The sequence below is a fragment of the Engystomops pustulosus genome, chromosome 5 (genome assembly GCF_040894005.1).
Source record: "Engystomops pustulosus chromosome 5, aEngPut4.maternal, whole genome shotgun sequence".
NCBI lineage: Eukaryota > Metazoa > Chordata > Amphibia > Anura > Leptodactylidae > Engystomops > Engystomops pustulosus.
The window spans coordinates 201,288,728-201,352,771 of NC_092415.1; the positions used below are offsets into that span (position 1 = coordinate 201,288,728).

The 64,044-nt window shown below is 46.6% G+C and overlaps 3 protein-coding genes across 4 annotated transcripts; 2 read left to right on the plus strand and 1 right to left on the minus strand.

Moving 5' to 3' along the window:
• The first annotated feature begins 12,269 nt into the window (after positions 1-12,269).
• Positions 12,270-23,867, plus strand: MIOS (meiosis regulator for oocyte development). Of its 2 annotated transcripts, none has more exons than XM_072154363.1 (11): positions 12,270-12,426; positions 14,467-15,790; positions 17,083-17,178; positions 18,669-18,926; positions 19,009-19,178; positions 19,268-19,333; positions 20,326-20,484; positions 20,796-20,948; positions 21,432-21,636; positions 22,378-22,507; positions 22,584-23,867. In XM_072154363.1, the coding sequence occupies exons 2-11, from the start codon at positions 14,488-14,490 to the stop codon at positions 22,678-22,680; spliced, it is 2,637 nt and encodes an 878-aa protein (XP_072010464.1). In that variant the 5' UTR covers positions 12,270-12,426; positions 14,467-14,487; the 3' UTR covers positions 22,681-23,867. The 2 variants fall into 2 exon arrangements, with proteins under 2 accessions (XP_072010464.1, XP_072010465.1); XM_072154364.1 differs by having other exon boundaries at positions 12,287-12,443.
• A 3,188-nt stretch (positions 23,868-27,055) lies between these two features.
• Positions 27,056-30,925, minus strand: RPA3 (replication protein A3). Its single transcript, XM_072154882.1, has 4 exons — positions 30,738-30,925; positions 29,930-30,004; positions 29,467-29,575; positions 27,056-27,397 (listed from the first exon to the last, which is right to left on the minus strand). Exons 1-4 carry the CDS (start codon positions 30,834-30,836, stop codon positions 27,315-27,317), a joined length of 366 nt encoding a protein of 121 aa, XP_072010983.1. The 5' UTR covers positions 30,837-30,925; the 3' UTR covers positions 27,056-27,314.
• A 283-nt stretch (positions 30,926-31,208) lies between these two features.
• On the plus strand, positions 31,209-43,794 carry UMAD1 (UBAP1-MVB12-associated (UMA) domain containing 1). The gene is made up of 4 exons (XM_072154365.1): positions 31,209-31,372; positions 33,656-33,758; positions 39,930-40,006; positions 43,122-43,794. Exons 2-4 carry the CDS (start codon positions 33,677-33,679, stop codon positions 43,377-43,379), a joined length of 417 nt encoding a protein of 138 aa, XP_072010466.1. The 5' UTR covers positions 31,209-31,372; positions 33,656-33,676; the 3' UTR covers positions 43,380-43,794.
• Positions 43,795-64,044: the final 20,250 nt, after the last annotated feature.

Here is a 64,044-nt window from a genome sequence, read left to right on the forward strand (position 1 = left end):
AACCTAGGCTGAGACTCTCCATGCCGTCTAAATATGATGGAGATCCAAAGTTGTGCACGGGCTTCATTACCCAGTGCTCCCCGCACATTGAGCTTATGACGACACAGTTTGTCACGGAATGGTCTAAGGTGGCATTCATTATCAGCCTCCTCTCCGGGAAGGCCCTGCCATGGGCTACTCCCCTCTGGGACAGAGAAGACCCGGTTCCAGCTCCTTCTTTGCAGATTTCTGGTCTGTCTTTGAGGAACCTGCATGAGCATCTTCAGTTAAGACTGCACTGCTGAGGACTCATCTGTTGGTGACTCCGCGGTTTGGTTCAGTACTCTGGCCTCTGAGCTAGCCTGGAACGATGCAGCCCTGATTGTGACTTTTAAAAAGGGACTTTTGGGACAAGTTTAAGGCTCGTTGTCTGCACGTGACCTGCCGTCTACTCTGAGCGATCTCATCTCTCTGGCCACTTGGATTGATATCTGGTTTATGGAGCTTTCTGAGGAGCAACGTCTCAAGCAAGCGCAAGTCCGAGTCAGAAGTTTGCCTCGTCTGGCTCCTGCATCCCAAAGACTGTGTCAGCCACCTGCCGTGACCACTGCAGAGGAACCGATGCAGGTGGATAGAGCTTGACCGTCTTCCCAGGAAAATTCCAGGCGACGTCAGGAGAACCTCTGCCTCTATTGTGCCAGCCTGGAACACTTCCTTCAGTCCTGTCCACACCGTCCTCAGCATCTGGGAAAAGCATGCACCTAGGGGTCTTGGGAGAAGCGTCCCTAGGTGTGAACAAAGCTTCTCCATGTCTGAACATACCTGTCTTGCTCAGCCCCGGAACAGGTAATCAGTTTCAAGCCTCTGAATTCCTGGATTCCGGTTTGGCGGGAAACTTTATGTATGCTGCTCTGGTTTCTCAGTACCGTCTCCCTGTGGTCCATCTCTAGAAGCCACTGGTCATCTCATTAGTCAGTGGGCGGATTCTCCAAGACCCTATCCGGTACCGCACTAAACCCCTATGCCTACAAGTGGGGGTCTTGCACAAAGATTGACTTTCCTTTTACGAGTTAACCCGATGCACGTCTTCAGTTCTTCTGGGTCTTCCATGGTTGCAGCGCCACGCACCGGTGCTCGACTGGCAGATGGGTGAAGTTCTCCACTGGGGACCAGAATGCCAGTCATGTTGTCTGGAACTACCTTGTCCCACCTCCAACATCTCGCTTCTGGAGTCCTCCAAGCCGATCCATATGTGGACTTTGCAGATGTTTTTCAGAGAAACAAGCACAGACTTTGCCACCGCACATCTCCTCCACGGGGTTGGGTGTGCCCACTGTCTGTGCCCGAAACTGCTGTGATGTGGGACTACATGAAAGAGAATCTGCAGCGGGGGTTCATACATAAGTCCTCTTCTCCTGCCGGTGCAGGGTTCTTCTTTGTGGCCAAAAAAGGATGGGTCACTCCGTCCATAGATTAGTGTGGCCTGAACAGGATCACCGTGAAGAACTGCTATCCTTTGCCGTTGATCACAGAACTCTTTGAACGTGGAGCCAAGACCTTCACCACACTCCATGGGGAATATAACCTCATTCGGATCCGCAAAGGCACTTTGTCATGCCGTTTGGACTCTGCAATGCGCCAGCTGTTTTTTAGGAGTTTGTCAACGACATTTTTAGAGACTTGCTATACACCTGTGTCGTGGTCTATCTCGACGATATCCTGGTGTTCTCTAAGGACCTTGAGTCCCATCAGTCTCATGTGGGGCTAGTCCTCAGTCGTTTAAGAGCCAATCGCCTTCACGCCAAACTAGAGAAGTGCCAGTTCCACCAGAAGAGTCTTCCCTTCCCTTATCATCTCTGACAAGGGTCTACAGATGGATCCTGATAAGTTTTCTGCGGTTCTTCAATGGCCTTGCCATTCCCAGACTCTGGCCCCCGGAGGCAGAAGAAGCCTTCTCTAGTCTGAAGTCAGCCTTTGCCTCAGCCCCAGTTCTTACACGTCTTGATACGGAGAAGCCTTTTCTGCTGGAAGTTGATGCCTCCTCAGTAGGAGCTGGAGCAGTGCTCACCCAGAAAGGGCCCAAGGGTCGAACTCTCACTTGTGGGTTCTTCTCTAAGACCTTCTCCTCCGCAGAGAAGAATTACTCCATAGGGAACAGAGAGCTATTGGCCATAAAACTTGCTTTGGAGGAGTGGCGCTATCTTCTGGAAGGAGCTCCAGTCATCCGGTCTTTATCTACACCGACCACAAGAATCTCCTATATCTCCAGACTGCTCAGCGTCTCAATCCTCGACAGGTTCGTTGGTCCCTCTTCATTTCTCGGTTCAACTTCTTGATCCACTTTCATCCATCCGAGAAGAACCTCAAGACGGATGCCCTCGCCCATGCCTCTGATGTTGTTGGGGAAGAACTGGCTCCTCGTCATATCGTTCCCCCAGAAAGACTAGTTGTTTCTGCTCCTGTGGACCTATGGCAGCTTCCTCCTGGCAAGACTTATGTCCGACCAGCTCTCTGGAAGAGGATACAGATTTGGGGACATTGCTCTAGTGTGGCTGAGCAGCCTGGGGTGCAGAGATCTGTTGCTCTCATATATCGCTATTACTTTTGGCCCGATCTGGTCAAAGACGTTCGAGATTTTGTGAGTTCCTGCGCTTCCTGTGCCCGTAACAAGTCAACACATTTCAAGCATGCAGGTCTGCTCCAGCCGTTGCCAATACCCACTTGCCTGTGGACTCACATAACCATGCACTTTATTACTGATCTCCCATATTCTTCCGATAATACAGTCATCTGGGTGGTAATAAATCGGTTTTCCAAGATGTCCCATTTTGTTCCTCTGCCAGGTCTGCCGTCAGCTCCATACCTTGGCAGTCTGTTCTTTCTGCACATCTTCCGGCTTCATGGACTTCCCCTGCACATTGTCTCGGACCGTGGGGTCCAGTTCGATTCCCGTTTATGGCGGTCCATGTGCGGTCAACTTCAAGTGAAGCTGGACTTTTCATCTGCGTACCATTCGCAGTCCAATGGACAAGTTGAGAGGGTTAATCAGATCCTGGGCTGCTATCTCCGCCATTTTGTCTCCGCCCCAAAAGGACTACTGGTCCACTCTGCTGCCATGGGCTAAATTCTCCTACATTCTGAGTCTGCCGGTGCCACTCCTTTCTTTGTTGTTTATGGACGACATCCACGCCCACCTCTTCCTCTCTCTGTGTCTGCTGATGTTCCTGCAGTGGAAGAGTTGGTAGAAGACCTTAAGTCCATCTGGGAACAGACTCATCAATCTCTACTTTGGACATCCGCCACAACCAAAACTCAGGCTAATAAGAAATGCAGACTTTCCCCAGTTTTTTCTCCATGTGATAAAGTGTGGCTCTACTCCAGATATGTCAGGCTGAACTCCAAGCTATAAACTTGGGCCACGTTTCCTGGGTCCCTTAGAGGTGCTGAAGCGCATCAATCCCATGGCATACAAGCTGCTCCTTCCTCCCACCATGCGCATCCCAAACTCCTTCCATGTCTCCCTCCTAAAGCCAGTCATCTTGAACCGCTTCTCCCGACAGGTGCCTCCTCCCACTCCTGAGGTTGGGGCAACTGATGTCTATGAGGTAAAGGAAGTCCTGGATATGAAGTTGGTCAGAGGAAAGCAGTTCCTTCTCGTTGACTGGAAGGGGTTCGCTCCGGAGGAGAGGTCCTGGGAGCCTGAGGACAATATCCTGGACCAAGATCTCGTGCCGAAATTTCTCCAGCCTAAGAAGAGGGGGAGGCTGAAGAGGGGGTACTGTCACGGGGCCTCCTGTGCTCCTCTGTAGACGCCAGCATGACGCTTGCGCTGCTTACCTCTCCCCACTCCTGATCCCGGTCCTTGGGCCGTGCGCACGCGTCTCTAAGGGCGCGCTCGTGTCGGCTTCAAAAAATTTAAAGGACCAGCGCACCGTGAATTGGCGCTGGCCATTTCCCAGATGTTGGTCCCAGGTGTCGGCTTACGTCATCGTCCGCGGTGGTCCAGTGTGTATACTACCCCTGGAGCCTGACAATAGATAATTAGATAGGAGATAGATAGATAGATATGAAATAGATAGATAGATGATGGCCCAGTTCTTGTGGACTTGTTAGACATTGAACGAGAGTAACCAGTGCCGTACCTTGCTGGATACTCTTCAGACCGTCTTACCAGATCTGTTCCTTTAAGCAGCTCCTTTCCTACACTCCTATCCCTCACACAATGCTCCTTCTACATTGTTGATCAGTGCCACCAAAATATGAAAGGGATTATGAAATTGGCAGCTTCTCTTTACTTTAGACAGACTCAACCTTTCAACGGTTCATCATTTGACTTCTCTATAATCTTACACTAGTTGGTCATCACTTTCATGGATGTCCAACCAGTTAAAACAATGATCCATAATTCTGAACATTTTCCAGCAAATGTTGGATGCAAATTCTGTGGACAGTTTCAGGGGTGTGTACCTCCTTTTTTGTAACCTCCTTTCAACCAAGACCAAGACTGAGTTTGTGTCTGGTAAGTACAGTCAACCTTTGATTTATTTTCAGAAGAATCATGTCATGAGGAACATCAGTTTTCACATATCTTAGAGTTGGTTGTGGACACATCCTGCTATCCAACTGGGTGTTATCCCTGGACCTCTCCCTGTATAGGGAGGGATCACAAAACCACAACCTTTGGTAATGGTGGTAATGGTGGTGAAGGTGAGGATAGCGGCTGGTGGAGTTGACGTTGGGGTGAAGTACCAGGGGTCAGGCAAAATGTAGTCGAAGAATGTTTTTGGGGCAGGCGGCAGTCCAACAGAAGTCCTGGGTTCCGTTTCCCGAAATGGACTACATCGAGGTGTTGCCTCATGAAGGTGTTCCACCACTTTGGATATTCCAGCTTTTATAGTGACCACTTAGTTGACGTTGCCTCCATATAATTATTCCATCGTCTGTACTGCACACTTCGTAAGGGGAAGGGACTACCTTAGACCTCCTTATTCAGGGAGCAACTTGCTACTGCGTGGTACCACCATGTAGCTCCATAGGCACGACTTTGTCCGTGGTGGTGGCCAAGGCGTAGTACAAAGTTGTGAGGCAGAAGCGTGGTCGGGGACATGCAGAAGGTCGAAACAGGAAGCACAGGATCAGTCGGGGACATAGCAATAGGTCAGGACAGGCAGCACAGGAGTGAAGTCAGGAACGGAATCGAGGTCACAACGGGAAATTGCAAAGGGCAAGGAACACAGCTTTCTCTCAGGCATAGAGCACAAAGATCCGGCAGCGGACACAGGAAGAGGCTGGATATTTAACAGGACAGGCAGTTGGCCAGCGGCAATTATCGGCGCGCTGGCCATTTAAATTTCCGGAAGCCAGCGCACACACACGCCCTAGGAGGCGGGAACGCGTACCGGACCACCGGAGCTAGATTGAGGTGAGGTGAGTGAGACATCAGGGGTCCTGGGGAATGGAGAGGGGCATGGATGCGCCTGCTACCCGTGACATGGAGGAGCGGAAAACTTCTCACTTTGGAGCACAGAAGCTCTGAATGTTGTATCTTCTGGGTCCTAAGTAGTTATAACTTCTCCAGTATAGTTGACTTCTGGTGTGTGACATCTCAGGTGGTTTCTTCTTAAGGAAATTTCCTCTTACTAAAAGCAGATACTTTTGCCGCGATTCACTAAGATCGTGCTCCCGATATCCTGCTTGTGTCGCTTCCCCGCTCAGGTCCGACGGAGTTCACCTTCTTCTTCCTGGTGCATGTAAGTGCTTGGGCTTGCGACACAATTTGAAAGTTAAATCCTGCACTCAGTCCGAATCAGTCAGATCGTATGACGGCCCGCCCCTCGATTTGTCGCGCGGAAGCAGCACAGCTATGCCAAAATACAATCACGTGCGACACAATCCCAGCGCAGACACTTGCTAAATACCTGTCTAAGCTGTGTAATCCCCGAAAAAGGCGCACAGTCTGACGAAAGTGCCAACCACGACCCTTAGTAAATGAGACCCATGATGTTGAAGTATGTGGGCTTTTAGAAATTGCATTAGTTCTTGAGAAATTGAGAAGGGCTTTGATTTTGATTTGTACATTTGTGGAATTATTGTTGTCTCTTGCTAGTCCCTACATGTCTATGTGTCCTAGAGATCAGGCTGCACCTAAAATGCATGACCACTGATCTATAGGCTACCCACTACAATATCATGCCCTGCCTATAGGAAGGATACCCCCTATCCCCCATGCCCTGCCTATAGGAAGGACACCCCCTATCCCCCATGTTCTGCCTATAGGAAGGACACCCCCTATCCCCCATGCCCTGCCTATAGGAAGGATACCACCTATCCCCCATGCCCTGCCTATAGGAAGGACACCCCCTATCTCCCATGCCCTGCCTATAGAAAGGACACCCCCTATCTCCCATGTCCTGCCTATAGAAAGGACACCCCCCTATCTCCCATGTCCTGCCTATAGAAAGGACACCCCCTATCCTCCATGCCCTGCCTATAGGAAGGATACCCCCTATCCCCAATGCCCTGCCTATAGGAAGGATACCACCTATCCTCCATGCCCTGCCTATAGGAAGGATACCACCTATCCTCCATGCCCTGCCTATAGGAAGGACACCCCCTATCCCCCATGCCCTGCCTATAGGAAGGACACCCCCTATCCCCCATGCCCTGCCTATAGGAAGGACACCCCCTATCCCCCATGCCCTGCCTATAGGAAGGACACCCCCTATCTCCCATGCCCTGTCTATAGGAAGGACACCCCCTATCCCCCATGCCCTGCCTATAGGAAGGACACCCCCTATCCCCCATGCCCTGCCTATAGGAAGGACGCCCCCTATCCCCCATGCCCTGCCTATAGGAAGGATACCCCCTATCCCCAATGCCCTGCCTATAGGAAGGATACCCCCTATCCCCCATGCCCTGCCTATAGGAAGGACACCCCCTATCCCCCATGCCCTGCCTATAGGAAGGATACCACCTATCCCCCATGCCCTGCCTATAGGAAGGATACCACCTATCCTCCATGCCCTGCCTATAGAAAGGACACCCCCTATCTCCCATGCCCTGCCTATAGGAAGGACACCCCCTATCCCCCATGTCCTGCCTATAGGAAGGATACCACCTATCCTCCATGCCCTGCCTATAGGAAGGACACCCCCTATCCCCCATGTTCTGCCTATAGGAAGGATACCCCTTACCCCCATTCCCTGCCTATAGGAAGGACACCCCCTATCCCCCATGCCCTGCCTATAGGAAGGACACCCCCTATCCCCCATGTTCTGCCTATAGGAAGGACACCCCCTATCCCGCATGTCCTGCCTATAGGAAGGGCACCCCCTATCTCCCATGTCCTGCCTATAGGAAGGACACCCCCTTTCCCCATGCCCTGCCTATAGGAAGGACATCCCCTATCCCCCATGCCCTGCCTATAGGAAGGACACCCCCTATCCCGCATGTCCTGCCTATAGGAAGGGCACCCCCTATCTCCCATGTCCTGCCTATAGGAAGGACACCCACTATCCCCCATGCCCTGCCTATAGGAAGGGCACCCCCTATCCCCCATGCCCTGCCTATAGGAAGGACACCCCCTATCCCCCATGCCCTGCCTATAGGAAGAACATCCCCTATCCCCCATGCCCTGCCTATAGGAAGGACACCCCCTATCCCCCATGTCCTGCCTATAGGAAGGGCACCCCCTATCTCCCATGTCCTGCCTATAGGAAGGACATCCCCTATCCCCCATGCCCTGCCTATAGGAAGGACACCCCCTATCCCCCATGTTCTGCCTATAGGAAGGATACCCCTTACCCCCATTCCCTGCCTATAGGAAGGATACCACCTATCCTCCATGCCCTGCCTATAGGAAGGACACCCCCTATCCCCCATGTTCTGCCTATAGGAAGGATACCCCTTACCCCCATTCCCTGCCTATAGGAAGGACACCCCCTATCCTTCATGCCCTGCCTATAGGAAGGACACCCCCTATCCCCCATGTTCTGCCTATAGGAAGGACACCCCCTTTCCCCATGCCCTGCCTATAGGAAGGACATCCCCTATCCCCCATGCCCTGCCTATAGGAAGGACACCCCCTATCCCGCATGTCCTGCCTATAGGAAGGGCACCCCCTATCTCCCATGTCCTGCCTATAGGAAGGACACCCACTATCCCCCATGCCCTGCCTATAGGAAGGGCACCCCCTATCCCCCATGCCCTGCCTATAGGAAGGACACCCCCTATCCCCCATGCCCTGCCTATAGGAAGAACATCCCCTATCCCCCATGCCCTGCCTATAGGAAGGACACCCCCTATCCCCCATGTCCTGCCTATAGGAAGGGCACCCCCTATCTCCCATGTCCTGCCTATAGGAAGGACATCCCCTATCCCCCATGCCCTGCCTATAGGAAGGACACCCCCTATCCCCCCTGTCCTGCCTATAGGAAGGGCACCCCCTATCTCCCATGTCCTGCCTATAGGAAGGAAACCCCCTATCCTCCATGCCCTGCCTATAGGAAGGATACCACCTATCCTCCATGCCCTGCCTATAGGGAGGACACCCCCTATCCCCCATGCCCTGCCTATAGGAAGGACATCCCCTATCGCCCCATGCCCTGCCTATAGGAAGGACACCCCCTATCCCCCATGTTCTGCCTATAGGAAGGATACCCCCTATCCCCCATGCCCTGCCTATAGGAAGGACATCCCCTATCCCCCATGCCCTGCCTATAGGAAGGACACCCCCTATCCCCCATGCCCTGCCTATAGGAAGGACACCCCCTATCCCCCATTTTCTGCCTATAGGAAGGATACCCCCTATCCCCCATGCCCTGCCTATAGGAAGGATACCCCCTTATCCCCCATGCCCTGCCTATAGGAAGGACATCCCCTATCGCCCCATGCCCTGCCTATAGGAAGGACACCCCCTATCCCCCATGTTCTGCCTATAGGAAGGATACCCCCTATCCCCCATGCCCTGCCTATAGGAAGGACATCCCCTATCCCCCATGCCCTGCCTATAGGAAGGACACCCCCTATCCCCCATGCCCTTCCTATAGGAAGGACATCCCCTATCGCCCCATGCCCTGCCTATAGGAAGGATACCCCCTATCCCCCATGTTCTGCCTATAGGAAGGATACCCCCTATCCCCCATGCCCTGCCTATAGGAAGGACATCCCCTATCCCCCATGCCCTGCCTATAGGAAGGACACCCCCTATCCCCCATGTGCTGCCTATAGGAAGGATACCTCTATCCCCCATGCCCTGCCTATAGGAAGGACATCCCCTATCGCCCCATGCCCTGCCTATAGGAAGGACACCCCCTATCCCCCATGTTCTGCCTATAGGAAGGACATCCCCTATCCCCCATGTTCTGCCTATAGGAAGGATACCCCCTATCCCCCATGCCCTGCCTATAGGAAGGACACCCCCTATCCCCCATGCCCTGCCTATAGGAAGGATACCCCCTATCCCCCATTCCCTGCCTATAGGAAGGACACCCCCTATCCCCCATGCCCTGACTATAGGAAGGATGCCACCTATCCCCCATGCCCTGCCTATAGGAAGGACACCCCCTATCCCCCATGCCCTGACTATAGGAAGGACACCCCCTATCCCCCATGCCCTGCCTATAGGAAGGATACCCCCTATCCCCCATTCCCTGCCTATAGGAAGGACACCCCCTATCCCCCATGCCCTGACTATAGGAAGGATGCCACCTATCCCCCATGCCCTGCCTATAGGAAGGACACCCCCTATCCCCCATGCCCTGACTATAGGAAGGATGCCACCTATCCCCCATGCCCTGCCTATAGGAAGGACACCCCCTATCCCCCATGCCCTGCCTATAGGAAGGATACCCCCTATCCCCAATGCCCTGCCTATAGGAAGGATACCCCCTATCCCCCATGCCCTGCCTATAGGAAGGATACCACCTATCCTCCATGACCTGCCTATAGGAAGGATACCACCTATCCTCCATGCCCTGCCTATAGGAAGCATACCCCCTATCCCCCATGTTCTGCCTATAGGAAGGACACCCCCTATCTCCCATGCCCTGCCTATAGGAAGGACACCCCCTATCTCCCATGCCCTGCCTATAGAAAGGACACCCCCTATCTCCCATGCCCTGCCTATAGGAAGGACATCCCCTATCCCGCATGCCCTGCCTATAGGAAGGACACCCCCTATCCCCCATGTTCTGCCTATAGGAAGGATACCCCCTATCCCCCATGTTCTGCCTATAGGAAGGATACCCCCTATCCCCCATGCCCTGCCTATAGGAAGGACACCCCCTATCCCCCATGCCCTGCCTATAGGAAGGACACCCCCTATCCCCCATGCCCTGCCTATAGGAAGGATACCACCTATCCTCCATGCCCTGCCTATAGGAAGGACACCCCCTATTCCCTGCCTATAGGAAGGACACCCCCTATCCCCCATGCCCTGCCTATAGGAAGGACACCCCCTATTCCCTGCCTATAGGAAGGACACCCCCTATCCCCCATGCCCTGCCTATAGGAAGGACACCCCCTATCCTCCATGCCCTGCCTATAGGAAGGATACCACCTATCCTCCATGCCCTGCCTATAGGAAGGACACCCCCTATTCCCTGCCTATAGGAAGGACACCCCCTATTCCCTGCCTATAGGAAGGACACCCCCTATCCCCCATGCCCTGCCTATAGGAAGGACACCCCCTATTCCCTGCCTATAGGAAGGACACCCCCTATCCCCCATGCCCTGCCTATAGGAAGGACACCCCATATTCCCTGCCTATAGGAAGGACACCCCCTATCCCCCATGCCCTGCCTATAGGAAGGACACCCCCTATTCCCTGCCTATAGGAAGGACACCCCCTATCTCCCATGCCCTGCCTATAGAAAGGACACCCCCTATCTCCCATGCCCTGCCTATAGGAAGGACATCCCCTATCCCCCATGCCCTGCCTATAGGAAGGACACCCCCTATCCCCCATGTTCTGCCTATAGGAAGGATACCCCCTATCCCCCATGTTCTGCCTATAGGAAGGATACCACCTATCCTCCATGCCCTGCCTATAGGAAGGACACCCCCTATTCCCTGCCTATAGGAAGGACACCCCCTATTCCCTGCCTATAGGAAGGACACCCCCTATCCCCCATGCCCTGCCTATAGGAAGGACACCCCCTATTCCCTGCCTATAGGAAGGACACCCCCTATCCCCCATGCCCTGCCTATAGGAAGGACACCCCCTATCCCCCATGCCCTGCCTATAGGAAGGATACCACCTATCCTCCATGCCCTGCCTATAGGAAGGACACCCCCTATTCCCTGCCTATAGGAAGGACACCCCCTATCCCCCATGCCCTGCCTATAGGAAGGACACCCCCTATTCCCTGCCTATAGGAAGGACACCCCCTATCCCCCATGCCCTGCCTATAGGAAGGACACCCCCTATCCTCCATGCCCTGCCTATAGGAAGGATACCACCTATCCTCCATGCCCTGCCTATAGGAAGGACACCCCCTATCCCCCATGCCCTGCCTATAGGAAGGACACCCCTATTCCCCCTACCCCGCCTATAGGAAGGATACCCCTTATCCCCATGCCCTGCCTATAGGAAGGATACCCCCTATCCCCTGCCTATAGGAAGGACACCCCCTATCCCCCATGCCCTGCCTATAGGAAGGACACCCCCTATCCCCCATGCCCTGCCTATAGGAAGGACACCCCCTATCCCCCATGCCCTGCCTATAGGAAGGATACCACCTATCCCCCATGCCCTGCCTATAGGAAGGATACCCCCTATCCCCCATGCCCTGCCTATAGGAAGGACACCCCCTATACCCTGCCTATAGGAAGGATCCCCCTATCCCCCATGCCCTGCCTATAGGAAGGATACCACCTATCCCCCATGCCCTGCCTATAGGAAGGATACCCCCTATCCCCCATGCCCTGCCTATAGGAAGGATACCCCCTATCCCCCATGCCCTGCCTATAGGAAGGACACCCCCTATACCCTGCCTATAGGAAGGATCCCCCTATCCCCCATGCCCTGCCTATAGGAAGGATACCACCTATCCCCCGCCTATAGGAAGGATCCCCCTATCCCCCATGCCCTGCCTATAGGAAGGATACCACCTATCCCCCGCCTATAGGCAGGATTCCCCCTATCCCCATTCCCTGCCTATAGGATGGACACCCCCTATCCCCCATTCCCTGCCTATGGGGCCTCCTCTCTCTGTTATCACATTCCCTCAGTGTGAGTGTACACTCCTTCTCTATCTCGCTCACTGCACTTTCCAAACTCTACACTAGCCCCTCCCACCAGATAGCCCAGTCACGTGCTCGTGACGTCATCAAAGGTCCTTCATCCACTACAAATTATCATCAACCGGAGAAACCGGAGGTCAGGTGCGAGTGTCCGGAGCCCAGTAACCCGGGGGCGGCGGAGCCCTGCGCGTCCTCTACTGCCAGGTAACAGCGCCACAGAGGTACTAATATACACATATATACGGTATATATACACGTCCCAGCATGCAGCTGGAGGCGGCGGCTGCAAAGCATGCTGGGACTTATAGTTCCACAGCAACTTCCTTTATGGCTGCATTACTGAGGTGTTATTACATCTATACATCCAGAGCCTGTGCCACATATATACTATATACTACTGACCCTAACATGACATTACTTACCCTGTACTGATCCCGAGTTACAGCCTGTATTATACTCCAGAGCTGCACTCACTATTCTGCTGCTGGTGCAGTCACTGTGTACATACATGACATTACTTACCCTGTACTGATCCCGAGTTACAGCCTGTATTATACTCCAGAGCTGCACTCACTATTCTGCTGCTGGTGCAGTCACTGTGTACATACATGACATTACTTACCCTGTACTGATCCCGAGTTACAGCCTGTATTATACTCCAGAGCTGCACTCACTATTCTGCTGCTGGTGCAGTCACTGTGTACATACATGACATTACTTACCCTGTACTGATCCCGAGTTACATCCTGTATTATACCCCAGAGCTGCACTCACTATTCTGCTGCCGGTGCAGTCACTGTGTACATACATGACATTACTTATCCTATACTGATCCTGAGTTACATCCTGTATTATACCCCAGAGCTGCACTCACTATTCTGCTGCTGGTGCAGTCACTGTGTACATACATGACATTACTTATCCTGTACTGATCCTGAGTTACATCCTGTATTATACACCAGAGCTGCACTCACTATTCTGCTGCTGGTGCAGTCACTGTGTACATACATGACATTACTTATCCTGTACTGATCCTGAGTTACATCCTGTATTATACTCCAGAGCTGCACTCACTATTCTGCTGCTGGTGCAGTCACTGTGTACATACATGACATTACTTATCCTGTACTGATCCTGAGTTACATCCTGTATTATACCCCAGAGCTGCACTCACTATTCTGCTGCTGGTGCAGTCACTGTGTACATACATGACATTACTTATCCTGTACTGATCCTGAGTTACATCCTGTATTATACCCCAGAGCTGCACTCACTATTCTGCTGCTGGTGCAGTCACTGTGTACATACATGACATTACTTATCCTGTACTGATCCTGAGTTACATCCTGTATTATACCCCAGAGCTGCACTCACTATTCTGCTGCTGGTGCAGTCACTGTGTACATACATGACATTACTTATCCTGTACTGATCCTGAGTTACATCCTGTATTATACCCCAGAGCAGCACTCACTATTCTGCTGCTGGTGCAGTCACTGTGTACATACATGACATTACTTATCCTGTACTGATCCTGAGTTACATCCTGTATTATACTCCAGAGCTGCACTCACTATTCTGCTGCTGGTGCAGTCACTGTGTACATACATGACATTACTTATCCTGTACTGATCCTGAGTTACATCCTGTATTATACCCCAGAGCTGCACTCACTATTCTGCTGCTGGTGCAGTCACTGTGTACATACATGACATTACTTATCCTGTACTGATCCTGAGTTACATCCTGTATTATACCCCAGAGCTGCACTCACTATTCTGCTGCTGGTGCAGTCACTGTGTACATACATGACATTACTTATCCTGTACTGATCCTGAGTTACATCCTGTATTATACCCCAGAGCTGCACTCACTATTCTGCTGCTGGTGCAGTCACTGTGTACATACATGACATTACTTATCCTGTACTGATCCTGAGTTACATCCTGTATTATACCCCAGAGCAGCACTCACTATTCTGCTGCTGGTGCAGTCACTATGTACATACATGACATTACTTATCCTGTACTGATCCTGAGTTACATCCTGTATTATACTCCAGAGCTGCACTCACTATTCTGCTGCTGGTGCAGTCACTGTGTACATACATGACATTACTTATCCTGTACTGATCCTGAGTTACATCCTGTATTATACCCCAGAGCTGCACTCACTATTCTGCTGCTGGTGCAGTCACTGTGTACATACATGACATGACTTATGCTGGTTTTGTATTTCTCTTAGTGACTGCTGCGTTGTATAACAATGAGTGGCTCTAAGCCGGACATCCTGTGGGCCCCGCACCATGTGGACAGGTTTGTGGTGTGTGACTCGGAGCTCATCCTTTATCACATTGAATCCAGGGCCAATTCTAATTCTGAGCTGAAGGCCGGATCGTTGCGCCTCTCGGAGGAGACCACCGCCACCCTCCTGGCCATTAACTCTGATACCCCCTACATGAAATGTGTCGCCTGGTATCCTAAATACGACCCTGAATGCCTCTTGGCTGTGGGCCAGGCTAACGGCAGGGTAGTGCTCACCAGCCTGGGCCAAGACCACAACTCTAAATGTAGGGATCTGATTGGTAAGGAGTTTGTGCCTAAACACGCCCGGCAGTGCAACACCCTGGCATGGAACCCCCTGGATAGTAACTGGCTGGCGGCAGGTTTGGATAAGCACAGAGCCGACTTTTCCGTATCCGTCTGGGATATCTGTAGTAAGTACACCCCCGACGCCAGCGCCCCCATGGAGAAGGTCCGCCTTGCAACGGGCGACAACGAGAGCAGCTCAGTGGTGACCAAACCGCTGTATGAACTGGGCCAGAACGACGCCTGCCTGTCCCTCTGCTGGCTTCCTAGGGATCAGAAGTTGCTCCTGGCCGGGATGCACCGGAACTTGGCCATATTTGACCTCCGAAATACCAACCAGAAAATATTCGTCAACACCAAAGCGGTGCAGGGCGTCACGGTAGACCCCCACTTCCATGACCGGGTGGCGTCTTTCTTCGAGGGACAAGTAGCCATATGGGACCTTCGAAAATTCGAGAAACCGGTGCTGACTCTTACGGAGCAGCCTAAGCCCCTCAGCAAAGTAGCTTGGTGCCCGACACGGACCGGACTCCTCGCCACCCTGACCCGGGACAGTAATATCATCAGACTGTACGACATGCAGCACACCCCCACGCCCATCGGAGACGAAACCGAGCCGACCATCATAGAGCGGAGCGTCCAGCCCTGCGATAACTACATCGCCTCCTTCGCGTGGCATCCCACCAGTCAGAACCGCATGGTGGTGGTCACCCCCAACAGGACCATGTCGGACTTCACAGTGTTCGAGCGGATATCCCTGGCGTGGAGTCCCAACACGTCGCTGATGTGGGCGTGCAGCAGGCAGCTCTATGAATGTACGGAGGAGGGGAAGGACAGCTCCTCGGAGAAGGACATCGCCACTAAGATGAGGCTGCGGGCGCTATCGCGCTACGGCCTGGACACGGAGCAGGTCTGGAGGAACCATCTACTGGCCGGGAATGAGGACCCTCAGCTCAAGTCTCTGTGGTACACGTTGCACTATATCCTTCTATGAGACCTGTAAGTGTCCAGGACCCCCAAATAATACAGCAAGGCTTTGGCTTATTGACATTGTTGGTTCTGTGTGGTGGTGACTTGGGCTGGACTGGACACTGTGCAGGGATTGGGACTCCCAGCATCATAGTATGACGCTAGGAGTCCCTGCCGAGCTGCTGTGCTGTACTATATACATGATTAAAGGAAACCTCACAATCCACCATGATAAACCAGGGACATTACTCGTAGATCCAGGCCTCGTGAAGGTGGGAATTTTCTTATAATTGTTATCCATGGCCTCCTTCATTCTAAAATCAACTTTCATAATTATGCTAATGAGCCAGAAGGGCTCTGGCGCTTTACACTGTGCAGGAGCACTTCCCCCTCCCACTGTGTGAGATTACAGCAGGCAGAGGGAGGGTGGATGTGCTGACCGGGCAGATGGGAGGTGGAGACAGTGTAACAGCCTGTGAAGCTACAGCAACCGTAACACCTCCCAGAGACTTTCTAGCTCATTATCATAATTTTGGAAGTTGATTTTAGAAGGAAGAAGACCATGGATAACAAATATAAGAAGATTACCACAGTCCCGGTGCCTTGAGCTATGAGTAATGTCCCTGGTTTATCAGGATGGGTTGCGATGATAGATTTCGTTTAATGCACTGAATAGTAGTCCTTCTGGGTACTCGTCAACCATGATGTAGTCCAAGCTAGTCCTTTATAGTGTTCAGTTCGGGGAAATATGGCCGATATCCAGTCCGCGGCCCTGATGTCTCCTCTATCATCTTTGGGTCTCTCCGTAGCAGGCAACTTGTATTGTAGGTTATGGACCCAGCACCAGAACATTGCAGATCCGCTGCTGTGGATGTAGGAGGCTTCTTCCATGTCCAATGTTAGGACCATATCCAGTGTTCTCCCCATCCACAGAATTTGGGATAAAATACTGATCACAGGACATGCAGTGGCAGGTGGGACATGCACCCTCTGCTCCATTCATTGCCTCCAGCACGGCTGGTGATGGCACTGCCATAGGGAGTGAATGGAGCGGCAGGGAGCTCTTCCGGCTTCTCACTCCATTGATTAGGCAGAACACGACCCCCTTTGTGAATAGGGAATAACCCTGAGTCTTTGGACAACCCCTTTTAAGTAGATTTTCCCCTAAACAAGATTAGGATAGTAAATGACTGTGCAGTCACTGGGGGGTCTATAAATGATGCTCTGCGGCGCCCCCTATGCTCCAGCAGTGTGCTGTGTATATCCAGACTCACATGTGGTGTCTTCCTATACCTGTCATCACTTATGAAGCAGTACGCTGAAGATATCGACCAGAAGTCCAGCAACAAGGGATCGCTGGTCTACGCCGGGATTAAGGCCATTGTGAAATCCTCGTTGGGTAAGAAGATCTGTGGAGTGTATGACGTGGGCTCATTGCTGGCGGCACCCGTAGTCGTAGTCAGGTGCCGGCAGAATATGTGAAGGCTGAAAATATCCTCTTACTGGTGTGTATTTAGCGTCTCATGGTAGTTAAAGGGAACCTGTCAGCAGGTGTGACCATGTAGACTGCAGCCAATGTTGTGTATTGTCCCTGCAGAGTGTAATCAGACCTTTGTGTTAGTAGCAGCAGGACTGTGATATATGGCTTTATATTCCAGGATTGTAGTACTGAGAATGTGCCCTCACACTGCTGTGCTCTGCGCTCTCTACAGCTGATGTTAGGTGTTATCCCTGGAGAGGTTTGTAATTAGACCTCTGAGTAAGTTATTGTTGTTAGTAGCAGCGGGACTGTGATATATGAATTTATATGAATTTATATTCCACGATTGTAGTTTCTCCAAGTACACTTGGTGCATGTCCTCACACTGCTGTGCTCTCTGCAGCCAGTGTTTGGTATTGTCCCCAGAGAGATGTATGTGCGCTCATACCTTTGTTTTATGTTGTTAGTAGTAGCAGGATTGTGATTTTTTTTTTTTTTTTTTAATTTATTTTCCAGGATTGTAGCTGCTAGGGGAGTATCCTCACACTGCTGTTCTCTGTGCAGACATTGTCTAGGTATTGTCCCCGGAGAGATGTAGAGTGTGCCCTCACACTGCTGTTGTCTGTGTGTCTATAGCTAATGTTAGGTGTTGTACCTGGAGAAGTGTGTAATCAGACCTCTGTGTGAGATTTTGTCGTTAGTAGCAGCAGGACTGTGACATATGGATTAACATTTCAGAATTGTAGCTTCTTCAAGTGCACAGGGTTTTTCCTGACACTGCTGTGCTCTGTGCTGTCTGCAGCCAGTGTTTGGTCATTTTCCCTAGAGAAGTGTAATCAGACCTTTGCATATGTTATTAGTAGCAGCAGGACTGTAAAATATGGATTTATATTTCATAATTGTTGCTTCTCCAAGTGGACTGGGGGTGTGTCCTCACACTGCTGTGCTCTGTGCAGTTATTGTTAGGTATTGTCCCTAGAGAGATGTTTAATAAGAACTTTGTGTATGTCGGTAGCAGCAGGACTGTGAAATCTGGATTTATATTCGAGGATTGTAGGTTAACCAAGTGCCCTGGAGAAGGGTGGGGGATGTCCTCACACTGCTGTGCTCTGTGTTCTCTGCAGCCCTTGTTATGAATTGTCCCTGGAGAGATGTGTAATCTGGCCTTTGTATATGTTGGTAGTAGCAGCAGGACTGTGATGTATGGATTTATATTCCAGGATTGTAGCTTCTTGGAGTGTATTCTCACACTGCTGTTCTCTTAGCGCTCTACATTTACCTAGTCTGTTATAGAAAACCCGTAAATTAAGATTATTTTTGTATATATAATAATCTTTCTGTGCTTACTACAGCCTAGTACCCCAGTGTACAGCACCGCGTATCCTACAGTTTGTTACAATGTTTTAAAGGGACGACAGAGAGCGTCCGGAGCAGCTGGAGCGGTTCTGACCGCCAGGCGGATGTGGTCCATTACGTCAGCGAGGAGCGGAGTTTGGCGCTGCAGCTCTGCGGCTGGAGAAAGAAGGGATCGGACACCGACATCGGACCCTTCCTGAACTCACTGGAACAAGAAGGAGAATGGGAGAGAGCGGCGGCCATATCATTGTTTAACCTGGACATCCGGCGCGCCATCCAGATCCTGAATAAGGGGGCGTCCACCGGGAAAGGTGGGGGGCTCAGCTCCGGTAACTCAGGGTGGCCCCACACATGGTGACCGCTGTTACTAATCCCTGGCCTGGATCCTTGCAGGAGATCTCAACCTGAATGTGGTAGCGATGGCGCTGTCCGGATACACGGACGAGAAGAATTCCCTCTGGAGAGAGATGTGCAGCTCCCTGCGGAACCAGCTGAGTAACCCTTACCTCGCCGTCATGTTTGCCTTCCTCACCAGTGACCCCGGCTCCTATGACACCGTGCTGGTAGGTTCACAGGTTGATATATATATATGTGTATGTGTGGTCCAGGGGAGCCGCAGTGATCTCATGTATCGGTTTCCATGTTGTTCCAGTTTGAATGCGCGATGGCGGTGAGGGATCGCGTGGCCTTCGCCTGCTTGTTCCTGAATGACGCTCAGGTGAGATGTGACTTTGTACCCATTGATGTTCTTAACATCAATGCCATATAATAAACATAGTGTTCACAGTCTCCACCCAATATGGAATCCACACATTCATTGGGGAGGATTCATTCACTGGGATGTGCTGGTATCGCTAGTATCTAAGTCAGTGGTGTGGATGCGCAAGTGTGGCTACTCTTTACAGTCCTATTTATCCAGAGTCATGGAGGTGGCACTGCAGGGTGGATTCGTGGGTCAGGGAGGGGGCGCTGCAGGGCGGAAGCGAGGGTCAGGGAGGGGGCGCTCTGCAGGGCGGATGCGAGGGTCAGGGAGGGGGCGCTCTGCAGGGCGGAAGCGAGGGTCAGGGAGGGGGCGCTCTGCAGGGCGGAAGCGAGGGTCAGGGAGGGGGCGCTCTGCAGGGCGGAAGCGAGGGTCAGGGAGGGGGCGCTCTGCAGGGCGGAAGCGAGGGTCAGGGAGGGGGCGCTCTGCAGGGCGGAAGCGAGGGTCAGGGAGGGGGCGCTCTGCAGGGCGGAAGCGAGGGTCAGGGAGGGGGCGCTCTGCAGGGCGGAAGCGAGGGTCAGGGAGGGGGCACTCTGCAGGGTGGATTTGTGGGTCAGGGAGGGGGCGCTGCAGGGCAGATGCGAGGGTCAGGGAGGGGGCGCTGCAGGGCGGAAGCGAGGGTCAGGGAGGGGGCACTCTGCAGGGCGGAAGCAAGGGTCAGGGAGGGGGCACTCTGCAGGGCGGAAGCAAGGGTCAGGGAGGGGGCACTCTGCAGGGCGGAAGCAAGGGTCAGGGAGGGGGCACTCTGCAGGGCGGAAGCCAGGGAGAAGTGGGGTGCTGCAGAGGGGATGCGAGGGTCAGATAGACGACGCTGGGCGGGGCAAGGGTCAGGGAGGTGGAGCTGGGCAGGAGTGGGGGTCAGGGAGGCGGGGCTATCCACAGAGGTGCGCTCTCTCTGCTCCAGGCTGTGATCTGTATAGATCCCTCACATTCTATACCTTTTATTGCAGTTGATAAAGTACATTGATAAGTTGACCCAAGACATGAAGGAGGTCGGGAACCTGGAGGGGATCGTCCTGACGGGACTGACAAAGGACGGGGTGGACCTGATAGAAAGTTATGTGGACAGGACCGGCGATGTACAGACGGCGAGTTACTGCATGCTGCAGGTAAGTGCCAGGATCTGGTTATGTGATTTTTTTTTTTAGCTCTTTTTTTTCCTTTTTCATACAAGTTTTTTGTTTTTGTTTTTTTTGTTTAAGGACTAAAATATGATCTCTATATGAGAGGTCCTGGGGATAGGTTGTCAGGCCGTGACCTCTGAGGGTGCAGCCTCCGGTCCATGCAGAGAGATTCTGTGCTGTCATGGGCTCAGCGGAGGTCCAAGATGTTCTGGTGTCTATGGGGAGTAGAGTTTGGCAGATCTCCCCTGATCCCACAAAATAATTGAACCCTTTGCTTTTCTCTTGGACATGTGCAGGGGTCACCGTCGGATGTTCTGAAGGACGAGCGAGTCCAGTACTGGATAGAAAACTACAGGAACCTGCTGGACGCCTGGAGGTTCTGGCACAAGAGAGCAGAGTTTGATATTCACCGCAGTAAACTGGATCCCAGCTCCAAACCTCTGGCACAGGTCTGTCGGATCCTACTCATCACTTATATAGGAGAGCGCCATCTACTGACCTTCAGAACCAGAACCTCCTCCAACCTCTGTTTCCGTTTCTTCCTTATTCCCTTTCTGCCTCCTCAGTCTCTCTCCAGTCTCTCTTCTCCTCCTTCCTCCAGTCTCTCTCCATCACCCCCTTCTCTGACCTCTCACCCCGGCACTTCTTTTATGTTTCTTCTCGTTACCTCTTGCTTAGGGCTGATACATTGTAACAAACAATTTAAAAATTTATGACAATTTTTCCAAACAAGCAAGCAGTGATCCTGAGCTATGATACATTGCACCAAACTAGAAACTGACTAGAGCATAGGATAGACTGGACACGGGTCTATTAATGGAAGACGTATAAGGGTTGTCCATTCACTGACAGCAAGCAAGGGGGGAAAGTAAAGTAGAGCTGCAGAAATTGTTTCTGTCTCACCAGAATTGAAAGGATTTTATTTCTTGCAGGTATTTGTGAGCTGTAACTTCTGCGGGAAGTCCATCTCCTACAGCTGCTCCCCGATGCCGCACCAGGGCCGAGGATTCGGTCAGTATGGGGTCAGCGGGTCACCCACCAAATCAAAGTTCACCAGTTGTCCCGGCTGCCGAAAACCTCTGCCACGCTGCGCCCTCTGCCTCATTAACATGGGAAATCCGGTCTCTAGTAGTCCAGGTAACAGAGCACTTACCAACCCACCGACCTTATTATAGGGAGGTCACGGCCCATAACAGTACACAGACCTTATTATAAGGGGGGAGGGGGACACACGGCCCATAACAGTACACAGACTTTATTATAAGGGGGGGGGAGGGAAGGGAGGGAAACGGACACGGCCCATAACAGTACACAGACTGCTTTTAATGAACATTGTGTTTTAATTGTAACCTCTGTACATGTCCTTCTCACAGCCTGGACTGCAGACTGATACATTGTAGCAAACTATCAGAGATCTGTGCAGCTGCTGCCGATGTGTTTAACTCACAGAGCATTGTCTAGACTGGATACAGCTGTCTCTAATACTCAGCAGAGAGCAGGACTAGTTGTGTACAGGATTGCTACAATGTATCAGTGTGGAGTTGGGGCTGTGGAGCTCACAGAGCATTGTCTAGACTGGATACAGCTGTCTCTAATACGCTGCAGAGAGAAGGACTAGTTGTGTACAGGATTGCTACAATGTATCAGTGTGGAGTTGGGGCTGTGGAGCTCACAGAGCATTGTCTAGACTGGATACAATTGTCTCCACTTCTCAGCTATGTACTCGGCTTCTGCCACTGAATGTATTCAGCAGTTCAGTCATTGACTGAGATCAGAGATCTTGACGATGGGGAGAGTTAGAGTTCGGTACACATAAGCCGGACCCCTGTAATAATCCTATGGTGTGTGTTGGATTATTATAATCTGTCCTCTGCTCAGGAGCATCAAAGTCTGACGAGAAGATAGACCTGAGCAAGGAGAAGAAGGTGGCGCAGTTCAACAACTGGTTCACCTGGTGCCACAACTGTCGCCACGGCGGCCACGCGGGGCACATGATGAGCTGGTTCAGGTGAGGAGGCGGCAGGGATACAGTCATAATACTCCAGTCTCCAATGTCCTCCCTATATCATGCCTACATCTTGCAGGGATCATACGGAGTGCCCGGTGTCGGCCTGCTCCTGCAAGTGCATGCAGCTGGATACAACAGGCAACCTGGTCCCTGAAGAGTCTGCACAGCCCTGAGTCTGGCCACGTCTTGTGTACCACGTGTGTGTGAACTGCTACAGCAGAAGGCCTAACATTACTGACAGCGGGAGGTTACAGTGTTATAACACAGAGCGGATAGGAGGACTGTGATCTGCAAAAAGCAGCTTGTTACAGGAAATGAGTCATTTTAAGGAAAAAAAATATATATATTTTTGGGGGTAAGCTATCAGTAGGGACCGTGCGGACTGTAGCCAGTGTTGTGTATGGTCCCTGGAGAGCTGTGTAATCAAACCTTTGGACTGTGATACAAAGATTTATATTCCAGGATTGCAGCTTCTCCATAAGAACTTGGGGGGTGTCCTTAACAATGGCTGCACAGTGCACAGCAGTGTAAGGATTGTCCCATTGTCCCTGGGAAAATGTGTAATCAGACTTTTGTGTAAGTTCTTAGTGGCAGCAGGACTGTGAAGTATGAATTTATATTCCAGGATTGTAGCAGGACTGTGCTCCTCTGAGGATGGATTTGCTCTATAGCCCTTATAGTTGGCAGTGTGAGGACACTGCAATCCTGGAATATATATCCATAGTTTATAGTTCTATGGCTACTAAATACATAGAGAAAAGTCTGATTATGTATCTTCCTTGACAATACCCAACACTGGCTGCACAGAACACCGCAGTGTAAGGACACTCCCCCAGTGCACTTGAAGAAGCTACAACCCTGTAATGTAAACCATTACCTCAACATATACAAAGGTCTGATGACTCCTTTCTCCAGGGACAATACAGAACAGTGGTTGTAGTCTGTATGGTCACACCAGGTGCCAGATCCCTTTATAGGTAGGTCCTCCGTTTCTTCACAAGCCTTATCTATGATGTTACTCCAGCTGAGACGTTTTCTAATTGGTCACTTCCTTTTATCCAACTGCTTGAAGATCATTTGTGTAAAATCTGATTTGCTGTGTTGGTTTTTCTTTTCCTTAATGGGGTCATCAGGGTTTAAAATATTCCCGACTTATTCTAAGGAGAGGCCCCACATGTGTCAGTGATGCTACAGAGTCCGATCCCCAATGATGTGATACCGATGGTCATTACTGAGGATGAAGTCATGAAGCTTTTGAGCCAGAATCTTTTTATATGCATCTGTTCTGTATTTTGTGTTTCTAAAGTGAATGTTCACCTTCTGATGTTTCACAATTTAAATAAATTGACTTTGTAAATAATTGTGGATCCTGAGTGATTAAATAACATTACTTATCCTGTACTGATCCTGAGTTACCTCCTGTATTATACCCCAGAGCTGCACTCACTATTCTGCTGCTGGTGCAGTCACTGTGTACATACATGACATTACTTATCCTGTACTGATCCTGAGTTACATCCTGTATTATACCCCAGAGCTGCACTCACTATTCTGCTGCTGGTGCAGTCACTGTGTACATACATGACATTACTTCTCCTGTACTGATCCTGAGTTACATCCTGTATTATACCCCAGAGCTGCACTCACTATTCTGCTGCTGGTGCAGTCACTGTGTACATACATGACATTACTTATCCTGTACTGATCCTGAGTTACCTCCTGTATTATACCCCAGAGCTGCACTCACTATTCTGCTGCTGGTGCAGTCACTGTGTACATACATGACATTACTTATCCTGTACTGATCCTGAGTTACATCCTGTATTATACCCCAGAGCTGCACTCACTATTCTGCTGCTGGTGCAGTCACTGTGTACATACATGACATTACTTCTCCTGTACTGATCCTGAGTTACATCCTGTATTATACCCCAGAGCTGCACTCACTATTCTGCTGCTGGTGCAGTCACTGTGTACATACATGACATTACTTATCCTGTACTGATCCTGAGTTACCTCCTGTATTATACCCCAGAGCTGCACTCACTATTCTGCTGCTGGTGCAGTCACTGTGTACATACATGACATTACTTATCCTGTACTGATCCTGAGTTACATCCTGTATTATACCCCAGAGCTGCACTCACTATTCTGCTGCTGGTGCAGTCACTGTGTACATACATGACATTACTTATCCTGTACTGATCCTGAGTTACATCCTGTATTATACCCCAGAGCTGCACTCACTATTCTGCTGCTGGTGCAGTCACTGTGTACATACATGACATTACTTATCCTGTACTGATCCTGAGTTACATCCTGTATTATACTCCAGAGCTGCACTCACTATTCTGCTGCTGGTGCAGTCACTGTGTACATACATGACATTACTTATCCTGTACTGATCCTGAGTTACATCCTGTATTATACCCCAGAGCTGCACTCACTATTCTGCTGTTGGTGCAGTCACTGTGTACATACATGACATTACTTATACTGGACTGATCCTGAGTTACATCCTGTATTATACTCCAGAGCTGCACTCACTATTCTGCTGCTGGTGCAGTCACTGTGTACATACATGACATTACTTATACTGGACTGATCCTGAGTTACATCCTGTATTATACCCCAGAGCTGCACTCACTATTCTGCTGTTGGTGCAGTCACTGTGTACATACATGACATTACTTATCCTGTACTGATCCTGAGTTACATCCTGTATTATACCCCAGAGCTGCACTCACTATTCTGCTGCTGGTGCAGTCACTGTGTACATACATGACATTACTTATCCTGTACTGATCCCATCCTGTATTATACCCAGAGCTGCACTCACTATTCTGCTGCTGGTGCAGTCACTGTGTACATACATGACATTACTTATCCTGTACTGATCCTGAGTTACATCCTGTATTATACTCCAGAGCTGCACTCACTATTCTGCTGCTGGTGCAGTCACTGTGTGCATACATGACATTACTTATCCTGTACTGATCCTGAGTTACATCCTGTATTATACCCCAGAGCTGCACTCACTATTCTGCTGCTGGTGCAGTCACTGTGTACATACATGACATTACTTATCCTGTACTGATCCTGAGTTACATCCTGTATTATACCCCAGAGCTGCACTCACTATTCTGCTGCTGGTGCAGTCACTGTGTACATACATGACATTACTTATCCTGTACTGATCCTGAGTTACATCCTGTATTATACTCCAGAGCTGCACTCACTATTCGGCAGAAATCAATATGCAGCGTATTTTAATCCTTCACTTTTTGCAGCAGGGATATTGCAGAATATTCTGTTTTAGTGTTGTCCTTCTACACTTTTGGGCCCCCTTCACACACACACACACACATACATAGATAGATATATCTATATATATATCTATCTATCTATATCATACTTTCAGCTGGCGCAGGTAGCATATGGCCACTATATAAGTCTGTGTGAAAGGGTCCTTACACTGTACACATTGTGGATAATACTGATTACTCCTGTATGACGCTAACCTTAACCTGATCTTTAGGGTGGAATTTGCCCAGTGTGACACATATAGTGGTGAAAATATGATGATGGGTTTGCAGTCTCAAGCAGAAGGACCGACCTCTGAATCTAAGGCCTCAGTAGAGCGACCAGTCTCTGAATCAAAGGGCAGACAAGACAGATGAGTGTCTTATCCTTTTGAATAGTCATGCTGCCAGGCTCTTTAAAGTGGTTGGTCACTGGTGGGACGGTCGTGCTGGGGGGGGGGGTCAGTGTTAAATGGTTTCTGTAACTACCATACAAGTTGATGTGAGCGAGAGGAGAGCGCTGCTATGGCAGGAATACAACGACCACAGACTGCTTGGCCTTTAGACGGAATGATAATTGTTGAAGTCTGATGCAGGTTCCACCTATGCCCCTTTGAAGGAGTCACCAGCAGGTGGCGCTACAACCTTTTTGCATACCCAGCATATAGGATTCCCTAATGCAAAAGCCTTTAACTGCCCTGTCAGGATGCAAGTGCCCCCCAAACCTGCTGTCTACTGCTAGCTGCCACTATATTCTACATGTTCTGACTCACAGTGCATGGGCTGCTGAAGGGTGGCTCCCTCCAACAGATGGCACTAAAGAGGCTGCTTTGTGATTGGTGGATAACAATCTTTCTATTCATGTACTTTTACAAGTCAATTAAAGGGGTTTTCCCACAAACATAAGTTAGGCCCTATCCTGTGGATGGAGCCTTACTTGCTGATCAGTGATGAGACCCCCCACAGATCACAAAAACGAGGGGTCCCAGGTACCTCAGTCGGACCCCTCGTCTCTGTCATAATGTAGCAGACTGTTGTGCATGACCGTTCTGCTACATTAATCTCTATGGATCAGATGGAAATTGCTGAGCGCCACACTCACCGATCTACCTAGGACCCCTCGTTTTCGTGATCTGTGGGTGTTTCATCAAAGACCCCCACCAAATCAGCAAGTTAGGCCCTATCCACCCCTTTAAAAAAAAATTAGCTCTAGACCCAATCACAGATAAAGTAAATACAAAGACACTTTAAAAAATAATAAGTGTATTTTCAATGTGAACACATGACGAGATTTACAGCAGGACTCTGCCTGAATGCACTCACCGCAGGATAGTCAGTGGGGTGCGGGACCATCCTGCAGCCTATGTCTCTGGACCAGTTCTAACTCTGAATCCAAGGTAAAAGTTGATACCAAATGCTTATTCAGCTGGAATAAAATAATACAGGAGGAGGAGGAGGCCACAGGCTGCACAATCCACAACTCCGAGGGGCTGCAAGAGGAAAACTTATTCTAGTCCTTTCTGTCCAAAGGGATAATATTGTGGGAATTCATTGATGATCTTCACGGCTTCATCATAAAGGCTCAGATCTGTAGGAGGGATCCAGACAGGGACAATGAGACAGGAGAAAACCCAATACAAGCAACTGCAGGTCAGACTAAGGGAAAGGTCCATGATTGAATAATGACCCCTATTCCAAAGTATAGTGGAGAAATTGGTTGGGGGCAAAGCAAAGAGACCCCCATGCAATCACAGAACAAGGGGGTGAAAGGAGAGGCAGATGAAACTCTTTACATGACTGACGAGTCCAGCCAAATACAGGTCTCCCCCATGTCGCACTGCCATTGAGAATTAATGGAGCAGCTCTGCACAAGAGATCCACAGCTCCAATTATTTAGGAGGAGTGGGGTCTCTTTTCTGATCCAGCAGCCAAACCCCAATCATAATATTATCCCCTTCTCTGTGGGGTGTCCCTTTGCACCACTACCAAACTGTAGCATATTTATCCCATTCAAATGAATACAGCAATAAGATCAGCCGCTACTGTACTTAAAGGAAACTTGCCATGAGAAGTAGATGTGATGGTAGATGCGTCCTGCCTGCCTCTGATCTAATCTGTCATTTAAAGATCTGGTAATCTAATACAACTAGTTAATTTACATATTACGATAATAACGTTTAACTATAGAGGCTCCTGGGGCATGGAGTAGCCTTCGCTCCCGATGCACGGCCAGGCTAGTACACGCCCCAGGAGCCTCTGCAGGTAATTTACATATAACTAAAATAAAGTTTTCTAACAAGTAATGTTCCAGGATTATTGAATTACAGATTAGGGCAGAGGCAGCAGGAGGAATCCACTTCTGATTGTAGAATCCTCGGGGTAGGTTACCTTTAAGGCATTTTAAATATGGACCAATGTTAAATGGGTTGTTCCAAGTTTAGGGGTTAGCCTGCTGATTAATGAAGGTCCATCCAATTTTTGAAAGGGGGTTCCCATTAACCAAAATATCAGGACAAGCATGGGCCCTGCAGCTCCCTCCATTATCAATGGCACTGTCTGCACCATATGCAAGCAATGCCATAGACAGCACAGAAGGCGACAGGGCACAAGCTTAGTCTGCCACACATTAGGGGAGATCAGACTACAGATGGACAGGTGACCCAGTGGTCATAACTCCAACCAATTAGCATATCCCCATCGCTTCTCTGGGAGGATACCAGTCCTTATACACAAATTGTTACTGAAGGACTGAATTTTGAAGAGAACTTGTAATCAGGATTTCACTTTTTAATATGCATTACAAGTCGTCTTTTATAATGAACTCTCTTAGTTCTATTCACTCTCCTCGTGAAGATGGCAGCTGACTAAGATGTGCCGGCAGCACGGGGTAAGAGGGGAAGGAGAGCTGGCAGAGCTCTAATATCGCTTCACACCCCCATGACTCAATGCTCTTAGCTGGCCGGGAGCCCAAGCAACTTTTATATACCTTTAAAACTGAATGGAGCCAAGGATGTTCATTATAAAAGAATATTTGTAATTCATATTAAGTGGCCTACGGGAACCTGTCATTAGGTTACAGTGTCAAATCCTGATGATAGGTTCCCTTTAAAATTAGTTTTCCTTCAGCAAGAGACTGTTTTGGTTAAAGAACAGTGAAGAAATCAGGCGATACCTTTTTGAGGGTAGCCGAGTATATTTGATGGTGATTTTTGGGGAATACTATGGGCAGCACAAAGGCTCAGTGGTTAGCATTACAGCCTTGCAGCGCTCAGTGGCATTACAGCCTTGCAGCGCCGGGGACCTGGGTTCAAGTCCCAGGGTCAACATCTGCAAAGAGTTTGTATGTTCTCTCTGTGTTTGTGTGGGTTTCCTCCAACACTCCCAAGACATACTGTTAAGTTGATTAGATTGTGAGCCCCATTGGGGACAGGGACTGATTTGGGAAGCTCTGTGCAGCGCTGAGTAATCTGTGTGCGTTATATAAATAAAGGAATTATTAGTGCTAGATGTTAGGCTGTTATGCTATATTTCACCATCAAATATACTCAGTTGTCCTCAAAAAGGTATCACCCGATTACTTCTGCTCTCTATGACTTACACGGTACAAATCTACAATACCAGCAATGTTTTGGTTAATACCACAATCTCTCTACTTACCAAAAGAGGCGACATCTTCTCTGAAGGGCACATAGGACACCCCCATGATGGTGGCTTTCTGGGTTACTTTCCCAACCACTTCAATCACACCAGATAATTCTTCATCAAGCTGAGGAGGAGAATGAATAAGATGGTGAGAAGTCACTGGCAGCGACTCCCCCAAACCGAGGAGAGCAGTAAGAGACCCGAGCTGTGCTCCCTTCAAGCCCAGCTTTACGGTGCAGAACCTGAATAACTGGCAGACGGATATATAGAGTAACTGAGTGTCCATATATAGTAACATATATAGTAACACACAGAATTCAGGGTGAGCATTAATTCAATCAAACAATCAGCCGCAACGTGATAGCAGCAAGCGGAGATCTTATACAATACAAACACTAACAACACGAAACAGCTTTATTTACTGCAGCATCCCTGATGTCCAATCCCCAAAATCCTGGTGCCTGAAGGATCTACTTACAGGTTCTGACAATTCCACTGTGGCGTTCTTTCCCGCTCCGTCCGAGAGAACAAATGATGTCCCTGTAGGGTGAACCTGTCATAAAGAGAATTCCCGGTCATTACTACAGGAGTTGCCAGCTCTCCTGCGCGCCGTGACATCGCTGTGTGTGTTATCCCTGCGCGCCGTGACATCGCTGTGTGTGTTATCCCTGCGCGCCGTGACATCGCTGTGTGTGTTATCCCTGCGCGCCGTGACATCGCTGTGTGTGTTATCCCTGCGCGCCGTGACATCGCTGTGTGTGTTATCCCTGCGCGCCGTGACATCGCTGTGTGTGTTATCCCTGCGCGCCGTGACATCGCTGTGTGTGTTATCCCTGCGCGCCGTGACATCGCTGTGTGTGTTATCCCTGCGCGCCGTGACATCGCTGTGTGTGTTATCCCTGCGCGCCGTGACATCGCTGTGTGTGTTATCCCTGCGCGCCGTGACATCGCTGTGTGTGTTATCCCTGCGCGCCGTGACATCGCTGTGTGTGTTATCCCTGCGCGCCGTGACATCGCTGTGTGTGTTATCCCTGCGCGCCGTGACATCGCTGTGTGTGTTATCCCTGCGCGCCGTGACATCGCTGTGTGTGTTATCCCTGCGCGCCGTGACATCGCTGTGTGTGTTATCCCTGCGCGCCGTGACATCACTGTGTGTGTTATCCCTGTACAAGGTAATAAATTACATTACATAAGAAAATTTTAATTTACTGGGGGGTGGGGGAGCACAAACTTTTGCAAAAAGTTATAGTACATCTATGGGCCTTGCAGGGACACACATCAGTTACCTTCTCCACCCGGCCCACAAAGCACACGGGCTGTCCTATGTGCTGGGCCAGCATGCTGGTGTTGATCCGGACCCGCGGTAAGTCATTCAAGTCTCCCATTATCTCCTCTTCACAATCACCTCACAACGATCTCCGTGTGGCGGGAAATCACCGAGAAAACCACCTGACACCGACTGGCCAATCCAAAGTACGCTACCCTCTAGTCAGCAAGAACCAATCAGCGCGAACCTTGCACTCCGATTAGCCAATCACAAGGCACGCTTCTGGCGTGGCGTAGAGCCCACACCCGCCATCTTGGAACCTGGCAAACGTCTTTAACCGTCTTCTTTTCTAGTTCATGTATTATTACTAAAGGAACCGCGCGATTACAATGAAAAGTAGATGAAAGAAATAGAGTTATAAGAGAAGTTTTAAAATAATGGCGGCTTTTAGATTTTTCTCATCGGAACCATAGTTCAAGCGGAACCTTTGCGCAACCACAGGGGGAATCATTGGAGTGATGGACCGAGGCGCATGCGCATTCTGGAATTTAGGATCAGCGACGTAGTATTGATTAGTCATCTGAGTGACATCCATGGTGGGCGGGGTCAGTGGTGTAGACGAGAGCGGAGGTCTCCAGTCCCCCTGGCATTGAGGTAAGTGGGTCTGGGGGGCGGTGGGTAGAGGGTCGTCCTGGGTAATACTGGATGAGGTCATTGTGTTCTAAACCACCATATAAACTTATTGCTACCAGATCTAGTTCACGATTTCTCCGATTTTGCTTATCCTTGCGCCTTGTTGACGCTTGGACGCCACTTTTTTACAGTTTCGACATAGAGATTTGTCAGAATGTGGCGCAGAGTCATCATTTACCTTCATTAATAGTCATTGTAGGCAACACCGCGAGGTCCTGGTCCTATACGACATTGTCCCCAGTCATGGCCGGGATCTACGTATAGTGAGACCGCAGCGTATTGTGCGCCCTAATGATGGAGAGTGGAAAGCCGCCCTCTAGTCCAGAATCTAAAAATAGTTTCCATAGCAACATCGCACAGCATCATGTACCTTTGACCCTAAAAGGTTTTCATTATTATTATCTCACATTTTAGCTACTTAAAGTTCTGCGATAAATGGAAGATTCTAACCAGCTCCGGTATCATACCCCAGAGCTGCACTCACTATTCTGCTGCAGGTGCAGTCACTGTGTTCATACATGACATTACTTATCCTGTACTGATCTTGAGTTACATCCTGTATTATACCCCAGAGCTGCACTCACTATTCTGCTGCTGGTGCAGTCACTGTGTACATACATGACATTACTTATCCTGTACTGATCCTGAGTTACATCCTGTATTATACCCCAGAGCTGCACTCACTATTCTGCTGCTGGTGCAGTCACTGTGTACATACATGACATTACTTATCCTGTACTGATCCTGAGTTACATCCTGTATCATACTCCAGAGCTGCACTCACTATTCTGCTGCTGGTGCAGTCACTGTGTACATACATGACATTACTTATCCTGTACTGATCTTTAGTTACATCCTGTATTATACCCCAGAGCTGCACTCACTATTCTGCTGCTGGTGCAGTCACTGTGTACATACATGACATTACTTATCCTGTACTGACCCTGAGTTACATCCTGTATTATACCCCAGAGCTGCATTCACTATTCTGCTGCTGGTGCAGTCACTGTGTACATACATGACATTACTTATCCTGTACTGACCCTGAGTTACATCCTGTATTATACCCCAGAGCTGCACTCACTATTCTGCTGCTGGTGCAGTCACTGTGTACATACATGACATTACTTATCCTGTACTGATCTTGAGTTACATCCTGTATTATACCCCAGAGCTGCACTCACTATTCTGCTGCTGGTGCAGTCACTGTGTACATACATGACATTACTTATCCTGTACTGATCCTGAGTTACATCCTGTATAATACTCCAGAGCTGCACTCACTATTCTGCTGCTGGTGCAGTCACTGTGTACATACATGACATTACTTATCCTGTACTGACCCTGAGTTACATCCTGTATTATACCCCAGAGCTGCACTCACTATTCTGCTGCTGGTGCAGTCACTGTGTACATACATGACATTACTTATCCTGTACTGATCCTGAGTTACATCCTGTATTATACACCAGAGCTGCACTCACTATTCTGCTGCTGGTGCAGTCACTGTGTACATACATGACATTACTTATCCTGTACTGATCCTGAGTTACATCCTGTATTATACCCCAGAGCTGCACTCCCTATTCTGCTGCTGGTGCAGTCACTGTGTACATACATGACATTACTTATCCTGTACTGATCCTGAGTTACATCCTGTATTATACTCCAGAGCTGCACTCACTATTCTGCTGCTGGTGCAGTCACTGTGTACATACATGACATTACTTATCCTGTACTGATCCTGAGTTACATCCTGTATTATACACCAGAGCTGCACTCACTATTCTGCTGCTGGTGCAGTCACTGTGTACATACATGACATTACTTATCCTGTACTGATCCTGAGTTACATCCTGTATTATACCCCAGAGCTGCACTCCCTATTCTGCTGCTGGTGCAGTCACTGTGTACATACATGACATTACTTATCCTGTACTGATCCTGAGTTACATCCTGTATTATACTCCAGAGCTGCACTCACTATTCTGCTGCTGGTGCAGTCACTGTGTACATACATGACATTTCTTATCCTGTACTGATCCTGAGTTACATCCTGTATTATACTCCAGAGCTGCACTCACTATTCTGCTGCTGGTGCAGTCACTGTGTACATGCACAACATGAAGTCCCACCAATGGAATTCTTTATGATATATATATTTTTTTAATAAACTCTTCTTCCAAATGTGGGAATTGTCAAAATGAACCTTTTTAAAATGTATTTTTGTCATTTTATTTAAAGGGCCAGCTACACAGCTGCACAATGTTCAGCTTTTTCCGTAAAAGCCAAGATACAAAGAAAAACCCAGCACCAGACAAGGAGAATGATGGTTTTGTTTTTTTGGGTAAGTTGTTAAGCAGTTAAAGGGATTGTCCCTTAAAGTACACTAGTGACAACATAGAGGCATAACTCACTAACTAAAGGTTAGAGACACTTTCTCATGCATTATTCTTTTTCTTTGGGTATGTTGTTAGTTGCAGCAGGGCTTTAATATATGGATTTATATTCCATGATTGTAGCTTCTTCTAGTACACTGGAGGTGAGTTTTCACACTGCTGGGCGCTCTGCAGCCAGTGTTATGTGATGTCCCTGGAGAGATGTGTAATCAGACCTTTGTGTATGTTGTTAGTAGGAGCAGTACTGTTATATATGGATTATATTCCAAGTTCTGAGTGCACTGGGGGCTTGTCCTCACACTGCTGTGCTCTTAGATCTCTGTGTTGAGCTGCTTTACGGCCATTTACCTCTGCTCTGAGTTACTGTTTAAAGGACACCTGTCATCAGGTCTCTGCCACTTGTCCTGTCACTACTACCTGTTGGAGCAGCTCACAAGGATCCATCCCAGCCTTTATCTAGTTATTTCATACATTATTCATTGTAAAATCATCTATTCTTTATCATGTAAATGAGGCTGGTCACATGGTCAGAGGCAGTGATGTCACTCCTGTTACCCCTCCCCTCTCCTCCCCCCGCTCATGTCTGTGTGTAATGTATAGTAAAGCATTGCTAGTGTGAGTGCTGTACCTGCTGACATGCTGCATCCTCCTAATATACAGGTGAGAGACACAGACATCAGCTACACATGAATCTGACATGTTCTGCTATAACATGGCTGCCTGGAGCTGCTGTATCTCTCCTATACACACACACACATGCACACACAGGCTGCAGGGGGCGTGGCCACCAGCACCAGGAAGCACATCATTATACAGCCTCACATCATTATACAGGCTGTCAGTCAAGCACTGGGGGTGTGGCTGTGCCTCCCACTCATGAATAGAGTGGACAGCTTGAAAATGCTAATGCTTCATTGGACATTTCACAGGTCATTTGCATACAGCTTTAGGACCTCATTGCTTAGCTTTACAGGCATGTAGAGGGACAATGAAGGGATAGAGGCAATGCTCTCTAATGGCAGTTTATGAAAATATATTTAGTTTAGGGGGGTTATTTTGCATGACGGGTTCTCTTTAAGTATTCAATCAAAATCCTGCTACAGCGTTTACTCAGACATGAGTGGCTCTATATTTTCGGTGGAGATGGCTACGTGCGCAGCAGTGTGAGGACAGACGAGAAGGAGGCGGAGGATATATGTACCCGGTTTCCATGACACTTTATATAGTATAGTAAACTTTATAGGTGGTGAGGGTTCTGGTTCTGTACTGCATACATTACTCAATGTGGGGGGAGACCTGTGTCCTGAGTACTTACCTGCTTCCAGTGCAATTCCCACCTGTCTGACTACAGTTCTAGAAGGTTTAACCCTTTATATCACGAGACTGGCTTCTAATCTATAACGTCAGTAACTTTTCAACAAACTTTGGATGAACCCTTAGCACAAGTGACTACACGAGACTGTGTAATGTACGTTGTCGGAGGAAATCGCCTCTCGCCTTCCCTGGCTCTAATCCTTCCACCTGGCTTCCTGATGGGATGAGTCAGTTTTGGTTCTAAATATCCCCTAACTTTTTCAGGTGTGAGTTCTAAGCTTCATTCACTGCCATGGGACTTTCAGAGCAGACACGCCATTTACGTTGGGCAGTGTAAGGAATATTTGACCCCTGTTCTTGTGATCGCACAGGGTCACAGAGGTCAGACCTCTTAGGTCAACAAACGGACACCTTTCCCCTATACTTTGGATAGGAGAAGTTTTCATGTGAACGACAGGGGACTGCGTAACGTAACAGGGCATGGATAGAGCGACTACTCCATAGCACCACAGGGGGGCAGCGCTCAGATATCACATTGTGTGCGTGATTATTTCTATGGAGCTTTCATCAGAGAATCCACAACCCTTCTTACACTAAACCTGTCTCCATATCCTGCAGAGTCCGGTGCAGCCTCTAGTCCACCAGGACTGATGAGTCCGACCCCAGCCATCTTCTGGGACATGGTTTATAGGTGGTCCGCACCCCAGTATCTATGGCATATCACATATACTGAGAGCCGAGACCCTCCTGATTCATATACTCTTATAACGCTCCAGCACTATTATAAACCTTAGGCTCCACATTGTGAAATTCAGGGGGGTTTGGCGACAAAAACAAAGTACTGCTGAGTGTGGAGGCAGAGATTTACCTGTGTTTGTCTCAGTGTCTGGGACATTGTTATAGGAACCTGTTTGTCCAGGAGAGGAGCGGCTTCTAATGTTGATCTGCTGGCACAGACCGGGCAACGGCCATTATATCCGCTCAGCAGCTACATAAAAGGCTAAAAAGCTACATAAAACACTTGCTTAAAGGAAATCTACTTTCAAAATCCATCCTGATAAACCCGTGACATTTACTGATAGATCCAGGCACCGGGACTGCGGTAATCTTCATAAACTTGTTATCCATGGCATCCTCCCTTTCAAAATCAACTTTTAAAATTACGCTAATGAACCTGAAGTTATAAGGGGGGAATTTACCAGAGCCCCCTCCATTCTGTAGCTTCACAGACTGTTACACTGTCTCCTGCTCAGCACCTCCCTCTGCCTGCTGTAATCTCACACATCTCACAATCTCGCTCCAGTGTAAAATCAGGTATCGGGTCAATGTATGGACCAACATATGTTACGGCTGATTCACCTAAAGTTCACCGTTTTTACCTTAAAATTGGAATGAAATTCCTGGAATTCCGGCGTGTGATTAAGATTCTGATGATACTGTCACTGGAAATGTAGCGCAGCGTGATTCACTAAGCTGAAACATGTGAAATAGCTGAAATAATTGGACATATTAACTTTTTATCATCTGCTTCACCCCTCATGTGTTCTGCAATAACAACTGTAATACAGGAGGAGATAAGTGTCCGACTGCTAGGACCCCCCCCAGAGATGATAGGACCAGCAAGGGAGAGACATGAGATATTACTGTCCAAGAAGCCCATAGATGGGACATCACCCCCTGTATGTTCTCCTCTCCCCTGTGACATCACACGTGGCCCCCTGTATGTTCTCCTCTTCCCTGTGACATCACACGTGGCCCCCTGTATGTTCTCCTCTCCCCTGTGACATCACACGTGGCCCCCTGTACGTTCTCCTCTCCCCTGTGACATCACACTTGGCCCCCTGCATGTTCTCCACTCCCCTGTGACATCACGCATAACCCCCTGTACGTTCTCCGCTCCCTAGTGACATCACACGTGGCCCCCTGTATGTCCTCCTCTCCCTTGTGACATCACGCATAACCCCCTGTATGTTCTCCTCTCCCCTGTGACATCACACGTGGCCCCCTGTATGTCCTCCACTCCCCTCTGTGACATCACACGTGGCCCCTGTATGTCCTCCTCCTTTCTGTGACATCGTAAGTGGCCCCCTGTATGTCCTCCTCCCCTCTGTGACATCACACGTGGCCCCCTGTATGTCCTCCTCCCCTCTGTGACATCACACGTGGCCCCCTGTATGTCCTCCTCCCCTCTGTGACATCACACGTGGCCCCCTGTATGTCCTCCTCCCCTCTGTGACATCACACGTGGCCCCCTGTATGTCCTCCTCCCCTCTGTGACATCGTAAGTGGCCCCCTGTATGTCCTCCTCCCCTCTGTGACATCGTAAGTGGCCCCCTGTATGTTCTCCTCTGTGACATCACACGTGGCCCCCTGTATGTCCTCCTCCCCTCTGTGACATCACACGTGGCCCCCTGTATGTCCTCCTCCCCTCTGTGACATCACACGTGGCCCCCTGTATGTCCTCCTTCCCTCTGTGACATCGTAAGTGGCCCCCTGTATGTCCTCCTCCCCTCTGTGACATCGTAAGTGGCCCCCTGTATGTTCTCCTCTGTGACATCACACGTGGCCCCCTGTATGTCCTCCTTCCCTCTGTGACATCACACGGGGCCCCCTGTATGTCCTCCTCCCCTCTGTGACATCACACGTGGCCCCCTGTATGTCCTCCTTCCCTCTGTGACATCACACGTGGCCCCCTGTATGTCCTCTACTCCCCTGTGACATCACACGTGGCCCCCTGTACGGCAGGTTCAGTATAGACTAATCCCGGTAAATCTACATTTATTGCAAACAAATGTTCCTAATCTTAGGCAAATTCTAAGGAGACGTCTGATCCGGAGATTAACTGTTCTGATGATTTGCAGATTATTTCTCCACTTTGTGATGTGAAGGTTTTTTGTAATGAAAAGATTTGTAAGTCCTTGAGTGCGGCCGCGGGCAGACACTGTCTACACCCAGTGCCAGCATGACCCGGGCGTGTTATGGGAGTCACCGCGGGGTGAGACATATGGTCTATTAAGATATTATAGAGGGGAAGCCATCTATAACTCCGGGTCCTGGAGGACTCTTTCTTTGGGCTTAGAGTGCAGCAGTGGTAGCTGAACCCCTGAGCTCCCCCTAGTGGTGGCTGCTGATTGACATAGTTCTATAATTCTAGAGGATCCTCCATAGACCTCTTGTACAATATTGCTGAGAATCCAGATACAGATACAGTCACTGATCAAGAAAACAGCTAAAATATGAGATTCTTATCTTGAATATTGCACCAGAAGTCTGTTTTTAGGTGCTATAGAACAGAAGATGGGGGCTTCTGAAGTGACCTTCCCCCTGCAACCACTAAACTTGACTCCTCTCATATGAAAATGGGATGAGAAGAGTCATATTTCCCTGACTTTGGGAGGGTTTTTTTTTTAATGGATGCACCACTTTACCAGAGCAGGAGTGCTCGGTGCTTGCATGGCGCTGCTATAGGGACCATAGAGCGGAAGATACGGGAGAGCAGCGGGCACTGTATGTGTAGGGTTCATGGTTTTGTCTTCAGCCGGATTACATACGTCAGAGATATCACCAGGACTTACTATGGAATGTATACATAGGAATGCATTTAAAGGGCCACTAACCCTGCATTATATGGGGAGACACAGCAAGCAGAGATCTTACTGTACAACTATGGGAAACTGAAGGGCCAAAAACTTAAATTTAAACTAGGACTTTGGCTAAATTAACTGGGGTCCCTGAGCAGATACAAGACCACCGGGCTATACACACAGCAGGACACAGTCTATATGATGGCAGCCTCCCTGCAGTGCCCCCACTGGAGGAATGAAGAATTACATTTCTATTGAATGAAGAGTCCAACCCCACTCTATGGAAGATCAGCTGCAGTAGCTTGGTTTGGCCACTAAGCAGGAAACGGCGCTGCGTAATTCCTGTTTCACTCCCAATTCACACCACAAGCATTAGAATAAGGACCTATTCTCAAAATATAAGCCTGGAATATAAATCCATATACTACAGTCCTGCTGCTACTAACAATATACACAAAGTTATGATTATTTGTATCTGGGACAATATGTAACACTTGCAGAAGAGGACACAGAACACAGCAGTGTGAGGACCCGCCCACAGTGCACTTTGAGAAGCTATAATCCTGGAATGCAAATTACAGTTTCACAGTCCTGCTGTTACTAACACCATGCACAAAGGTATGATTATATCAAGATATATATATATATATCTTGTGGGACAGTACCTAACCCTGCCACTAGAGAACACAGAGCACAGCAGTGTGAGGACATACCCACAGTGCATTTGAAGAAGCTACAACGCTGGAATATAAAACCAAACATTTCACAGTACTGCTGACACTAACAACATTCGCAAAGGTCTGATTACACATTATAACACTGGCTGCAGAGAGCACAGCAGTGTGAGGACATGCCTCCAGCAGACTCGGAGAAGCCACAGTCCTGCTGCTACTAAAAATATTTACAAAGGTACGATTGTGCGTTTCCCCAGGGACATTACTTAACATTGGCTGCACAGAGCACAGCAGAGAAGCCACAGTCCTGGAATGTAAATCCATTTATCACAGTCCTGCTGCTACTAACAACACAAAGGTCTGATTACACATCTCTCCAGGGACAATACATAGCACTGTCTGCAGTTCCAGATTCTTCTGTGTCGACTTTTCTATAGCCCTGTGTCTACTGAATGACAGAAGTTTTGCAGTTGATTATTGTTATTATTAATCAGTGTATCAGATTTTGCCTATAGATCCTGTAAAATTTCTTTGTGTTTTTTTACAGGACAGACTCCTGCAGAGCTCCGAGACGCTGCACCCCCATATCCCGGGAGCGATCTCTCCTACACTCTGCCTTACCAGGTAATGTAGGTCCTCAGGATCCGCAGCAATGCTTCATGGCCTTGGGTCACAGCCAGCGTCCCCGAGTCTTTCACAACTAAAAGCTTTGGAATCCAAGAAAGGTCAATGAATAATGGAAGTGTCTGAGTGTCAGGTGACCCACGTCCCCGGGAGCTCACAGCGCGGACAACACAAGGAATTCTCATGTCCAGGAGCCGCTGTATTATAGTAGTTATATTCTTGTACATAGGGGGCAGTATTATAGTAGTTATATTCTTGTACATAGGGGGCAGTATTATAGTAGTTATATTCTTGTACATAGGGGGCAGTATTATAGTAGTTATATTATTGTACATAGGGGGCAGTATTATAGTAGTTATATTCCTGTACATAGGGGGCAGTATTATAGTAGTTATATTCCTGTACATAGGGGGCAGTATTATAGTAGTTATATTCTTGTACATAGGGGGAGGTATTATAGTAGTTATATTCTTGTACATAGGGGGCAGTATTATAGTAGTTATATTCTTGTACATAGGGGGCAGTATTATAGTAGTTATATTCTTGTACATAGGGGCAGTATTATAGTAGTTATATTCTTGTACATAGGGGGCAGTATTATAGTAGTTATATTCTTGTACATAGGGGCAGTATTATAGTAGTTATATTCTTGTACATAGGGGGCAGTATTATAGTAGTTATATTCTTGTACATAGGGGGCAGTATTATAGTAGTTATATTCTTGTACATAGGGGGCAGTATTATAGTAGTTATATTCTTGTACATAGGGGGCAGTATTATAGTAGTTATATTCCTGTACATAGGGGGCAGTATTATAGTAGTTATATTCTTGTACATAGGGGGCAGTATTATAGTAGTTATATTCTTGTACATAGGGAGCAGTATTATAGTAGATATATTCCTGTACATAGGGGGCAGTATTATAGTAGTTATATTCTTGTACATAGGGGCAGTATTATAGTAGTTATATTCTTGTACATAGGGGCAGTATTATAGTAGTTATATTCTTGTACATAGGGGGGAGTATTATAGTAGTTATATTCTTGTACATAGGGGGGAGTATTATAGTAGTTATATTCTTGTACATAGGGGGGAGTATTATAGTAGTTATATTCTTGTACATAGGGGGCAGTATTATAGTAGTTATATTCTTGTACATAGGGGGCAGTATTATAGTAGTTATATTCTTGTACATAGGGGGCAGTATTATAGTAGTTATATTCTTGTACATAGGGGGCAGTGTTATAGTAGTTATATTCTTGTACATAGGGGGCAGTAATATAGTAGTTATATTCTTGTACATAGGGGGCAGTATTATAGTAGTTATATTATTGTACATAGGGGGCAGTATTATAGTAGTTATATTCTTGTACATAGGGGGCAGTATTATAGTAGTTATATTCTTGTACATAGGGGGCAGTATTATAGTAGTTATATTCTTGTACATAGGGGGCAGTATTATAGTAGTTATATTCCTGTACATAGGGGGTAGTATTATAGTAGTTATATTCTTGTACATAGGGGGTAGTATTATAGTAGTTATATTCTTGTACATAGGGGGCAGTATTATAGTAGTTATATTCCTGTACATAGGGGGCAGTATTATAGTAGTTATATTCCTGTACATAGGAGGCAGTATTATAGTAGTTATATTCCTGTACATAGGGGGCAGTATTATAGTAGTTATATTCCTGTACATAGGGGGCAGTATTATAGTAGTTATATTCCTGTACATAGGGGGCAGTATTATAGTAGTTATATTCTTGTACATAGGGACAGTATAATAGTAGTTATATTCTTGTATATAGGGGGCAGTATTATAGTTGTTATATTCTTGTACATAGGGGGCAGTATTATAGTAGTTATATTCTTGTACATAGTGGGCAGTATTATAGTAGTTATATTCCTGTACATAGGGGGCAGTATTATAGTAGTTATATTCTTGTACATAGGGGGCAGTATTATAGTAGTTATATTCCTGTACATAGGGGGCAGTATTATAGTAGTTATATTCTTGTACATAGGGGGCAGTATTATAGTAGTTATATTCGTGTACATAGGGGGCAGTATTATAGTAGCTATATTCTTGTACATAGGGGGCAGTATTATAGTAGTTATATTCCTGTACATAGGGGGCAGTATTATAGTAGTTATATTCCTGTACATAGGGGGCAGTATTATAGTAGTTATATTCTTGTACATAGGGGGCAGTATTATAGTAGTTATATTCTTGTACATAGGGGGCAGTATTATAGTAGTTATATTCTTGTACATAGGGGGCAGTATTATAGTAGTTATATTTTTGTACATAGGGGGCAGTATTATAGTAGTTATATTCCTGTACATAGGGGGCAGTATTATAGTAGTTATATTCCTGTACATAGGGGGCAGTATTATAGTAGTTATATTCCTGTACATAGAGGCAGTATTATAGCAGTTATATTCTTGTACATAGGGAGCAGTATTATAGTAGTTATATTCCTGTACATAGGGGGCAGTATTATAGTAGTTATATTCTTGTACTGAGCAATATCTATATACACATGTTCTACACACAGTATAATAATGCCCCTATGTACAAGGCAGCTCCTCCTGTGTTCTCTCTGTCTCTAGATGGTATTGTATTGCGGATTCTATGTAGTGGTGTTTGGGACATATATCGCTCGGTCATGTTGTGCAGGAACCATGTACAGATGTGCTACATGTAGTCATACGTGTGTAGATGACGGATGTGATGTGCGTAGTTTAGCTCTATGTGCTGAGTCTGCATTTACACTTTAGCATCAGACTTGAAGCCACTGGAGAGCTAAGAATGGCGAGAGATGGATACGCAGAGGGTGCAAGGGGTGTGACGGAATTGAACTAGATACAAAATACAGAAATGTAAATTCATGATATAATGTTTGGATACGAGTCGGATAGATGGAGGGAGATGGATGTGATAATAGTAGGTGTGATAGATACATGTGAGATACATGGATGGTACCAGGGGGATATGAGATTCTGTAATAGACAGGTTTCCAGTTGTCAGGCCCTTAGTAAATGCTGTTGTGTAATTGTCTCTGTGTCGCCTTTCTCTGCAGTTCTTTTATTGGTTTCTTTCTTTTCCTTTTAGTTGCCACCAGGGAACTTCCCTCAGGTGACCAGCAGTGACCCGGGGTCTCCCAGGACGAGCAGCCAGGTGTCAGAGGGTGGCCCTGCTATGGCCGATCTGCTGAACGACATCCCCTTCATCCTGGCCCCCCACGTGCAGGTGGTACAGAACATCTGCCAGGAGCTTCCGGAGCCGCTCCATGTGTACAGCCCAGATGAGACTTTTGCCAGATTCCATTACGACTTCACCCTGGAGAACTCTGTGCTGTGCGGACTCTGAGGCCTCGCTGTGACTACTCTCATCATCCAGGCACTTTATATGTGTGATCGGTTCTCATCACGTCTCTGCTGCTGTCATCACCCACTAATGGCCTCCATACTAATAATACCGCCATTGTGTGCTCACTATCATTGTATATAAGGACACACGAGTGAACAACTTTCATTTCAATAACATTACTTATCCCGTACTGATCTCATCCCCACCCCCCCAAAAATTCACTCATTGCTCTCTATTTAAAAAATAATTCATAGGTTTATATTCAATTTTTTGGGGACTTTTTTTTATGTATTTATTATTTTGTGTCTACAGCTTTTATTCAGAACTATGTGTCACTATGGTTACAGACTACAAACAAAGTATCGGTCATATTAAGGCTTTAAGGGTTAAATAAAGTTTTTGAAATCAAGAAAAATTTATACCAATGTTTTTATTCATCCCATATGTTTCTGTACCATATATACAATGGGTTTTAAATGTATTGCAAATATATAAAACTGAGTGTGTATATATATATTTCTCCCTTTTTTAGTCTCCTTATCAGTAAATATGGAACTTCTGGTTGTGATTTCTTCTCGGTGTACCTACAGATGTTCTGTAAAGGCCTCAGACGTTTGTTAGAGAACATCAATGAACAAACAGGTTCATGAAATCCAAGGAGAACAATAGACCGCTCAGGGATAATGCTGTGGCACAGGGCACAGCAGGGTTAGGAGTTGTGCTCCTGGTGCACAATCCAACATCTGTTACAGGAAGTAGTATGAGACAACTACTAACCTCCTAAGACAATGGCGCCCACTGCTGGCTCAGATAAGAAGTCCAGGGTCACTGGAGGAGCCACAGAGATCCACAACTCAGGACTCACAACTCCACAAATCAGCAACAAGAAGCAGAGGAGACCACAACTTATACAACACTGCACCTCCCCTGACAACACCTCCAGCCTCTAGATGTATAAAGAAGAATAGAGGAACCTCCAGCCTCTAGATGTACAAAGAAGAATAGGGGAACCTCCAGCCTCTAGATGTACAAAGAAGAATGGAGGAACCTCCAGCCTCTAGATGTACAAAGAAGAATGGGAGAACCTCCAGCCTCTAGATGTACAAAGAAGAATGAGGGAACCTCCAGCCTCTAGATGTGCAAAGAAGAATGGAGGAACCTCCAGCCTCTAGATCAGGGGTAGGGAACCTATGGCTCGGGAGCCAGATATGGCTCTTTTGTTGCCTGCATCTGGCTCTCAGACAGATCTTTTATAAATAGTGATGGCTGCTGTGTGTCATAGACTGATCACTGGATACAGGCAGCGATGTTACCACTGCCTACGTTCTTTGTACGGCCCAGGTGCCATTGCCACCATCGTCTAAACCTGGGTCAAAGAGAAGAGCGTGGGAGCAATGGGGAGCTGGCTGCAGGGAGCGCTGGAAGTGAATATTCTTTTTTTTTTTTGCTGTGGCTACCTATCTACTGGGGGGCATGTGCTGTGGCTACCTATCTACTTGGGGGCATGTGCTGTGGCTACCTATCTACTGGGGGGCATGTGCTGTGGCTACCTATCTACTTGGGGCCATGTGCTGTGGCTACCTATCTACTTGGGGCCATTTGCTGTGGCTACCTATCTACTTGGGGCCATTTGCTGTGGCTACCTATCTACTTGGGGGCATGTGCTGTGGCTACCTATCTACTTGGGGGCAAGTGCTGTGGCTACCTATCTACTTGGGGGCATGTGCTGTGGCTACCTATCTACTTGGGGGCATGTGCTGTGGCTACCTATCTACTGGGAGGCATGTGCTGTGGCTACCTATCTACTGGGAGGCATGTGCTGTGGCTACCTATCTACTGGGAGGCATGTGCTGTGGCTACTTATCTACTGGGAGGCATGTGCTGGGTATCAGGATTTGGAGTAGTGAACCCCCTGAACAGACGATGATGTAAGAAGACACCTGGGACCAGGATCTAAGTGGCACCTGGTTTTCAGCAGAGCCCGCCGCAAAGCAGGATGATCTTGCTGCAGTGTGGTATCACCAGGTCGTTCCAAAGGCACGACTTGTCGGCAGTGGCAGCCAAGGTCGAGGTACAGGATCACTAAGCAGTCTCGTGGTCAGGAACAGGCAGACGGTCAAGGCAGGCAGCAATGAGGTCTGGGGCAGAGCAAGAGGTCAGGGCTGGCAGTGAAGGAGCAGAAACAGGAAAAGGTCCGGGGTTAACGGGAGGTCAACACTTGGGAAGGAAACACTGTTGAAAGGTTCCTCATAGGCATGAAGCACTAAGATCTGGCGGGGAATGCTGGGAGCTGCCAGTCGTTATTGGAACCCAGAAAGTAGTTAGCGCCAATCAGCGGCATGCTGGCCCTTTAAATCTGCGAGTGCCGGCGCACAATCTGGCCAGCCAGGACAGGAGCAGGAACGTGGAGAGGTGAGTGAGCTCAGAAAGTGACACTTAGACGACCCATCAACTGGGGGGCATGTGCATATTGTACGGCTCTTCCGGAATAACATTTTAAAATATGTGGCATTCATGGCTCTCTCTGGCAGAAAGGTTCCTGACCCCTGCTCTAGATGTACAAAGAAGAATGGGGGAACCTCCAGCCTCTAGATGTGCAAAGAAGAATGGAGGAACCTCCAACCTCTAGATGTACAAAGAAGAATGGGGGAACCTCCAGCCTCTAGATGTACAAAGAAGAATGGAGGAACCTCCAGCCTCTAGATGTACAAAGAAGAATGGGGGAACCTCCAGCCTCTAGATGTACAAAGAAGAATGGGGGGAACCTCCAGCCTCTAGATGTACAAAGAAGAATGGGGGGAACCTCCAGCCTCTAGATGTGCAAAGAAGAATGGGAGGAACCTCCAGCCTCTAGATGTGCAGAGAAGAATGGAGGAACCTCCAGTCTCTAGATGTGCAGAGAAGAATGGAGGAACCTCCAGCCTCTAGATGTACAAAGAAGAATGGGGGAACCTCCAGCCTCTAGATGTACAAAGAAGAATGGAGGGACCTCCAGCCTCTAGATGTACAAAGAAGAATGGAGGGACCTCCAGCCTCTAGATGTACAAAGAAGAATGGAGGGACCTCCAGCCTTTAGATGTACAAAGAAGAATGGGGGAACCTCCAGCCTCTAGATGTGCAGAGAAGAATGGAGGAACCTCCAGCCTCTAGATGTACAAAGAAGAATGGAGGAACCTCCAGTCTCTAGATGTGCAGAGAAGAATGGGGGAACCTCCAGCCTCTAGATGTACAAAGAAGAATGGGAGGAACCTCCAGCCTCTAGATGTACAAAGAAGAATGGAGGAACCTCCAGCCTCTAGATGTACAAAGAAGAATGGGGGAACCTCCAGCCTCTAGATGTACAAAGAAGAATGGGGGAACCTCCAGCCTCTAGATGTACAAAGAAGAATGGGGGGAACCTCCAGCCTCTAGATGTGCAAAGAAGAATGGAGGGACCTCCAGCCTCTAGATGTACAAAGAAGAATGGAGGGACCTCCAGCCTCTAGATGTGCAAAGAAGAATGGGAGGAACCTCCAGCCTCTAGATGTGCAAAGAAGAATGGGGGAACCTCCAGTCTCTAGATGTGCAGAGAAGAATGGAGGAACCTCCAGTCTCTAGATGTGCAGAGAAGAATGGAGGAACCTCCAGCCTCTAGATGTACAAAGAAGAATGGAGGGACCTCCAGCCTTTAGATGTACAAAGAAGAATGGGGGAACCTCCAGCCTCTAGATGTGCAGAGAAGAATGGAGGAACCTCCAGTCTCTAGATGTGCAGAGAAGAATGGGGGAACCTCCAGCCTCTAGATGTACAAAGAAGAATGGGAGGAACCTCCAGCCTCTAGATGTACAAAGAAGAATGGAGGAACCTCCAGCCTTTAGATGTACAAAGAAGAATGGAGGAACCTCCAGCCTCTAGATGTACAAAGAAGAATGGAGGAACCTCCAGCCTCTAGATGTACAAAGAAGAATGGAGGAACCTCCAGCCTCTAGATGTACAAAGAAGAATGGGGGAACCTCCAGCCTCTAGATGTACAAAGAAGAATGGGGGAACCTCCAGCCTCTAGATGTACAAAGAAGAATGGGGGAACCTCCAGCCTCTAGATGGACAAAGACGAATGGGGGAACCTTCAGGATTCAGATGTGGAAACAATGTGTGAAGCAGTGGATATTACATGATATTATTGTGTTTTGGAAAGATTATGTAGAGACATCTGCCCCCTGGGACAATCCGCCCTGTAAACAAGATCTATTAACCGTTACGTAACCACCAGGGGGGGTCTGCACCTGCACAGACACCGTTTTCCAAAATTAGAAAATTTTTTTTATACACATTCATTTTTTTTTAATAAAATTTGTGTCTTTTATGATGTGAATTACAAGAATAAAGGAGGTTAACGGGTCAGAGAACAGAGAACCTGCAGATGTTGTTAGCAGATGAGATCCACTTTATTACCATCAACAGCTGCTTGGCTGTTACAGTTGCATCTGAGCTTCCTGCCCACTCGTGAATGCACTGATCTCTACAGGACTAGCTATGTATGGGACTGTGTCTTAAAGGGACGGATCACTTAGATATTGGTAACAGTCACTATGCAGGTTCTGATTTGGCATCCAATGTGACGGATGTAATAATAATAATAATAATAATTCCTGTATTTATATAGCGCACACAGATGCTGCAGCACTGCACAGAGTTTGCCAAATCAGTCCCTGTCCCCAATGGGGCTCACAATCTAATCATCCTACCAGTATGTTTTGGAGTGTGGGAGGAAACCGGAAGACCCAGAGAAAAACCCCACGCAAACAAAGAAAGAACATACAAACTATTTGCAGATGTTGACCCTGAGACTTGAACTCCAAAACCCAGCGCTGCAAGGCTGTAATGCTAACCACTGAGCCACCGTGCTGCCCGATTTCTCCTCTTTCACTTCTTCTGTCCTTCAAACCAATAAATAAATGCCATATAGAAGCCTTAATTAGCAGAAGGAACCTACCTTGGTGGCCACAAACCAATGAAGCATTGAAGAGATGATCTTCAATTTGAATATGCAAATTAGTCTTCAAGTGCAATTAGACAGATGTAAATATCACAATTCTTCACCCTTATCCTCCTGCTTTTATTTGTCATCGACATTTCCAGTCTAAATCTGCATCGCAGCTATCTGTAGGCAAGCTTGGTCTGCATTCCCAGGCTCCAGGCCTGTCCTCACACTGCTTTGCTCTTAGCTCTCTGTATGTAACTGCGCCACAGCCCCTCCTTTCTGCTTCCTCTAGTATTCTGGCAGTAGCCTGCTCTAGCGCTTTCCTGGAGAGGAGCAATTCTACTACTAAGGTCTGAGTACACATCTCTCCAGGGGCAATGCATTACACTGTATATGGAGAGCACAGAGCACAGCAGTGTGAGGATACTCCTGCAGTGTACTTGTAGAATCTACAATCTTGGAATATACATCCATATTTCACAGTCCTGCTTCTACTAACGACCTACACAGCGGTATGATTAAACATATTTCCAGGGATGATACATAACACTGGTTGCAGAGAGTACAGAGCACAGCAGCGTGAGGATACTCCTGTAGTGCACTTGGAGAAGCTACAATCCTGGAATATAAATCCATATATCACAGTCCTGCTGCTACTAACAAGATACAAAAAGGTCTAATTACTCATTACTCCAGGGACACTACCTAACACTATTTGCAGAGAGCACAGCAGTGTGATGAGGTCCACCCGCCACCACCTCCCCCCAGTGTACTCGGAGAAGGATAGTGGTATGATTTACACATCTCTGTACGGACAATACTGAACATTGGATGCAGAGAGTACAGAGCAGAGTACTGTGAGGATACTCCTGTAGTGCATTTGGAAACTTTACAATCTTGGAATATGTATTCATATTTCACAGTCCTGCTTTTACTAACAACCTACAGTGCGGTATGATTAAACATATTTCCAGGGACAATACATAACACTGGTTGCAGAGAGTACAGAGCACAGCAGTGTGAGGACAAATGGCCAAATCCTGCCATATAAATCTGTAATATAAATCCATATATCACAGTCCTGCTGCTACTAACAACATACAGAAAGGTCTAATTACTCATAACTCCAGGGACACCACCTAATACTGTTTGCAGAGAGCACAGCAGTGTGAGGAAACACCCCCAGTGTACTTGCACAAGCTACAATCCTGGAATATAAATCCATATATCACAGTCCTGCTGCTACTAACACACACAAGGTGATTACACATGTCTCCACTGACATTACACAACACTGGCTGCAGTATGTAGGGTCACACCTGCTGACAGATCCCTTTAAATATATATTCTGCCCCCCTTGCACGTGCTCTGTGTGTTTTCCCAGGCCTCAGAGCACGGGTCCTTATCTCTGCGTTCCTAGTTATATAAGTGCCATGGAGGATCGGGGCCGGACACTTCCTCCCAGTGCTGTCGCTGTATTGACTTTGCACAGTTTGCATTCCATGGAAAGGACACTTGTTAGTTTTGCCAAAGCAACCTCTCAGCTTATCGCCTAAAATAGCTGGAACATTAGTCATGAGAGTTTGCCGGTTTTTACACAAAGACAGATGGTATCGCACCAGCATGAAAACTGTAAACATTTGCTCCTGCCGGATCGCTCTGACGTATTCAGCATGTACAAACAGGCTCGATGTGAGGGCACCGGCGGAACGGATCCCATTCACTATAGACAAGAATGCTCTAGTGAGAGAATCCGACCCACAGGAGGACAATGTCTATTCTATTACATAATTACCTCCTCATCAACCAATCACATGTGATATTACATCAGCTGCTGCCAATTACCATGAAGGGCACAACCAATAATAACAGAATATAAAGAAAACACACCAAACTTACCTAGAAATAATAATACTGCCCCCTGCGTGCAAGAATATAACTACTATAATACTGTCCCCTGCGTGCAAGAATATAACTACTATAATACTGTCCCCTGCGTGCAAGAATATAACTACTATAATACTGCCCCCCTATGTACAAGAATATAACTACTATAATACTGCCTCCTATGTACAAGAATATAACTACTATAATACTGCCCCCTATGTACAAGAATGTAACTACTATAATACTGCCCCCTATGTACAAGAATATAACTACTATAATACTGCCCCCTATGTACAGGAATATAACTACTATAATACTGCCCCCTATGTACAAGAATATAACTACTATAATACTGTCCCTATGTACAAGAATATAACTACTATAATACTGCCCCCTATGTACAAGAATATAACTGCTATAATACTGCCCCCTATGTACAAGAATATAACTACTATAATACTGCCCCCCTATTTACAAGAATATAACTACTATAATACTGCCCCTATGGACAAGAATATAACTACTATAATACTGCCCCCTATGTACAAGAATATAACTACAATAATACTGCCCCCTATGTGCAAGAATATAACTACTATAATACTGCCCCCTATGTACAGGAATATAACTACTATAATACTGCCCCCTATGTACAAGAATATAACTACTATAATACTGCCCCTATGTACAAGAATATAACTACTATAATACTGCCCCCTATGTACAAGAATATAACTACTATAATACTGTCCCTATGTACAAGAATATAACTCCTATAATACTGCCCCCTATGTACAAGAATATAACTCCTATAATACTGCCCCCTATGTACAAGAATATAACTACTATAATACTGTCCCTATGTACAAGAATATAACTACTATAATACTGCCCCCTATGTACAAGAATATAACTATTATAAAACTGCTCCCTATGTACAGGAATATAACTACTATAATACTGCCCCCTATGTACAAGAATATAACTACTATAATACTGTCCCTATGTACAAGAATATAACTCCTATAATACTGCCCCCTATGTACAAGAATATAACTCCTATAATACTGCCCCCTATGTACAAGAATATAACTACTATAATACTGTCCCTATGTACAAGAATATAACTACTATAATACTGCCCCCTATGTACAAGAATATAACTACTATAATACTGCCCCCTATGTACAGGAATATAACTACTATAATACTGACCCTATGTACAAGAATATAACTACTATAATACTGCCCCCTATGTACAAGAATATAACTACTATAATACTGTCCCCTATGTACAAGAATATAACTACTATAATACTGTCCCCTATGTACAAGAATATAACTACTATAATACTGCCCCCTATGTACAAGAATATAACTACTATAATACCGCCCCCTATGTACAAGAATATAACTACAATAATACTGCCCCCTATGTACAAGAATATAACTACTATAATACTACCCCTATGTACAAGAATATAACTACTATAATACTGCCCTCTATGTACAAGAATATAACTACTATAATACTGCCCCCTATGTACAAGAATATAACTACTATAATACCGCCCCCTATGTACAAGAATATAACTACAATAATACTGCCCCCTATGTACAAGAATATAACTACTATAATACTACCCCTATGTACAAGAATATAACTACTATAATACTGCCCCCTATGTACAAGAATATAACTACTATAATACTGCCCCCTATGTACAGGAATATAACTACTATAATACTGCCTCCTATGTACAAGAATATAACTACTATAATACTACCCCTATGTACAAGAATATAACTACTATAATACTGCCTCCTATGTACAAGAATATAACTACTATAATACTGCCCCCTATGTACAGGAATATAACTACTATAATACTGCCCCCTATGTACAAGAATATAACTACTATAATACTGCCCCCTATGTACAAGAATATAACTATTATAATACTGCTCCCTATGTACAGGAATATGCAACATCCCCCACCGGGGCCTAGCCCTTTGAGGTGAGGCCTGGAGACAGCCGGGGCCCACGGTACCGGAGTGGCTGGCGGTTGCGGCCTAAGCACGCTATCGTCACGGTGCTTGGTACGGGGGAATCGGAGGGCTGTCCTACAGCCTGGCAGGTCTCCAGCAGGGTGGTGTTGGCAAGAAAAGATGAGGGAGCGGCTGCTATAGCGGATCTCCCTGGGGCAACCCCTTAATGTCCCGAGTGTGAGTCTCTGGGTGATGGACAGGGTGCCGGTGATGAAGGCAGCCGTATTAGCAGGGACCAGACGGAGACAGAAGTTGAAGAAAACAACTTACAGTTCTTTATTTGAACCGCAGGAACCGCAGCAACGTGCCTTTAACAAGTAGATGGAGTGCTGAGATGTGAGTTGGAGGGAGCCTCAGGAGATAGTTCACCAGCCTGGATGTAGAGGGCAGGCTGGGAGGCAGCTGTGTCCTGGTAGGAAGCTTCAGCTTGTCCTGTAGGGCTTCAGGTATCACCTTCAAAGGTAAGATGATACCCCTTTTCCTCACTACACTAATTCTAGTCTGATGCTCCACTCTTCAGAGGCAGGGGCTAGGCTCTTCCTGCTCTGGTATGGGCTAGACAGAGATTACTCACTCACTCACTGATTCTCCTAGGATTCCACACTAGAATAATCATCCAGAACATTCCTGGCCAGAGGTTTTATTACCTCCCTTTGGTCAGGTGGTGGCTGCTCCTCCAATCACATCTCAGCTTACAGAGCACAGGATGTAACACATATCATTGGACAACAGCATCTTGCATCATACAAAATACTTAACCTCTGCCTTGCCAGGCAGGATTCACCACTGCAATACCGCTATGTCCTATCAGGACCATGTAGTGTAAGGTGATTACATGCAGGTGGGACGTATTCGCAAACACTCCCTCGCCATTGCATCGGCGAGGGTGTTGCATACCCCGGGGGCAATTGAAAGAGCCGCCCTCGGCTCGACTACAGATGGTTTGGGGCACAGAGGGGGCTAAGGGCACTTCTAGGAAGTGCAGGCTATGTGAGGTGTAGGGACAAACTGCCCATGGTCCTGGAGACAGGCACCTGGGTTGGTGTCGGACTAAGACAAAACATTTTGCTGTATGACAGTTGGTCGCTGACGCCATTAAACCGAACTGTACAGTAGGAAAGGTGTGGTGTCATGTCCTGTAATCCACTCCTTGCACCAAGGCCTGTATATTTGTTTTATCAACACTTCTTCCCTGGCGGCAATTATATAAGGTGTCTATCTGCATTGCGTTAGCATATGCGACACAAGTACCTCCTGACTGGTATCCTTACCCATGTATGGGTGGCATCCAGGTGCTATCTGTGTAACACCCCCGGTCCCCGTAGGACCCGCAGTTTACGGACTACCCCCACGTGCAAACCTCAGTTTGAGGGATCAGGTAGCGGCCAGTGTTTTACATAAAAGACGGTCCGACACAGCCACACTACAACCTGAAAAGCCTATGAAAGGGTTAATGCAGACTACTGGCATATATGACAGTGTGCAAACAGGTTAAGCTCACATTGGCTTAGGAGCCCAATGGGTACACATCTTGAACGTTACAAACGTTACAGAGGTAGGTAGGCTACTCAGGGTAGCACGGTAGTAAATGTCTCTTTTCCTGCAAAGAAAAGGCATGAAAAGTGCAAACAGAATGTCCGTACCTAAGAAGGAAGGCATTAAGTGCAAAATAATAATCAATAGACATAGCAACTTTTCCCTGGAGTATCTGGCAAAAGTCTCTCAGAAGGTCTCTACTGACAAAGTGCATCTTCTGGGTACAGCCCTTGATGTGGGGAAAAGTGCACTGAGAAGCAAAGGGTCTCCTCTATTTGGAGAGGGACAGAGTCCTTTGAAGAAATTCTCTGCTGTGGCAGAGGAAGGGTGCTATCATAGCACAGGACAATAATCAGTTCAAGGTATGTCTCTTGACTGAGATAAATAAGGGTAAGAGTCTCAGGAAAGTCTCTGGCTCTTGTGGAATAGGACAGAAATATACAATATGTACAGTACCTGAAGTGGGCTACAGCCCTTCAGGGGTTACTCTGCATCTTCTTCGGTGGTAAGTACTTCGGTGTCAGAAAAACGTACCTGCCTCCTGCTTCTGCGTGTCACAAGCTGGTACTCCTGCAGGTACGCAGGAGCTTTACCTTTTGTTTCCCTTTGAGACCTTCGAAGTTCTGGCCTGGAGAAGATAACAACCTCCTCATCGTCCTCCTCTGAGTCAAGCGCTGGAGTCGGAGTCTCAGCTGCCTCTGATGCTTCAGGGGTTGCAGACACTGGAGCCGGATCATCCTCCACAGGCAGCAGTATAACACAGTTCATTCCAGAAACACACAAATACTTGGGCCTAAACCCTGATGGCAGCAGGGTTAGGCAGCACAGTCTTTTTAATAAAGGAAAGTCTTTAATGCCGTAATAAGGCACAGAAGTATCAATCCTGTTCGTGACGCCACTTGCAACATCCCCCACCGGGGCCTAGCCCTTTGAGGTGAGGCCTGGAGACAGCCGGGGCCCGCGGTACCGGAGTGGCTGGCGGTTGCGGCCTAAGCACGCTATCGTCACGGTGCTTGGTACGGGGGAACCGGAGGGCTGTCCTACAGCCTGGCAGGTCTCCAGCAGGGTGGTGTTGGCAAGAAAAGATGTGGGAGAGGCTGCTATAGCGGATCTCCCTGGGGCAACCCCTTAATGTCCCGAGTGTGAGTCTCTGGGTGATGGACAGGGTGCCGGTGATGAAGGCAGCCGTATTAGCAGGGACCAGACGGAGACAGAAGTTGAAGAAAACAACTTACAGTTCTTTATTTGAACCGCAGGAACCGCAGCAACGTGCCTTTAACAAGTAGATGGAGTGCTGAGATGTGAGTTGGAGGGAGCCTCAGGAGATAGTTCACCAGCCTGGATGTAGAGGGCAGGCTGGGAGGCAGCTGTGTCCTGGTAGGAAGCTTCAGCTTGTCCTGTAGGGCTTCAGGTATCACCTTTAAAGGTAAGATGATACCCCTTTTCCTCACTACACTAACTCTAGTCTGATGCTCCACTCTTCAGAGGCAGGGGCTAGGCTCTTCCTGCTCTGGTATGGGCTAGACAGAGATTACTCACTCACTCACTGATTCTCCTAGGATTCCACACTAGAATAATCATCCAGAACATTCCTGGCCAGAGGTTTTATTACCTCCCTTTGGTCAGGTGGTGGCTGCTCCTCCAATCACATCTCAGCTTACAGAGCACAGGATGTAACACATATCATTGGACAACAGCATCTTGCATCATACAAAATACTTAACCTCTGCCTTGCCAGGCAGGATTCACCACTGCAATATCCCTATGTCCTATCAGAACCATGTTGTGTAATGGGATTACATGCAGGTGGGACGTATTCGCAAACCCTCCCTCGCCATTGCATCGGCGAGGGTGTTGCAAATATAACTATTATAATACTGCCCCCTATGTACAAGAATATAACTACTATAATACTGTCCCTATGTACAAGAATATAACTACTATAATACTGCCCCCTATGTACAAGAATATAACTCCTATAATACTGCCCCCTATGTACAAGAATATAACTACTATAATACTGTCCCTATGTACAAGAATATAACTACTATAATACTGCCCCCTATGTACAAGAATATAACTACTATAATACTGCCCCCTATGTACAGGAATATAACTACTATAATACTGCCCCCTATGTACAGGAATATAACTACTATAATACTGCCCCCTATGTACAGGAATATAACTACTATAATACTGACCCTATGTACAAGAATATAACTACTATAATACTGCCCCCTATGTACAGGAATATAACTACTATAATACTGCCCCTATGTACAAGAATATAACTACTATAATACTGCCCCCTATGTACAAGAATATAACTACTATAATACTGCCCCCTATGTACAGGAATATAGCTACTATAATACTGCCCCCTATGTACAAGAATATAACTACTATAATACTGCCCCTATGTACAAGAATATAACTACTATAATACTGACCCTATGTACAAGAATATAACTACTATAATACTGCCCCCTATGTACAAGAATATAACTACTATAATACTGCCCCCTATGTACAGGAATATAACTACTATAATACTGCCTCCTATGTACAGGAATATAACTACTATAATACTGCCCCCTATGTACAGGAATATAACTACTATAATACTGCCCTCTATGTACAAGAATATAACTACTATAATACTGCCCCCTATGTACAAGAATATAACTACTATAATACTGCCTCCTATGTACAGGAATATAACTACTATAATACTGCCCCCTATGTACAGGAATATAACTACTATAATACTGCCCTCTATGTACAAGAATATAACTACTATAATACTGCCCCCTATGTACAAGAATATAACTACTATAATACTGCCCCCTATGTACAGGAATATAACTACTATAATACTGCCCCCTATGTACAGGAATATAACTACTATAATACTGCCCCCTATGTACAGGAATATAACTACTATAATACTGACCCTATGTACAAGAATATAACTACTATAATACTGCCCCCTATGTACAGGAATATAACTACTATAATACTGCCCCTATGTACAAGAATATAACTACTATAATACTGCCCCCTATGTACAAGAATATAACTACTATAATACTGCCCCCTATGTACAGGAATATAGCTACTATAATACTGCCCACTATGTACAAGAATATAACTACTATAATACTGCCCCTATGTACAAGAATATAACTACTATAATACTGACCCTATGTACAAGAATATAACTACTATAATACTGCCCCCTATGTACAAGAATATAACTACTATAATACTGCCCCCTATGTACAGGAATATAACTACTATAATACTGCCTCCTATGTACAGGAATATAACTACTATAATACTGCCCCCTATGTACAGGAATATAACTACTATAATACTGCCCTCTATGTACAAGAATATAACTACTATAATACTGCCCCCTATGTACAAGAATATAACTACTATAATACTGCCTCCTATGTACAGGAATATAACTACTATAATACTGCCCCCTATGTACAGGAATATAACTACTATAATACTGCCCCCTATATACAGGAATATAACTACTATAATACTGCCCCCTATGTACAAGAATATAACTACTATAATACTGCCCCCTATGTACAAGAATATAACTACTATAATACTGCCCCCTATGTACAAGAATATAACTACTATAATACTGCCCCCTATGTACAAGAATATAACTACTATAATACTGCCCACTATGTACAAGAATATAACTACTATAATACTGCCCCCTATGTACAAGAATATAACTACTATAATACTGCCACCTATGTACAAGAATATAACTACTATAATACTGCCCCCTATGTACAAGAATATAACTACTATAATACTGCCCCCTATGTGCTATATCCCCTTATTCGAGAACATTCCATTCTGAGTTATGTTACGTCTTCTTGTGTTATTTGTCATGGTTGGAGCTTTTTCTATAAGAGAAGACATTTTTCTGGGTTCTGATTTTACACACGAGGAGGCAGCTCTCCCCTTGGGAGATGGTTTTGTTAATGGTGCGGAGACTTCCATCCGTTTTGATTAAAAGTTAATCTGTCACTTCTCACAGTGTCGGGTAAAACACAGAAACAGACGTGTTCTGTGGCTTCATTTTTTCTTGGTCCCTAAAACATGTTTAATAGCAGAGACTATGGAGCCTGTAGATATCTCCTCCAGGTTTACACAGTTTGTCCACTGTCTGCACCACTACCCTACTTGACATGTCGGAACCTACTTCGGCCAATCACTGAGCTCCTTGGACTCCAGCGCATAACTTCCTATTACGTCATAATTGAAGCTCCATGGTCCGAGGCGGCCATTGATTGGCTGTATTGGGTCCCATCACTTTTGACACAATGGGGGATATTTATCATACGCCAGCGCTCGTTTCTCGCATAGTTTTTTGCAGCGCGATACATCAAAAAGGAAGCAGCGAGTGCGCCGGAGGTGGCAGATTGGGGCAAATAATCACAAGTGCTAGCAATAAGCTGACGTGGTGCAGAGACCCTGCTAAATATGCCCCAATATAGGGTGGAGGTGCCGAAGACAGGACTTAACGAAGCAGCAAACAGTTCTGCACTATATTTGTATCAAGGATCAGACCCCCTAGACTTCAAGTAACCTAGAGGGCCCCAAAAAAATAGTAAAAAATAATCAAAAATTAATAAACCAAAATGATAACGAATGATAAAAAAAAATTAAAAAATAAAGTTCCAATCCTCCAAATCAATCTCCCTAGAATGGAAATAAAAATTAACAAAAATAATCATAAATATGTTAGACATCACCGCGTCCCAAAATGCCCGATCTATCAAAATATAGGAATGGTTTCCCCCTCTGGTGAACGTTGTAGCGGAAAAGAAAACTCCAGTTGTCCGAATCACCGCTTTTCACCATTTTGCCACATAAAAATTTGGATGACATATCCCCAAAATGGTATCAATGAAAACGACGGCTCGTCGAACAAAAAATGATACCTTACGCAGGTCCGTGCAGTTGGAAATTACGTTATTGGCCTCAGAATGTCATACAGCAACATTTTTCTGTAGTACAAAAGGACATAAACAAAAATGTAATGAAAAAAACATGATAAATTCTTAAAAAGTTTTTTGTCAATTTCTCTGGCACATGAGAAGTTGCAGGGCATAGCGTCCGGCTGCTGCCGGGGTCAACACCAACACCCAGTGGAAACGCACATGCGTTCTGGGCAAGCCCCTCCCAGTTCCGTTTGAGTTGCGTTTAAAAATGCAACTGAAACGCGATGGGGCACATTTACTAAGGGTCTGCGGACCGCATTTTCGGCAGGTTTCCTGACTTTTGCCGTTTTGCGCCGCATTTAACTGGGGTCTTTGGCGCACACGATCGATTTTGGCGCATCGGCGCTGGCTTTCACGCAACATAAATCGGGATTCGGACAATGCGCGGAAATAAACATCTCAAGTTTTGTCACAAGCCAAACACTTACATGCACCAGGAATAAGATGGTGAACTCCAGCGGACCTGAGCGGGGAAGCGACACATGCAGGATATCGGGCGCACGATCTTAGTGAATCGTGCCGGACTTTCTCTTCGTCGCACCGTCCGGATCGGGGTTCGCAACAGGACCGGGTAAGTAAATGTGTGAACAAGGCCTAAAAGACTGCTGTAAACATCTTGGTACCATGAGGTCTGACAGGAATCCCCGGGCCTAGCGGATGTATCTACACAACACTAGCCAGGTGGTATTAATCTTATGGCTGTCGTCTTCCCATGAGGTAAATCTTTTGTATGCGCTGATATTATACAGTCGCTGACTAATAATAATTATAGAGATTATATATGACGCTCGCTTCCCCCGCTGCGGTTATCATCCCACTGCCGTGCACCTGGCGGTGACGGAGCCATCCTGTGACCTATAATAAGTGGATGTGACAGGACACGTGCGCCGTACAGTCGCCGCTCTCAGAAAACCTTCATTAAAAATGCAATGTACGTTTATCAATCCCTTCAGAAATCGTCTCTTCTGCTGAGTATTAACATTGCATGAACCAGCATTAAGATTTAAGGCCTTGCCGGCTTACGCTTCGGGGAGAAGAACAAGGGATGGATAAAGTTCCTCCCGTGAAAGTTAAAAATGTGAAAACTGCTTCTGAATATCTTGTTTCTGCTCTGAGTTATGGCAACATAAAGTTGTAGGCCTGAAGCCTGAGGGTGATGCCACACGTGGCGTTTTGAACACGTTTTTGGCCCGTTTTTAAACAGTCCGTCAAAAAATGCATGTGTTTTTGACCAGTTTGAATTAAGATAATTGGTGCGTATCTGTCAAAAACTGAACGCATTCAAAACGCCACGTGTGCCATCACCCTGAGGCTGCACTACTGAGAGATGCTGATAAGAAACATTTCAATTTGAGACTCCATGTGCGGTGTTCACACTTTCAGTTTTTCAGATGCAGTTTTTGTAGCTAAAAGCAGGGATAAAGCATAATGGACGAGAAGATAATGGAGATGCTGCTGCTGCTGCTCCTCTTTTTCTCACTCCACTCCTTGTTTGGACATCAAAAACTGCATCTAACAAACTGAACGTGTGAAAGCAACCTCAAGCGCAGATGAGCCTCGTTGTTTATGGCAACCAATCACAGGGAAGCTTTAATTTTTTAACAGGAGTGTAAGAAATGGAAGCTGATCCCTGATTGGTTGTTGTGTATATAGGTTATATAGGTTATTGTGTGTGTATTACAGCACTGGAGCTATACATATGTGCATCTGGTATGGGCGTTTTACATTCTCCTGTAACATGTAGTGTGTATATAGTACAGGCAGCTGATATGACAGCGCTGTATGTACGTGTATATGTACGTGAGCGTCTCACATTCTCCAGTACATGTGCATATAGTATAGACTGATGATGTTACAGTGCTGTATTGTGCATCTATATGTATGTGGTATAGACGTATATGCCTTCTAGTACTTAAAGGGGTTTTCCCACAAATCAATGTTAGGCCTTATCCACAGGATGGGGCCTAACTTGCTGATCGGTGGGGGCCTTAGTGATGAGACCCACAGGTCACAAAAAAAACGAGGAGTTCGATGGGGTCCCATTTACCTCAGTCGGACCCCTCGATGCTCTTGTAGAGTAATGTAGCAGACGTTCGCGCATGACCGTTCTGCTGCATACATATAAAGGGAGATGCTCTGCGATCTCCGTCAGCTCCATTACTCTACAGGAGCGTCTAGGGGTCCTACTGAGGTAACTTGGACCCCATCTGACCCCTCGTTTTTGTGTTCTATGGGGGTCTCATCACTAAGACCCCCACCGATCAGCAAGTTGGCCCCTATCCTGTGGATAGGGCCTAACATTGATTTGTGGGAAAACCCCTTTTAATACTAGGAAGCATATACATCTATACCACATACATATAGACACACATCACCTCCCTATACCATCATCTCATACACATGACCGTTCTGCTCCATACATCTCAATGGAGCTGACGGAGATCGCAGAGCGCGGAGCATCTCCCTTGAGATGTATGGAGCAGAACGGTCATGCGCGGACGTCTGCTCCATTACTCTACAGGGTCATCGAGGGGTCCGACTGAGGTAACTGGGACCCCATCGAACCCCTTGTTTTCATGATCTGTGAGGGTCTCATCGCTGAGACCCCCTTCCAATCAGCAAGTTAGGACCTGTCCTGTGGATAGGGCCTAACATTGATCCGTGGGAAACCCCCTTTAAGAGTATACAGTATAGCCAGGTGATATATATAATGGTGCTGTCATACGGTGCGTTCTTGGCCCGTTCTTTTTTGTATTTACAGTGCGTTTGGCTGGTTTAAATCTGTTTTTCTTCATTTTTGGAAGTGTAAGCAGCTGTATTAACATTTTCACAGCTCCTTACACTTCTAGAAATTAAGAAAAACAGATTCAAACCAGCCAAACGCACGGTAAACATGTGAATATGTATGCTTTAAAAAAAATAAAAAGAACGTGACAAGAGCGCGTGTGTGACAGCACCCTAAATGTATGAGTGTATTTTTCCAGTATGAGTGTGTATATAGTATATGCAGGTGATGTTTGTATTTTTATGTATATGTATGTCTGGCTCTTAAATACGTGAGTGTATATGGTATATTTGTATCTATATGTATATCCACGTGTGTATAAAGTATAGGTATTTGATATATAAGTACATACAGTGTGTGTTTATGGTATATATGTACGTATATGCATATATCTATATATGTGCATGTATATATGTATACATATGCTTATGTGAGAGTTTGTACATGGTATATAAGTATGTAAATGAATATGTGCGCATTTGTACATAACATAGATAGGTGATGTATATGTATATTCTCAATTAGATGTTTGTATACAGTATATATGTATATCTATAGGTTTGTGTGTGTATGGTATATATGTATGTATACATATGTATCTCTATCTGTGTAGCACTGAATGTATGTATATCTATGTACAGGTATGTATGTGTAAGTGTGCAGGTGTATATAGTAGGGGTGCACCAGCCATGATGCGAGTTGAGCGTCTTGCCTCAGCCAGCACACCTGCAGCAAGATATGAGGTAGCATTAAGGGCGCAGTCTCCTGCTATAAAGCAAGAACTGACACCAAAAAATAGTCTCTATATACCTGATGTCAGCATAAAAAATTAACCTGATATATTACTACTGGATGGGGTGGAGGGGACGCCGTTCTATAGCTTGCCTCAGGCAGCAGAGAGTTTAGGTTCACACATGGTATCTAATATGTATGTAAGTGTATATCTATATCCATGTGTGTATATGGTATATATGTATATGTGTGTATGTATGCGTGTATATGGATGCACATCTATGTATGTTTGTATATCTGTCTGTGCATATATATGTATGGATGTATATGTATCTATGCATATCTGTGTGTATAATTGTATTTATTTATATGTATCTATGTGTATATATATCTGTGTATAGATGTATGTGTATATCTGTGTGTGTGTGTATATATATATATTTATGTCTGTATATGTATATCTCTGTATCTATATATATGGAAGGCCGTACACATGCGCGTGTCTGTATATATGTATGGCTGTATATGTATATCTGTGTATCGGTGTGTGTATATATGTATGGCTGTATATGTATATCTGTGTATCGGTGTGTATATATATGTATGGCTGTATATGTATATCTGTGTATCGGTGTGTATATATATGTATGGCTGTATATGTATATCTGTTTATCGGTGTGTGTATATATGTATGGCTGTATATGTATATCTGTGTATCGGTGTGTGTGTATATATGTATGGCTGTATATGTATATCTGTGTATCGGTGTGTGTGTATATATGTATGGCTGTATATGTATATCTGTGTATCGGTGTGTATATATATGTATGGCTGTATATGTACATCTGTGTATCGGTGTCTGTATATATGTATGGCTGTATATGTATATCTGTGTATCGGTGTGTGTATATATGTATGGCTGTATATGTATATCTGTGTATCGGTGTGTATATATATGTATGGCTGTATATGTATATCTGTGTATCGGTGTGTGTGTATATATGTATGGCTGTATATGTATATCTGTGTATCGGTGTCTGTATATATGTATGGCTGTATATGTATATCTGTGTATCGGTGTGTGTGTATATATGTATGGCTGTATATGTATATCTGTGTATCGGTGTGTATATATATGTATGGCTGTATATGTATATCTGTGTATCGGTGTGTGTGTATATATGTATGGCTGTATATGTATATCTGTGTATCGGTGTGTGTGTATATGTATGGCTGTATATGTATATCTGTGTATCGGTGTGTGTATATATGTATGGCTGTATATGTATATCTGTGTATCGGTGTGTGTGTATATATGTATGGCTGTATATGTATATCTGTGTATCGGTGTCTGTATATATGTATGGCTGTATATGTATATCTGTGTATCGGTGTGTGTGTATATATGTATGGCTGTATATGTATATCTGTGTATCGGTGTGTGTGTATATGTATGGCTGTATATGTATATCTGTGTATCGGTGTGTGTATATATATGTATGGCTGTATATGTATATCTGTGTATCGGTGTGTGTGTATATGTATGGCTGTATATGTATATCTGTGTATCGGTGTGTGTATATATGTATGGCTGTATATGTATATCTGTGTATCGGTGTGTGTGTATATGTATGGCTGTATATGTATATCTGTGTATCGGTGTGTGTGTATATA

Coding starts and splice junctions, on each gene's coding strand:
- MIOS (XM_072154363.1), top strand. CDS start 14,488: ATGAGTGGCTCTAAGCCGGACATCCTGTGGGCCCCGCACCATGTGGAC. Junction 17,179..18,668: donor CATTGTGAAATCCTCGTTGG/GTAAGAAGATCT, acceptor AATGTTTTAAAG/GGACGACAGAGAGCGTCCGG. Junction 20,485..20,795: donor CGAGTTACTGCATGCTGCAG/GTAAGTGCCAGG, acceptor GGACATGTGCAG/GGGTCACCGTCGGATGTTCT.
- RPA3 (XM_072154882.1), bottom strand. CDS start 30,836: ATGGGAGACTTGAATGACTTACCGCGGGTCCGGATCAACACCAGCATG. Junction 29,576..29,929: donor CAGTGGAATTGTCAGAACCT/GTAAGTAGATCC, acceptor TCTCCTCCTCAG/CTTGATGAAGAATTATCTGG. Junction 27,398..29,466: donor AGAAGATGTCGCCTCTTTTG/GTAAGTAGAGAG, acceptor TCCCTCCTACAG/ATCTGAGCCTTTATGATGAA.
- UMAD1 (XM_072154365.1), top strand. CDS start 33,677: ATGTTCAGCTTTTTCCGTAAAAGCCAAGATACAAAGAAAAACCCAGCA. Junction 33,759..39,929: donor TGATGGTTTTGTTTTTTTGG/GTAAGTTGTTAA, acceptor GTTTTTTTACAG/GACAGACTCCTGCAGAGCTC. Junction 40,007..43,121: donor CCTACACTCTGCCTTACCAG/GTAATGTAGGTC, acceptor TTTTCCTTTTAG/TTGCCACCAGGGAACTTCCC.